This window comes from Loxodonta africana, chromosome 2 (genome assembly GCF_030014295.1).
Source record: "Loxodonta africana isolate mLoxAfr1 chromosome 2, mLoxAfr1.hap2, whole genome shotgun sequence".
In the NCBI taxonomy this organism is placed as follows: domain Eukaryota; kingdom Metazoa; phylum Chordata; class Mammalia; order Proboscidea; family Elephantidae; genus Loxodonta; species Loxodonta africana.
In genome coordinates, this window is record NC_087343.1 from 125,042,150 (window position 1) to 125,114,238 (window position 72,089).

Consider the following 72,089-nt stretch of genomic DNA (forward strand, 5'->3'; position numbering starts at 1 on the left):
TCAAAATAAAATACAAGAAAAAAATAGAGACGCAGCAGAAACGAAATCAACAACAACAAATATGAGGAAAGGACAATATGTAAAGATAATCTACTTAGCACATAAAATTAAGTGGGAAAAAGAAACTGTCAACAACACACAAGAAAAGACATCAAAATGATAGCACTAAATTCATACCTATCCATAATTACGCTGAATGTAAATGGACTAAATGCACCAATAAAGAGACAGAGGGTGGCAGAATGGATTAGAAAACACGGTCCGTCTGTATGCTGCCTACAAAAGACACACCTTAGACTTAGAGACACAAACTAAAACTCAAAGGGTGGAAAAAATATATCAAGCAAACAAGACTCAAAAAAGAGCATGAGTGGCAATATTATAACAAAATAGACTTTAAAGTTAAATCCATCATAAAGGATAAGGAAGGACACTACATAATGTTTAAAGGGACAATATGCCAAGAAGATATAACTACATTAAATATTTATGCACTCAGTGACAGAGCTGCCAGATACATAAAACAAACTCTATCAGCATTGAAAAATGAGATAGACAGCTCCACAATAATAGTAGGGGACTTCAACACACCACTCTCAGTGAAGGACAGGACATCCAGAAAGAAGCTCAATAAAGACACGGAAGATCTAAATGCCACAATCAACCAACTTGACCTCATCGACATATACAGAACACCCCACCCAACATCAACCAGGTATACTTTCTTTTCTAGTGCACATGGATCATTCTCTAGAATAGACCACATATTAGGTCATAAAGCAAGCTTTAGCAGAATCCAAAACATTGAAATATTACAAACCATCTTCTCTGACCATAAGGCCATAAAAGTGGAAATCAATAACAGAAAAGCAAGGAAAAGAAATCAAACACTTGGAAACTGAACAATACCCTGCTCAAAAAAGACTGGCTTATAGAAGACATTAAGGATGGAATAAAGAAATTCATAGAATCCAATGAGAATTAACACACTTCCTATCAGAACCTTTGGGACACAGCGAAAGCAGTGCTCAGAGGTCAATTTATATCAAAAAATGAACACAACTAAAAAGAAGAAAGGGCCAAAATCAAAGAATTATCCCTACAACTTGAACAAATAGAAAGAGAGCAACAAAAACCCTCTGTCACCAGAAGAAAACAAATAATAAAAATTAAAGCAGAACTAAATGAAATAGAAAACAGTAAAACTATTGAAAGAATTAACAAGACCAAAAGCTGGTACTTTGAAAAAATCAACAACATTGATAAGCCTTTGGCCAAACTGACAAAAGAAAAACAGGCCAGGAAGCAATTACCCCAAATAAGAAATGAGATGGGCGATATTACAACAGACTCAACTGAAATTAAAAGAATCATATCAGATTACTATGAAAAATTGTACTCTAACAAATTTGAAAGCCTAGAAGAAAAGGATGAATTCCTAGAAACACACTACCTACCTAAACTAATACGGAGGTAGAACTACTAAAGAGATCCATAACAAAAAAAGAGATTGAAAAGATAATCAAAAAACTCCCAACAACAACAAAAAAAGCCCTGGCCCGGACGGCTTCACTGCAGAGTTCTACCAAACTTTCAGAGAAGAGTTAACACCACTACTACTAAAGGTATTTCAGAGCATAGAAAAGGATAGAATACTCCCAAAGTCGTTCTATGAAGCCACCATATCCCTGATACCAAAACCAGGTAAAAACACAACAAAAAAAAAGAAAATTACAGACCTATATCCCTCATGAACTCAGACGCAAAAATCCTCAACAAAATTCTAGCCAATAGAATTCAACAACATATCAAAAAAATAATTCACCATGACCAAGTGGGATTCATACCAGGTTTGCAGGGATGGTTCAACATTAGAAAAACAATTAATGTAATCCGTCATATAAATAAAACAAAAGACAAGAATCACATTATTTTATCAGTTGATGCAGAGAAGGCATTTGACAAAGTTCAATACCCATTCATGATAAAAACTCTCAGCAAACTAGGAATAGAAGGAAAATTCCTCAACATAATAAAGGGCATTATACAAAGCCAACAGCCGACATCATCCTAAATGGAGAGAGCCTGAAAGCATTGCCTTTGAGATCGGGAACCAGACAAGGATGCCCTTTATCACTGCTCTTATTCAACATTGTGCTGGAGGCCCTAGCCAGAGCAATTAGGCTAGACAAAGAAATAAAGGGCATCCGGATTGGCAAGGAAGAAGTAAAATCATCTCTATTTGCAGATGACATGATCTTATACACAGAAAACCCTAAGGAATCCTCCAGAAAACTACTGAAACTAATAGAAGAGTTCAGCAGAGTATCGGGATACAAGATAAACATACAAAAATCAGTTGGATTCCTCTACACCAACAAAAAGAACATCGAAGAGGAAATCACCAAATCAGTGCAATTTACAGCAACCTCCAAGAAGATAAAATACTTAGGAATAAATCTTATCAGAGATGTAAAAGGCTTATACAAAGAAAACTACAAAACATTTCTGCAAGAAACCAAAAGAGACCTACATAAGTGGAAAAACATACCTTGCTCATGGATAGGAAGACTTAACATTATAAAAATGTCTATTCTACCAAAAGCGATCTATGGTTTCCAAGGACATTCTTTAATGAGACGGAGAAACAAATCACCAACTGCATATGGAAGGGAAAGAGGCCCCGGATAAATAAGGCATTACTGAAAAGAAGAACAAAGTGGGAGGCCTTACTTTACCTGATTTTAGAACCTATTATACCACCACAATAGTCAAAACAGCCTGGTACCGGTACAATAACAGATATATGGACCAATGGAGCAGACTTGAGAATCCAGACATAAATCCATCCACATATGAGCACTTGATATTTGACAAAGGTCCCAACACAGTTAAATAGGGAAAAGACAGTCTTTTTAACAAATGGTGCTGGCATAAGTGGATATCCATCTGCAAAAAAATGAAACAAGACCCACACCTCACTCCATGCACAACTGACTCAAAATGGATCAAAGACCTAAATATAAAATCTAAAACGATAAAGATCATGGAAGAAAAAATAGGGACAATGTTAGGAGCCCTAATACATGGCATAAACAGTATACAAAACATTATAAAGAATGTAGAAGAAAAAGTAGATAACTGGGAGCTCCTAAAAATCAAACACCTATGCTTATCCAAAGACTTCACCAAAAGAGTAAATAGACTACCTACAGACTGGGAAAAACTTTTTAGATATGACATTTCTGATCAGCGCCTGATCTCTAAAATCTACGTGACACTGCAAAAACTCAACTGCAAAAAGACAAATAGCCCAATTAAAAAATGGGCAAAAGATATGTATAGACACTTCACTAAAGAAGACATTCAGGTAGCTAACAGATGTATAAGGAAATGTTCATGATCATTAGCCATTAGAGAAATGCAGATCAAAACTACAATGAGACTCCATCTCTCTCCAACAAGGCTAGCATTAATCCAAAAAACACAAAACAATAAATGTTGGAGAGGCTGTGGAGAGATTGGAACACTTATACACTGCTGGAGGGAATGTCAAATGGTACAACCACTCTGGAAATCGATTTGGCGCTTCCTTCAAAAGCTAGAAATAGAACTACCATATGATCCAGCAACCCCACTCCTTGGAATATATCCTAGAGAAATAAGAGGCTTTACACGAACAGATACATGCACACCCATGTTCATTGCAGCACTGTTTACAATAGCAAAAAGATGGGAGCAACCAAAGTGCCCATCAACGGATGAATGGATAAATAAATTATGGCATATTCACACAGTGGAATACTACGCATTGATATAGAACAGTGAGGAATCTGTGAAACATTTCATAACATGGAGGAATCTGGAAGGCGTTATACCGAGTGAAATTAGTCAGTTGCAAAAGGACAAATATTGTGTAAGACCACTATCATAAGAACTGGAGAAATAGTTTAAACAGAGAAGAAAATGTTCTTTGATGGTTACAAGAAGAGGGAGGGAGGGAGAGTGGGAGAGGGGTATTCACTAATTAGATAGTGGATAAGAGCTACTTTAGGTGACAGGAAAGACAACACACAATACAGGGGAGTTCAGCACAAGTTGACTAAACCAAAAGCAAAGAAGTTTCCTGAATAATCTGAATGCTTCAAAGGCCAGCATAGCAGGGGTGGGGGTTTGGGGACCATGGTTTCAGGGGAGATCTAAGTCAATTGGCATAATAAATTCTATTAAGAAAACATTCTGCATCCCACTTTGGAGAGTGGCGTCTGGAGTCTTAAACACTACCAAGCAGACATCTAAGATGCATCAATTGGTCTCAAACCACCTGGATCAAAGGAGAATGAAGAACACCAAGGACACAGGCAATTACAAGCCCAAGAGACAGAAAGGGCCACATAAACCAGAGACTACACCAGCCTGAGACCAGAAGAGCTAGATGTTGCCCGGCTACAACTGATGACCGCTCTTACAGGGAACACAACAGAGAACCTCTGAGGGAGCAGGAGAGCAATGGGATGCAGACCCCAAATTCTCGTTATAAAACCAGACTTAATGGTCTGACTGAGACTAGAAGGACCCCAGTGGTGATGGCCCCTAGACCGTCTGTTGGCCCAGGACAGGAACCATTCCCGAAGCCAACTCTTCAGAAGTGGATTGGACTGGACAATGGGTTGGAGAGGGATGCTGGTGAGGTGTGAGCTTCTTGGATCAGGTGGACACTTGAGACTATGTTGGCATCTCCTCCCTGGAAGGGAGATGAGAGGTTAGAGAGGGTTAGAAGCTGGCGAAATGGACACGAAAAGAGAGAGTGGAGGGAGGGAGTGGGCTGTCTCATTAAAAAAAAAATGGGGGGAGCGCAATTGGGAGTATGTAGCAAGGTGTATATAAGTTTTTGTGTGAGATACTGACTTGATTTGTAAACTTTCACTTAAAGCACAATAAAAAATTTTAAAAATTTTCTGGATACCTTCATTTATCTGCTCCATGTAGGACTTATTTGTTCTTTTGTCCAGCTTCAAGTATGAGAACACGTAATTTTCCACAGAACTTCCGTTGTTTATAGTGTCCAGTGTTGCTGATGAGAAAAATGATACCAGTCCGATTCTAGCTTCATTGTAGGATATGTGTTTTTTGTTTCTTAAGCTTTGTAACATCTCATCTTTATCCTTGGAGTGGATAGTATTTTAGGTGTTGATCTTTTTCTTCACTTTCCCTACTTTGTACTTTGTAAGCCCTTTCAATATGGCATCATGTTTTTCTTTGCTGTGGAAAATTGTATAGTTCTCCTTTTCTTTCTTCTGTTTGCTCGCTTCTTTCTTTCTTTCTGTAACTCACGTTAGTTGGAATGGGGAAAGCTCAGCATTGATCCTAATGCGTCTTTTCCTTTCTATCTTTCATCTCTTTGTCTATTTGCTTTACTTCCTAGAACTGTCAATTTTGTCATTACATTTTATATTTTGGAAGTCATACTTTTAATTTCTAAAACTTAAAATTTTTTTATCATTGCCCTTTTGCATAGCATTTTTAATTGTTTTTGGATGTGCTGTCGTCTATACCTGTACGTATTACATTAATAGTTTTAAGGGAATAAAAATATATTCCCATTACTATACGTGTTTTATCTAGGAACGTTTTTTCTCCTTTTTTATTGAATGTCACAGGTTTTCATTAAATGTCTGGTGGGTTTTTGATTATCTATTCATATTTAAGTTGAGGGAGGAAATGAAAAACCTGTTGGAAACACAGAATAGGGACAGAACTTTCTGACAGTCAGAATTTGCCTTAAAGTTCTTGACTGGGTACTAGTCGTAAAGTTGGGGAGCATCAAAGTGCCAGTGTATCCGGTCTTTTCCACAGGGCTATTCAATTCCTCACAGGAGAACACTGAGTTTTTTTTTCTTTTTTAAGAACCGCTTTATGGAGGTACAATTTGCATGCCATAAAATTCACTCATTTTAAGTGTATAATCTAATGGATTTTAGTAAATTTAGGCTGAATGTGGAGCTCACTCCTTATCCCTTCCTTCTCTTGAGGAAAAAGCTCCCAAGTCAGTCTGTATTAGTTGTTCTCCAGTGCCTTCAAAATAATTGTTTTATAGATTCTGTCCATATTTTACCATTGCTTTTGGTGAGAGAGTTAGTTCAATATAAGCTGTATTATCATGACCAAGGAAACCCTGGTGGCATAGCGGTTAAGTGCTTCGGATGCTAACCTAAAGGTCGGAAGTTCAAATCTGCCAGGTGCTCCTTGGAAACTCTATGGGGCAGTTCTACTCTGTCCTATAGGGTTGACTATGAGTTCGAATCAACTTGATGGCAACAGGTTTGGTTTCTCATGACCAAAACCAGAAGTCCCAGTCCACTGAGTTTTTAGTTCAGTTTATTATATATTTCAATTTGACTAGATCTTTTTGGTTTATTTCACTCCTTCCTGTAATTTTGTCATATTTCAAGCCCCTGTTTTATTCCTTGACAGATTTTGAACATAATTCCAATTCCTGAATTTTGGGGGGACTGTTTCTGCCTTTTAAATTTTCTCCTGCTGAGTGTTGCTCATAATGACTCACTTCTCATTCACTTCGTGACCCTGTCTCCCTCCCCGCACTCCTCACTGCCCCTATTTTTTTTTAATGAGCTCTACTTGCTTTCCTTGGAATTTCATCTGTGGAAGTTCTTTGGGACCTGCTTGAAAGTGAATCCTTCAGAAACAATTTGCATTTGCATCAGTAAGTTACTTGGAGCACTACCAATGTGACTTATTTGAAAGATATTGTAATAAGTCTGTAACAGAATCTTCCAAGTTCTTTCAATTCCAGGAGTTGTTTTAGAGCAGCACTGTACAGTGAAACTTTCTGTGATGATGAAAATATTCTGTATCTGTGCTGTCCAGTATGCTAGTCACTGCCATATGGCCATTGAGCGTTTGAAACGTGACTAGTATGACTGAGGAACTGAATTTTTAATTTTATTTTAATTTAATTAATCTACATTTTAATCTACGTGTGGTAGTGGTTATTGTATTGGACAGCATAGTTTTAGAGTCATTGCCCCAGATCCTCCCATTCTCACTGTTTCTAGATGATTTTAGTTTTGTATAAAGTAGGTTGCACTGAGCTCAGATAGTATGCTCTACTCTGTTCTTTGTTTGATGTGTTCCCTTTTAATTGCATGTAATGTTTTCTTTGTCTCGCCTTTGCTTTTTGCCTCTCTGGTATGTGGAAGAGTTTACTGCGAGGCTCATATCATGGTGTAGGTCTTTCCCTTCAGAGGAGGATGAAATTGAGGGGGTGAAGGCTCTGCTGCTTATTCACCTCATATAAAACTGGTCTGAAGGCTCTTTCCACGGGGATCCTGGCAGGTAATGAATATTCCCAGGTTTCCCTTGTGTGAACACTTGCTTTCAAGTTGCTCTTCTCGCCTTCATAACTTGCTATTTCAGCCTGCAGGCCTTGAGAAATACAATGAAATAGGTTACTTATCCCCTAGTTTCATCTTTTAGAGTATCAGTCTTGTGCCCACGAGCTGTACTGGGAACTCTGAGCCTTTCTTGGGGATTTAGAGGATCAAAACCAGGAAGGCTTCATGTTCCAGGAAGCTGAAATCTGATTTTAGGAAATACAAGAGAAATCGAACAGTCATGCCTGAGTGATTTTGGTATAATAGACAAAGAACTTTAAACACCCTGCTTCATCAAATATAGCCCTTATTGATGTCTCATTCTTGTATTATCTTGGGCCAGAACCTGCTCAGGTCTCCTGAGTCCCATTAAGTCTCCTTTACCCTACTCTTTTAAACAAATTGTTTTGTTGCTGGGTGCCGTCAAGTCGATTCCAACTCAAGCAACTCCATGTCACAGAGTAGAACTGCCCCACAGGATTTTCTAGGCTGTAAATGGAGCCCTGGTGACACAGTGGTTAAGCATTTGGTTGCTAACCAAAAGGCCAGTGGCTCAAACTCACCAGCCGCAGTGATGGGAGAAAGACGCGGCAGTCTGCTTCCATAAAGATTACAGCCTTGGAAACCCTATGGGCAGTTCTTCTCTGTCCTATAGGGTCCATATGAGCCGGAATTGACTCGATGGCAATGGGTTTTTAACCTTTACAGGAGCAGATTGCCAGGTCTTTCTCCCAGGGAGCCACTAGGTGGGTTCAAACTGCTAACCGTTCAGTTAGCAGCTGAATACTTAACCATTGTATCCTTAGGGCTCCTTTTAAAACAGATAAGTCCTCCGTTAATAAGCTGATCCATGGGAGTTCATTTCAATGTCTTCTCTCGGGCTAAAGCCCTTACCTTAACCAAACATAGACGTAAAGGTAAATTAGTCATTTTCTGAACTGCATATTTAGAGTAGAAATAAAATATGAGAGGGAACAGCTGAAAAGAGTGGCTATGTTTGGAGAGTGGGAATGGAGAGGGATGAACGATCGCTTTATTGACTCCTGAAACCACCCTTCATGTTCTTTCCCTGGAGTATCTGTAACTATTTGAATTCAAAACACAGGCATGTATAATTTGATATCATTGTTCTTATTGCTTCCAGTGACGTAGACTGCTTCACCCTGAGTATTGATGACTGCTTCATACTGGGGCAGACAGCCCACCATATCAAGGACTTTTATCACTCAATGCTTTGGATATAATAGGCAGTGAAGAAGCTGAATGCAAGAGAGCACAGCACTATCTCTAAGGCCTAAGTCCTGGATTATCTCAGTAATGGCAGCTTCTGCTTGGGCACCTGCACAGGATTGTGGACTTCACCCTTCAACTGCTTTCTCTTGGTTAGACTCTTGGGAGCTAGGTAGAGTGAGTAGTTTGCTCTATATTGTCCTGCTCTTATGCCCCAGTTACCAACTGACCCCTCCCCTGGCCTTGGGCAGATTACTGCATAGAGTTCTTGTGACTCAGTTGTATTAGTCAGAGCAGGCTAGACTATGTATGGTAACAAATATGACACAAAGGGATAAAATTTTAGTTTTTCTTCACACAAAGTCCTATGTAGATTGTGTAGCTCTCTCCAAATGTTGACTCAGGGATTTGGATTTTTCCAAATGACTCTGCTGTTTTGGAGTACTTGCCACATGGGGGATTTAATGAGACATATGAGGCTAGGCCTGGAAGTAACACTGACTACTCAGTCCACAGTCTGTTGACCAGAGCTCTCACTGCCCTAATCTAATTTCAAGGGAGGCTAGAAAAGGTAGAATTTCTCCCTCCCTAGGAAGATGAAACAGGATTGGTGAACAACTAGCTAGTCTTTACCATACTAGTGAAATTCACTGAAGAGCTGTGTGTTTCAGTGAAAGCTTCTAACGGTGTTTTGGTATGGCTCGTAATCACTTAATGCACTGTCTTCCTGAAGACACGGTTGCTGTAGCGCGCTTATTTCTTTTAGGCCTTAACAAAATTTAGGTCTAATGATTACTTGATAATTTTTTTGAAGCATGCAGTTAGAGAGAAAATATGAAAGAAAACAGCTGAAGAAAGTGGCTACCTTTGGGATATGAGAATGGTGTGGGGTAAGGAGTAGGGAATGGAAACAGATGATTCCTGTTATTCTTAATAAGTTTTTGAGGATTATTTGAATTTAAAATATAGGCATGTATAAATTTGATTAAAAATAATTAAGTTAAAAAAATAACTTCTTAATTAACATTTAAAAATAACAACTAAAAAATAAAGTGATAGACATCAGGTTCCTGGTCTGGCATGTAAGGAGCTTGGAAGTCATTCCTCCCATCCTCACAACCAGTAAGAATATGAAAATCAACTCTTAGATCCCTCAGAGAACCGAGGTCACAGAGGAAACTGCTGCCCCCAAAGTTGAAGAGACAATTACAGAGAATCACTACTTACTGGGAGTAGAGATCCCACGTCTACTTCTTCACTCCCCTCACCCCTGTCATGGACTAGTTTAAGAGATTAATAAATCTTGGAGGCCCAACCTTGCAGAGGCCTCCACATTTTCATGAATTTCACCTCTAGAAGCCACACCAGTTTCTCATTGTGAAAGTCAGAGAAAAATCCCCTTGTATTTCCACAGGGGAGAGGAAAAGTAATCATTCTGAAATAATGCTCTGCTCTCCTTGACAACGGCCTGCCCTGAAGGGAAACTGAATTACCAGAGCCTAGCCAACATGAGTTTTATTAGAACTAATCAACTTGAAGGAGGGAAAATAGCCAATTCCAGCCCCCGTCTCATATTCAATGTGAGGCAAAGGAAATTACCCCTCTAGCTGGTGGAGAAGTGGTTAAGTTTTGCCTGCTAACCAAAAGGTCAGCGGGTGGAATCTACCAGCCACTCCTTGGAAACTCTATAGGGGCAGCTCTACCCTGTCCTATAGGGTCACTATGAGTCAGAACCAATTTGACGGCAACGGGTTTGGTTTTTTGGTTTAGCATTGAACATGAGGGAAAGGAAATACTGAAATCCAGGCCCCTCTAGCTTTTCTGTTCCAACCAAGGGGTGGGGAAAAAAAGTTGAGAAACACTTGTGAAGGTTACAACCCAGTGGCACTGGCTCCCTAAAAGACTGAGACCTAATCATAGCACTACACGATGATTTCCCTCACACCATGCAGTGCCACTGCATCAGCATCAACAGAACTTTACAACTGAAAAAACCTCAGTTCTCTTACCTGGTACATCATGTCCAGCATTCAACAAAAACTTACAAGGTATGTATTCTGATAAGAATGCATGTGAAAGACCTCTATGAGAAAAACTATAAATCTCTGATGAAAAAAATCAAAGATCTAAGTAAATGAAGAGATAGTCCATGTTTATGAATAAGAAGCTTAGTATTAACAAGATGTCAGTTCTTTCCAAACTGATCTACAGATTTAACAGAATCCCAAACAAAATCCCAGCAAGTTTCTTTTCTTTTGATGAGTATTGACAAATGAATTCCAAAGTTCATATGAAAAGGCAAAAGACCCAGAATAGCCAATACAGTACTGAAGAAGAACAGAATTGGAGGACTGATACTGTCCAACTTCAAGACTTACTATAACGCTACAGTGATCAAGAGTGTGTGATATTGGTGAAGGAACAGAAAAATAGATTAGTGGAATAGAATAGAGAGCCTAAAACAGACTCATACAAATATAGTGAACTAATCTTTGACAAAGGAATAAAGGCAATTCAGTGGAGAATGGATAGTCTTTTCAATAAATGGTCCTGGAACAACACCCACATGCAAAAAAGAAATAAAAAAGGAAGGAAGGAAATGAATCTAGACACAGAGCTGATATCTTTTACAAAGATTAACTCAAAATGGACCACAGACCTAAATGTAAGACGCAAAAGTATACGACTTTTAGAACATAACATAGGACAAAATTTAGGAGACTTTGGGTTCGGCAGTGACTTTTCAGAAACAACACCAAATGCATGATCCATAAAAAAAAAAAGTTGATAAGTTAGACCTCATTAAAATGAAAAATTTCTGCTCTGTGAAAGGCACTGTTAAAAGAATGAAAAGACAAACCACAGACTGGGAAAAAACATTTGCAAAACACACATCTGATAAAGGACATGTATCCAAATTATACAATGACCTCTTAAAAGTCAGCAATAAGAAAACAAACAACCCAGTTGCTAAATGGGCAAAAGATATGAACAGATACCTCACCAAAGAAGATATACAGATGGCAAATAAGCATATGAATAATGTTCAACACCATATGCCATCAGAAAACTGCAAATCTAAACAACAGAGAGATACTACACACCTATTAGAATGGCTAAAATCCAAAACACTGACAGCACCAAATGCTGGCAAGGATGTGCATCATAGGAACTCTCATCCATCTGTGGTGGGAATGCAAAATGGTGCAGCCACTTTGGAAGACAGTCTAGCAGTTTCTTGTAAAGCTGATCATAGGCTTACCATTTGATCCAGCAATCATACTCCTAGGTATTTACCCAAATGAAATGGAAGCTTATGTCCACATAAAAACCTACACAAGAATCTATATAGCAGCTTTATTCATAATTGCCAAAAATTGGAAGCAACCAAGATATTCTTAGTAGGTGAGTGGATAAAAAATAGTGGTACATTCATGTTGTTGTTAGGTGCCTTAGAGTTGGTTCTGACTCATAGTGACCCCATGTACAACAGAACAAAACACTGCCCAGTCCTGCGCCATGCTCACAATCCTTGTTATGCTTGAGTCTGTTATTGCAGCCACTGTGTCAGTCCATCTTGTTGAGGGTCTTCCTCTTTTTCAGTGACCCTCTTCCAAGCATGATGTCCTCCTCCAGGTACTGATCCTTCCTCATAACTTGTCCAGTGTATATGAGATGAAGCCTTGCCATCCTTGCTTCTAGGGAGCATTCTGGCTGTACTGCTTCTAAGACAGACTTGTTCGTTCTTTTGGCAGCCCATGATATATTCAAAACTCTTTGCTAACACCATAATTCAAAGGCATCAATTCTTCTTCTGTCTTCCTTGTTAATTGTCCAGCTTTTGCATGCATATGAGGTGATTGGAAACATCATGGCTTGGGTCAGGTGTGCCTTAGTCTTCAAGGAGACATCTTTGCTTTTCAACACTTTAAAGTGGTCTTTTGCAGCAGATTTGTCCAATGCAATGTGTATTTTGATTCCTGCTTCTATGGGTGTTGATTGTGGAGCCAAGTAAAATGAAATCCTTGACAGCTTCAATCTTTTCTCTGTTTATCATGATGTTGCTTACTGGTCTAATTGTGAGGATTTTTTTTTTTTTTCTTATGTTGAGGTGTAGTCCATATCGAAGGTTGTGGTCTTTGATTTTCATCAGTAAGTGCTTCAAGTCCTCGTCACTTTCAGCAAGCAAGGTTGTGCCATTTACATAATGCAAGTTGATTAATGAGTCTTCCTCCAATTCTGATGCCCTGTTCTTCTTCATATAGTCCAGCTTCTTGAGTTACTTGCTCAGCATACAGAGTGAATAAATATGGTGAAAGGATACAATTCTGACACACACCTTTCCTGACTTTAAACCACCCAGTATGCCCTTGTTCTATTTAAATGACTGCCTCTTTAATCTGTACAGGTTCCTCATGACCACAATTATGTGTTCTGGAATTCCCATTCTTGGCAATGTTACCCATAATTTTTTATAATCCACACAGTTGAATGCTTTTGCATAGTCAATAAAACACAAGTAAGTATATTTCTGGTATTCTCTGCTTTCAGCCAAGATTCATCTGACATCAGCAATGATGTACCTGGTTCTATGTCCTCTTCTGAATCCAGCCTGAATTTCTGGCAGCTTGTTGTTGATATACTGCTGCAACTGCTTTTGAATGATGTTCAGCAACGTTTTACTTGCCTGTGATATTAATGATATTGTACAATAATTTTCACGTTTGGTTGGATCATCTTTCTTTGGAATAGGCATAAATATGGATCTCTTCCAGTCAGTTGGCCAGGTAGCTGTCTTCCAAATTTCTTAGTATAGATGAGTGTGCATACGTCTGTCAGTCCACCACGTGTCTGTCAGTTTGTCATATTGTGGAGACTTTCACGTTGCTGTGATGCTGGAAGATAGGCCACAAAAATTCAAATACTGACTGGGTCACCCATGGAGGACAGGTTTCAGCTGGGCTTCCACATTAAAACAGACTAGAAAGAAGAACCTGATGGTCTACTTCTGAAAAGAATTAGCCAATGAAAACCTTATGAATTGCAGTACTGCAGTACAACGTTGATATGGTGCCGGAAGATAACTCCATCAAGTTGGAGAGCACTCAAAAGATGACTGGGGAAGAGCTGCCTCCTCAAAGTGGAGTTGACCTTAATGATGTGGATGGAGTCAAGCTTTTGGAACCTTCATTTGATGATGTGGCACAACTTAAAATGAAAAGAAACAGCTGCAGACATTCATTAATAATCAGAATGTGAAACGTACAAAGTATAAATCTAGGAAAATTGGAAATCACCAAAAATGAGATGGAACACATGAACATCAATATCCTAGGCATTAGTGAGCTGAAATGGACTAGCACTGGCCATTTTGAATCAGGCAATCATATGGCCTACTGTGCCAGGAATGACAAAGTGAAGAGAAATGGCATTTCATTCATTGTGAAAAAGAACATTTAAAGATCTATCCTGAAGCACAATGTCGTCAGTGCTAGGATAATATCCATATGCCTACCAGTTAATATGACTATTATTCAAATTTCTGTACCAACCACTGAGGCCAAAAATGAAGAAATTGAAGAATTTTACCAACTTCTGCAGTCCAAAATTGATGGAGCATGTGATCAAGATGCATTGATAATTATTGGTGTTTGGAATGCGAAAGTTGTAAACAAAGAAGGATTGGTCAATGGAAAATATGGCCTTGGTGATAGAAATGATGGCAGAGATTGCATGATAGAATCTTATAAGACCAGCAGCTTCTTCATTGCAAATACCCTTTTTCAAGAACATAAGCAGTGACTATACACGCGAACCTTGGCAGATAGAATACACAGGAGTCAAATCAATTACATCTGTGGAAAGAGACTATGGAAACACTCAATATCATCAGTCACAAAAAGGGCAGGGGCCGACTGCAGAACAGACCATCAATTGCTCATATGCAAATTCAAGTTGAAGCTGAAGACATTAGAACAATTCCCAGGGAGCCAAAGCATGACCTTGAAGATACCCCATCTGTATTTAGAGACAATCTCAATAATAGATTCGATGTGTTGAACACTAATGACCAAAGACCAAACGAGTTGGGGGAATGACATAAGGATACCATTCATAAAGAAAGCAAAAGTTCATTAAAAAGACAGAAAAGAAAGAGAGAAAGAAAGAAAAGACCAAAATGGATGTCAGAAGAGACTCTGAAACTTGCTCTTGAACGTCGAGTAGCTAAAGCAAAAGGGAGAAATGATGAAGTAGATGAGCTGAAGAGAATATTTTGAAGGGCGGCTTGAGAAGACAAAGTATTATAATGAAATGTGCAATGACTTGGAGTTAGAAAACCAAAAGGGAAGAAAATGCTCAGCATTTCTCAAGCTGAAAGAACTGAAAGATAATTTCAAACCTCAAGTTTTGGTAGTGAAGGATTCTACAGGTAAAATATGAACGATGCGGGAAGATCAAAAGAAGATGGAAGGAATACACAGAGTCACTGTACCAAAAAGAACTGATCAATGTTCAGTCATTTCAGGAGGTAGCATATGATCAAGAAACAATGGTACTGAAGGAAGTTCAAGCTGCACTGAAGAAATTTGCGAAAAACAAAGCTTCAGGATTTGATGGAATACCAATTGAGATGTTTCAACAAACGGATGCAGCGTTGCAAGTGCTCACTTGTCTATGCCAAAAAATTTGGAAGACAGCTACTGGGCCAACCAACTGGAAGAGATCCATATTTATGCCTATTCCCAAGAAAGATGACCCAACAGAATGAGGAAATTATAGAACAACATGATTAATATCACACAGAAGCAAAATTTTGCTGAAGATCATTCAAAATGGTTGCAGGAGTACAATGACAGGGAACTGCCAGAAATTCAAGCTGGATTCAGAAGAGGACATGGAACCAGGGATATCATTGCTGATGTCAGATGGATCCTGGCTCAAAGCAGAGAATACCAGAAAGATATTTACTTATGTTTTATTGACTATGCAAAGGCAATCAACTGTGTGGATCATGACAAATTATGGATGATATTATGAAGAATGGGAATTCCGGAATGCTTAATTGTGCTCATGAGGAACCTGTACATAGATCAAGAGGCAGTTGTTTGAACAGAACAAGGGGATACTGCAAGGATTAAAATCAGAAAAGGTGTGTACCAGGGTTGTATCCTTTCACCATACTTAATCAATCTGTATGCAGAGGGAATAATACAAGAAACTGGACTATATGAAGACGATCAGGGCATCAGGATTGGTGGAAGACTAATAACCAACCTGTAATATGCAGATGACACAACCTTGCTTGCTGAAAGTGAAGAGAACTTGAAGCCTTACTGATGGAGATCAAAGATTATAGCCTTTAGTGTAATCAACATAAAGAAAACAAAAAAGCTTACAACTGAACCAATAAGCAACATCATGATAAACGGAGAAAATATTGAAGTTGTCAAGGATTTCATTTTACTTGGATCCACAATCAACACCCATGGAAGCAAGTGTCAAGAAATCAATGGGTGTATTGCATTGAGCAGATCTACTGCAAAAGACCTCTTTAAAGAGTCGAAAAGCAAAGATGTCACTTTGAAGACTAAGGTGAACCTGACCCAAGCCATAGTGTTTTCAGTCACCTCATATGCATTCAAAAGCTGGATGATACATAAGGAAGACCAAAGAAGAATTGATGCCTCTGCATTGTGATTTTGGCGAGGAATATTGAATATACCATGGACTGCCAAAAGAATGAACAAATCTGTCGTGGAAGAAGTACAACTGGAATGTTCATTAGAAGCAAGGATGGTGAGACTACATCTCAATACTTTGGACATGTTATCAGGAGAGCTCAATCCCTGGCGAAGGACATCATACTTGACAAAGTAGAGGGCCAGCGAAAAAGAGGGAGACCGTCAATGAGATGGATTGACACAGTGGCTGTAACAATGGGCTCAAGCATAACAATGATTGTGAGGATGGTGTAGGACTGGGCAGTGTTTTGTTCTGTTGTACATAGGGTAGATATGAGTTGGAACCAACTCGACAGCACCTAACAACAAAAACAATAAGTGAAAGAAGCCAATTTGAAAAAGCTACATACTAAATGATTATAACTATATGACTATTTAAGAAAAGGCAAAACTATAGAGATAATGAAAAGATCAGTGGTTCCTAGGAGATGAGTAGGAATGGAGAGGGATGAATAGGTGGAGTCCGGGGCATTTTGCATGCCCTGAATGTGCAGAGTGTTTGACTTGTGGAACTATTTTGTATGATACTGTGATGGTGGACACATGACATTATGCATTTGTCAAAACCCTCAGAGCTATACAACATAAAGAGTGAAGTCTAATATTGGTTCATCAGTTGTAACAAATGTACAACAGGAATGCAAGGTGTTAATAGGAGAAACAGCATATAGGGGAAGGGGGCATATGAGAACTCTACTATTTGCACAATTTTCCTGTAAACCTAAAACTTATTCTAAGAATGGCTTGTGGAAGGTGTCTGACCTCCTCCAACACCACAAGGGGGAAGGAGAACCAAGATCAACAGCCCAAGGCTGATTCCTGTGAGGTGGAGGTCGGACACACCCCCTCTCTTTGCCATCTCTACAAATTCTGACACCAACCGTCCCTCCCATAGCACTCTCTACTGGGTTTGATAATTCATTGCAATGGCCACACAGAACTCAGAGGTCGTACTCACATTTATGGGGTTTATTAGGGAAGTAACAGTTACAATTCAGTCTCAAGAACACTCAGGATACAGTTCTTCCATCAGGATAGACTCTCCCCAGCTGTGCTCTCTCAGGCACGCTTCTCCCTGGCCCTCAGGCTCTGCCCAAAGGCACTCAGCTTTCTCTGCGGACAGGGAAGCCCACCACTCTGCCTCCTGCTGCCGGGTCTCTGCTGCTGGATGGTGGTAGGTTTCTCCTTCTCTGCTCTGGAATTGGCTCTTTTAAGGCAAAACTCACCAATTCCCTTGGTAGGCCACAATCACCCTATCACACAGTCACCCGGGTGCGAGTTATAAGACCATGGCTAGAAAAGCCTCACACAAAAGTAATTAATCATACTGCACTTATCTAAAACGTTGTGCACCATGGAGTTGATTCTGACTCATAAAAAAAAGGTGGCTGAATAAAACAAAAAAAAAAATTTTAAGTGAATTGACTTGCTAAGAATTTTTACCTTCAAGAAAAGAGAGGCAGAGATATTGTTCTTCTGTTCCTAACTTACAGCAACAGGGAAGGACATTTACCAACATGTAAATGATATAGGTACTGTTAATTCTAATTCAATTTCGGAAGCATATCTTGATGCCTACTATTGGCTATCAAGGATCTAAAATGAATAAAACATATTTCCTTCTCTCCAGCCAGCAGTCAGCAAAGACAGATGTGAATTACAAACCTCAGTAGTGCACAACTGGCTGTCTTGAGTTTAGTTGCTAGTGAAGTAGAATCTTAGCTTAGGCTTTTAAAATACAGATTTCAGAAAATGCAGGGAAAAGATGAGATCCTGGAAAAGAAGCCACCGGAAGTTCTAGATACTCTCTGAACCGATGTTTGTCTGTAATAATCCCAAGAGCGAGGAAAGACAGTATCTAAAGGAACAAGTTTTGCTTTCCAGAGGTGTCTTTCTCTATCCCCATTGTTGTAGTATCCTCTCTCGTGTCTGTATTCCTGCAAACAGCCTTCTCATTGAGCTCCCTGACTTTAGTCTTGTCTTGCTTTGTTCACTTCTCCAAAACAATCGAATTGCTTTTCTCCGCAAAGAAAAGCTCCCTGTTTCTGTAGTTCCCTGTTTCCCTCAATAGAAGTCCAAATTCTTTAGCATGACTTAATGTGCCCGTCTCTCCAGGTCAATGTCTTCTCTTTCCAATCCTCTCACCAGCCAAGATGAACAGATTGTGGTTGACCAAACACAGAGACCCATCTTATTGTCTGGCCTTTGAACCATGTCACTTCCTCTTCTTGGAATACCATTCTTCCCTTCTCTTTCACTCTCATCCTTTTTATCTGGCTACCTTTTATTTGGCTTGAGTGGCTCCTCCTGATAAAATCCTCTCCTGACCCTTCCTTCCATATTAAATTAGGTCTGCCACCTCTATATATACCAAATGCCCTGTGCTTACTCCTCTCATGGCATTTTGAGTATCGTATTAAAAAAATTTTTTTTGGTTTCCTTTCCTTATAATATCACAGCATGGTACCTGAAACATAATACATGCTGTGTATTTACGTGAGGAATGAATGAATGAACAAGCTTATATTTTTAAAGGAAATACATAAAAGTGCCCAAAATGTACTTAATCAGTGATTAAGCAGGCAGCAAGAAGACTAAAGGCCAACATTTATTAAAAATATCAAAAAGTTTTTGAATTAGGTTCAGAGAAAAAAATCAAAGTAGAGTTAGGACTTTGCTTGCAATTGTGGGATAATATAGATGGATGGTTCAGGGAATGCAGACCTTACCAGCGCATTTCTACCCTTTTCTGTCTATTGAAAAATCCATGGACTAATTTTTAATATGATAGCAGAATAACGTTGGGTGAGAAAGCAGTTGGCCGCTATGTGGCAAGGGCTTGTAAGAAAGCAAGTTGTTGTTAGGTGCTGTTGAGTCAGTTCCGACTCGTAGCAGCCTTATGTATTACAGAACAAAACATTGCCCAGTCCTGTGCCATCTTCAGGATCATTGCTATGTTTGAGACCATTGTTGCAGCCACTGTGTCAATTCATCTTGTCGAGGGTCTTCCTATTTTTCACTGGCCCTCTGCTTTACCAAGCGTGATGGCCTTCTCCAGTGATTGGTAACACCTGATAACATGTCAAAAGTAACTGAGACGAAGTCTCTCCATCCATGATTCTAACAGTATTCTGGGTGTACTTCCAAGACAGATTTGTCCTTCTGGCAGTCCATGGTATATTCAATATTCTTTTCCAACACCATAGTTCAACTTCATCAGTTCTACTTCGATATTCTTTATTTATTGTCCAGCTTTAACATGCATATGAGGTGATTGAAAATACCCTGGCTTGGGTCAGGTGCGTCTTCAAAGCAACGTCTTTACTTTTTAACACTTTAAAGAGGTTTTTTTGCTGCAGATTTGCCCTTGCTTGATACCTGCTTCCGTGGGTGTTGATTGTGGATCCAAGTAAAATAAATCCTTGACAATTTCAGTATTTCTCCATTTATCCTTATGTTGCTTATTGGTCTAGTTATAAGGATTTTTGTTTTCTTTATGTTGATTATACTAAAGGCTATAATCTTTGATCTTCATCAGTAAGTACTTCAAGTCCTCTTCATTTTCAGCTAGCACGGTTGTGTCATTTGCACAATGCAGGTTGTTAATTAGTCTTCCTTTAATCCTGATTCTCTGTTCTTCTTCATATAGTCCAGTTTCTCATATTATTTGCTCTGCATATGATTGATTAAGTACAGTGAAAGGATATAACTCTGGCATACACCTTTTGTGATTTTAAACAACACAGTATCCCCTTGTTCTGTTTGAACAACCACCTCTTGGCCTATGTACAGGTTCCACATGAGCACAATTATGTGTTCTGGAATTCCTGTTCTTCACAACGTTATCCATAAGTTGTCATGGTCCACACAGTTGAATGCTTTTGCATAGTCAATAAAACACAGGTAAACATCTTTCTGGTATTCTCTGCTTCCAGCCAAGATCCATCTGACGTCAGCAATTATATCCCTCATTCCACATACTCTTCTCAATCCAGCTTGAATTTTTGGCAGTTCTCTGTTGATATATGGCTGTAGCCTTTTTTGAATTATCTTCAGCAAAATTTTGCTTGCATGTGATCTTAGTGGTATTGTTTAATAATCTCCACATCCCATTGGATTACTTTTGTGTGCAATGGGCACAAATATGAATCTTTTCCAGTCAGTAGCCAGTTAACTGTCTTCCAAATTTCTTGGCATAGGTGAGTAAGCGCTTTCAGCATTGCATCTGTTTGTTGAAGTATCTTGATTGGTATTCAGTCAAATCCTGGAGACTTGTTTTTTGCCAATGCCTTCAGTGGACCTTGGACTTCTTCCCTAAGTACCATCAGTTCTTGATCATGTGCTACCTCCTGAAATGGTTGAATGTCGACCAATTATTTTTGGTACATTGATTCTGTGTATTCCTTCCATCTTCTTTTAATGCTTCCTGCATTGTTCAATATTTTGCCCACAGCCTCTTTCAACATTGCAATTCAAGGCTTGAATTTTTCTTCAGTTTGAGAAATGCTGAGTGTGTTCTTCCCTTTTTGTTTTCTAACTCCAGGTCTTTGCACATGTCATTATAATATTTTACTTTGTCTTCTTGAGCTGCCCTTTGAAATCTTCTGTTCAGCTCTTTTACTTCATCATTTCTTCCATTTGCTTTAGCTACTCAGCTTTCAAGAGCAAGTTTCAGAGTGTCTTCTGACATCCATTTTGGCCTTTTCTTTCTTTCCTTTTTAATAACTTCTTGCTTTCTTCGTGTATGATGTCCTTAATGTCATTCCACAGCTTGTCTTGTCTTCAGTCATTAGTGTTTGGTGCGTCAAATCTATTCTTGATATGGTCTCTAAATTCAGATGAGATATGCTCAAGGTTGTAGTTTGGCTCTTGTGGCCTTGTTTTGATTTTCTTCAGCTTCAGCTTGAACTTGCGCAAGAGCAATTGATGGTCTGTTCTGCAGTTGACCCACGGCCTTGTTGTGACTGATGATGTTGAGCTTCTCCGTTGTCTTTTTCCACAAATGTAGCTGATTTGGTTCATGTGTATTGTACGTGGAGAGGTCCACATGTATAGTTGTTTATGTTGTTGAAAAAAGGTATTTCCAATGAATAAGTTGTTGGTTTTGCTGAATTCTGTCATATGGTTTCCGGCGTCATTTCTATCACCAAGGCTATGTTTTCCAGTTGTTGATCCTTCTTTGTTTCCAACGTTTGCATTCCAATCACCAGTAGTTATCAATGCATCTTGATTACATGTTTGATCAATTTCAGACTGCAGAAGTTGGTAAAAATCTTCAATTTCTTCATATTTGGCATTAGTAGTTGGTGTATAAATTTGAACAATAGTCATGTTAACTGGTCTTCCTTGTAGACGAATGGACAGTATCCTATCACTCCTATCACTGATAATGTTGTACTTCAGGATAGTTCTTTTTTTTTTTTCTTTCTATTTTACTTAGCTTGTTATTGCTGTTGAGAATATACACAGCGAAACATCAATTCAACTGTTTTTACATGTAAAATCTAGTGACATTGATTACATTCTTCAAGTTGTACGACCATTCTCACCCTCCTTTTTTGAGTTGTTCCTCCCTCCTTAACAAACTTACTGCCCCCTAAGGTTTCTATCTAATCTTTCAAACTGCTGTTGTCAATTTGATTGCACATAGGTAGTTCTTAAAAGAGCATAATGCTCAAGGCAGAGCTTTTTTTTTTTTTTTTACCAGTTAGGGTAAAATATTGTCCAGTTTTAAGATGACTTAATGGCCACTTTTTGTTTAAGTTTTAAAGATTATCTGAGTCAATGGTCTCAGGGGTTCATTTACCCTCTATGGCTCCAGAAAGTCTGGAGTCCATGAGAATTTGAAATTCTGTTCTGCGTTTTCCCTCTTTTCGATTAGGATTCTTCTATGGAATCTTTGATTAAAATGTTCAGGAATGGTAGCTGGGCACCATCCAGCTCTTCTGGTCCCACGGCAAAAGAGACAGTTGTTCATGGAGGCAATTAGCCACACATTCCACATCCTCCTCTTATTCCTGTCTCTCCTTCTTCCTTTGTTGCTCCAAGTAAGTGCATAGAGACCAATTATTGAGCCTTGGTTGGCTGCTTGCAAGCTTTTAAGACCCCAGGCACTATGCAAAGAACTAGGAGGTAGAACAGAAGCACTGAACACATTATTAGGCCAATTAACTGAGATGTCCCATGAAACCACAACCCTAAACCTACAAACCCAGAAACCAAATTCCATGAGGTGTTTGATTGTACATAAGCAGCCTCAACAGCTGTTTTTTTCCTTGTTGTAAATATATCTATCACACAACTTTTTCCAGTTCAACTTTTTATACGTGTACAACTTACTGATACCAATTAGAATAATCAGCTGTGCAACCTTACCCTTAATCAATGGGATTTTTCCATTTCTATTAACCTCCCTTCTCCCCGTGTCTTCCACTCCTGGTAATTACTAATAAACTTCAGTCTTTATACATTTGCCTTTTCTTGTCTTTTTATATAAGGGAGGCCATACAATATTTGTCCTTTTGTTGAAATGTTTTTTTTGATGATGCATGTGATGCCATTTCTCTTCAATTTGCCATTCCCAGCACAATAGACCATGTAATTGTCCAATTCAAAATGGCCATTACCAGTCCATTTCAGCTCACTAATGCCTAGGATATTGTTCTTTATGTGTTTCTTTTAATTTTTGGTGATTTCCAATTTTCCTTGATTCATACTTCATCCATTCCAAGCTCTGATTATTAATGGATGTTTACAGCTGTTTCTTCTTATTTTGAGTTATGCCATGTCAGCAAATGTGGGTCCTGAAAGCTTTACTTTATCCACATCATTAAGGTCAACTCTACTTTGAAGAGGCAGCTCTTCCCCAGTTGTATTTTGAGTGCCTTACAACCTGAGGGACTCATCTTCCAGTACTATATCAGACAATGCTCTGCTACTATCCATAGAGTTTTCACTGGGTTGTTTTTGATTTTTTTTCTGGAAGTAGATGACCAGATCCTTCTTCCTAATCTGTCTTAGTCTGGAAGCTTCACTGAAACCTGTCCACCGTGGGTGACCCTGCTGGTATTTGAAATACTGGTTGCAGAACTTCCAGCGTCATAGCAACATGCAAGCCACCACAGTATGACAAACTGGCAGATGAGTGGTGAGTTTACTAAGCACAAAGTTTACTAGAGTAAATAATGCTATCTTCTATAGCAGATACCACCACTTGTCTGTCACTTTGTCATACTGTGGTGGCTTTTGTTGCTGTGCTGTTGGGAGCTGTCCCACCAGTATTTCAAATGCCAGCAGGGTTACCCATGGCGGACAGTTTTCAGCAGAGCTTCCGGTCTAAGACTAGGAAGAAAGGCCTGGTGATCTAATTCTGAAAATTAGCCAGTGAAAGCCCTATACATCACAACAGAATATTATCTGATATAGTGCTAGAAGATTAGTCCCCTGTGTCAAAGGGTACTCAAAATACACAGTGGCTGCCATAATTCAAGCATACCAATGATCATGAAGATGGCTCAGGACTGGGCAGTGTTTCATTCTGTTGTATGTGGGGTTTCCATGAGTTAGAGCCAAATCCACAGCAACTAACAACAAAAACGCAACAGATAAACAACACAGGCTCAGTGCTTGAACATAAAATGAGTTTCTTTCTTGTTCACATAAAGTTCAGTGTGTATCTTCTCTAAGTGGTGACTCAGGAATCTGATTTCTGTCTTGTGATAATGTTATCTTCAACAGTTTTGCATTCAAGGCCACCACAAAGGAGAAAGAGAAAAGTCCGTCAGATACTTAACCATTTTGTCTTGGAAGAGATACTGGTCATGCTCAATCACATTCCACTGGCTGTTACTAGTCACAGACACCACCTAGATGTAAGGTATTGGAGAAAATACTTCCTTACTGGGTAGCTGTTTTGCAGCAATTATTCTACATGATAGATGGGAGGCCAAATCCACAAGTCATATCATTCCAACCTTATTTCCATTAATGATGAAAATATTCAATTTGGGAATGAAAGTTTAGCAGTGTATATAGTCAACAGTATCTCTCATGTTTTACTTATGGAAATTATGGCAAAATATGAAGCAGATGCAAGGATATTGAGATACTTAACTGGTTCAGACTGCCCCACAAATGCTTTGAGTTTTTTTTATCCCGCCAGTCAGTGCCTTGAATTTAAACCAGCCTTATTGACAGGAGATCCAGTTTCTTTTTCTTGGGCCATCCTCTGAATTGTTCATGAATTCCAGTGTCTTATACAGTGACAACATCATGATAAGAGGAGAAAAGATTGAAGTTGTCAAGGATTTCATTTGACTTGGATCCACAATCAACCGCCATGGAAGCAGCAGTCCAGAAATCAAAAGATGCATTGTATTAGGTAAATCTGCTGCAAAGAACCTCTTTAAAGTGTTGAAGAGCAAAGATGTCACCTTGAAAACTAAGGTGCACCTGACCCAAGCCATGGTATTTTCAATTGCATCATAAGCATGTGAAAGCTGGACAATGAATAAGGAAGACCAAAGAAGAATTGATGCCTTCGAATTGTGGTGTTGGCGAAAAATATTGACTATACCATGGACTGCCAGAAGAACGAACAAATCTGTCTTGGACGAAGTACAACCAGAATGCTCATTAGAAGCAAGGATGGGGAGAGTGCATCTTACATACTTTGGACATGTTGTCAGGAGGGATCAGTCTCTGGAGAAGGACATCATGCTTGGCAAAGTACAGGGTCAGCGGAAAAGAGGAAGACCTTCAACGAGGTGGATTGACAGTGGCTGCAACAATGTGCTCAAGCATAACAACAATTGTAAGGATGGCGCAGGACCAGGCAGTGTTTTGTTTTGTTGTGCATAGGGTCGCCACGAGTCGGAACCGACTCGACAGCACCTAACAACAACAACAAGGTGTCAACTATACACAATGAGTATTTTGTATTCTATCCATTTTTCCGTAGCCTGAGGGAATTAGGGAGGCTGAGCAAAACACTGTGCAGAGGCAGAAATATTGGGCTCTGTTCTTTCACCTGAGATTTTCTTCTATGTCTTACATGTGGGGACTCAAGGTGATTACAGACAATTCCTGTGGGAAACACTCTCACTTTGGGCTATTTTCCCAGTTCATATAATGTTCATGGACTCTCACTTATTTTGGTTAGAATTCTTCTTAAAATTCACCATTTAAATATTTTAAAGTGTACAATTCAGTGACTTTTAGTACATTCACAATGTTGTGCAACCAAACCAAAAACCCAGTGCCGTCAAGTCGATTCCGACTCATAGTGCCCCTACAGGACAGAGTAGAACTGCCCCATAGAGTTTCCAAGGAGCACCTGGCGGATTCGAACTGCCAACCCTTTGGTTAGCAGCTGTAGCTCACTGTAGCTCTTAATCACTGTGCCACCCAGGCTCCTTCCCTGTTCCTGGAGTCCTAGAACTCTGTCTCCTTGTATACATTGAAGTGAGGGTGTTTCCTCTCAGGTTGGAGTTTTGGGACAGTCCATGGTCAGGTCTTAGAGACTATGCTGGGCTGGGGTGGTAGGTATATGTGCTGTGGAAGACTTTCCCTGAGCAAAAACAAATCCTGTGCTGAACATACGTGACATCTTTTTTTGAAGTTCAGAAATTATCCCCTCAAACCCAGTCAGGATGTGTGTTTTTTTTAATAATTTTTATTGTGCTTTAAGTGAAAGTTTACAAATTAAGTCAGTCTCTCACACAAAAATTTTTATACACCTTGCTACACACTCCCAGTTACTCTCCCCCTAATGAGACAGCCAGCTCTCTCCCTCCACTCTCTCTTTTCATGTCCGTTTCACCAGCTTCTAAGCCCCTCTACCCTCTCATCTCCCCTCCAGGCAGGAGATGCCAACATAGTCTCAAGTGTCCACCTGATGCAAGAAGCTCACTCCTCACCAGCATCCCTCTCCAACCCATTGTCCAGTCCAATCCACGTCTGAAGAGTTGGCTTTGGGAATGGTTCCTGTCTTGGGCCAACAAAGGGTCTGGGGGCCATGACCACCGGGGTCCTTCTAGTCTCAGTCAGACCATTAAGACTGATCTTTTTTTTTTTTTTTAATTTTTATTAAGCTTCAAGTGAACGTTTACAAATCCAATCAGTCTGTCACATATAAGTTTACATACATCTCACTCCCTACTCCCACTTGCTCTCCCCTTCTTGAGTCAGCCCTTTCAGTCTCTCCTTTCGTGACATTTTTGCCGGCTTCTCTGTCTCTCTATCCTCCCATCCCCCCTCCAGACAAGAGTTGCCAACACAATCTCAAGTGTCCACCTGATATAATTAGCTCACTCTTCATCAGCGTCTCTCTCCCACCCGCTGACCAGTCCCTTTCATTTCTGATGAGTTGTCTTCGGGGATGGTTCCCCAGAAGGTCTGGGGACCATGGCCTCCGGGATTCCTCTAGTCTCAGTCAGACCATTAAGTTTGGTCTTTATATGAGAATTTGGGGTCTGTATCCCACTGATCTCCTGTTCCCTCAGGGGTCCTCTGCTGTGCTCCCTGTCAGGGCAGTCATCAATTGTGGCCGGGCACCAACTAGTTCTTCTGGTCTCAGGATGATGTAGGTCTCTGGTTCATGTGGCCCTTTCTGTCTCTTGGGCTCTTAGTTGTCGTGTGCTTGGTGTTCTTCATTTTCCTTTGCTCCAGGTGGGTTGAGACCAATTGATGCATCTTAGATGGCCGCTTGTTAGCATTTAAGACCCCAGACACCACATTTCAAAGTGGGATGCAGAATGATTTCATAATAGAATTATTTTGCCAATTGACTTAGAAGTCCCCGCAAACCATGTTCCCCAGACCCCCGCCCTTGCTCCGCTGACCTTTGAAGCATTCATTTTATCCCGGAAACTTCTTTGCTTTTGGTCCAGTCCAATTGAGCTGACCTTCCATGTATTGAGTGTTGTCTTTCCCTTCACCTAAAGCATTTCTTATCTACTGATTAATCAATAAAAAACCCTCTCCCACCCTCCCTCCCTCCCCCCCTCGTAACCACAAAAGTATGTGTTCTTCTCAGGTTTACTATTACTCAAGATCTTATAATAGTGGTCTTATACAATATTTGTCCTTTTGCCTCTGACTAATTTTGCTCAGCATAATGCCTTCCAGGTTCCTCCATGTTATGAAATGTTTCACAGATTCGTCACTGTTCTTTATCGATGTGTCGTATTCCATTGTGTGAATATACCACAATTTATTTACCCATTCATCCGTTGATGGACATCTTGGTTGCTTCCAACTTTTTGCTATTGTAAACAGAGCTGCAATAAACATGGATGTGCATATATCTGTTTGTATGAAGGCTCTTGTATCTCTAGGGTATATTCCGAGGAGTGGGATTTCTGGGTTGTATGGTAGTTCTATTTCTAACTGTTTAAGATAACGCCAGATAGATTTCCAAAGTGGTTGTACCATTTTACATTCCCACCAGCAGTGTATAAGAGTTCCAATCTCTCCGCAGCCTCTCCAACATTTATTATTTTGTGTTTTTTGGATTAATGCCAGCCTTGCTGGTGTGAGATGGAATCTCATTGTAGTTTTAATTTGCATTTCTCTAATGGCTAATGATCGTGAGCATTTTCTCATGTATCTGTTGGCTGCCTGAATATCTTCTTTAGAGAAATGTGTGTTCATATCCTTTGCCCACTTTTTGATTGGGTTGTTTGTCTTTTTGTGGTTGAGTTTTGACAGAATCATGTAGATTTTAGAGATCAGGCGCTGGTCGGAGATGTCATAGCTGAAAATTCTTTCCCAGTCTGTAGGTGGTCTTTTTACTCTTTTGGTGAAGTCTTTAGATGAGCATAGGTGTTTGATTTTTAGGAGCTCCCAGTTATCGGGTTTCTCTTCATCATTTTTGGTAATGTTTTGTATTCTGTTTATGCCTTGTATTAGGGCTCCTAAGGTTGTCCCTATTTTTTCTTCCATGATCTTTATCGTTTTAGTCTTTATGTTTAGGTCTTTGATCCACTTGGAGTTAGTTTTTGTGCATGGTGTGAGGTATGGGTCCTGTTTCATTTTTTTGCAAATGAATATCCAGTTATGCCAGCACCATTTGTTAAAAAGGCTTTCTTTTCCCCAATTAATTGACACTGGTCCTTTGTCAAATATCAGCTGCTCATACGTGGATGGATCTATGTCTGGGTTCTCAATTCTGTTCCATTGGTCTATGTGCCTGTTGTTGTACCAGTACCAGGCTGTTTTGACTACTGTGGCTGTATAACAGGTTCTGAAATCAGGTAAAGTGAGGCCTCCCACTTTCTTCTTCTTTTTCAGTAGTGCTTTGCTTATCCGGGGCTTCTTTCCCTTCCATATGAAATTGGTGTTTTGTTTCTCTATCCCCTTAAAATATGACATTGGAATTTGGATCGGAAGTGCGTTAAATGTAGAGATGGCTTTTGGTAGAATAGACATTTTTACTATGTTAAGTCTTCCTATCCATGAGCAAGGTATGTTTTTCCACTTAAGTATGTCCTTTTGAATTTCTTGTAGTAGAGCTTTGTAGTTTTCTTTGTATAGGTATTTTACATTCTTGGTAAGATTTATTCCTAAGTATCTTATCTTCTTGGGGGCTACTGTGAATGGTATTGATTTGGTTATTTCCTCTTCGATGTTCTTTTTGTCGATGTAGAGAAATCCAAGTGATTTTTGTATGTTTATTTTATAACCTGAGACTCTGCCAAACTCTTCTATTAGTTTCAGTAGTTTTCTGGAGGATTCCTTAGGGTTTTCTGTGTATATAATCATGTCATCTGCAAATAGTGATAACTTTACTTCTTCCTTGCCAATCCGGATACCTTTTATTTCTTTGTCTAGCCTAATTGCCCTGGCTAGGACTTCCAACACGATGTTGAATAAGAGCGGTGATAAAGGGCATCCTTGTCTGGTTCCCGTTCTCAAGGGAAATGCTTTCAGATTCTCTCCATTTAGAGTGATATTGGCTGTTGGCTTTGCATAGATGCCCTTTATTATGTTGAGGAATTTTCCTTCAATTCCTATTTTGCTGAGAGTTTTTATCATAAATGGGTGTTGGACTTTGTCAAATGCCTTTTCTGCATCAATTGATAAGATCATGTGGTTTTTGGCTTTTGTTTTATTTATGTGATGGATTACATTAATGGTTTTTCTGATATTAAACCAGCCTTGCATACCTGGTATAAATCCCACTTGATCATGGTGAATTATTTTTTTGATGTGTTGTTGGATTCTATTGGCTAGAATTTTGTTGAGGATTTTTGCATCTATGTTCACGAGGGATATAGGTCTATAATTTTCTTTTTTTGTAATGTCTTTACCTGGTTTTGGTATCAGGGAGATGGTGGCTTCATAGAATGAGTTGGGTAGTATTCCGTCATTTTCTATGCTTTGGAATACCTTCAGAAGTAGTGGTGTTAACTCTTCTCTGAAAGTTTGGTAGAACTCTGCAGTGAAGCCGTCCGGGCCAGGGCATTTTTTGTTGGGAGTTTTTTGATTACCGTTTCAGTCTCTTTTTTTGTTATGGGTCTATTTAGTTGTTCTACTTCTGAATGTGTTAGTTCAGGTAGGCAGTGTTTTTCCAGGAATTCATCCATTTCTTCTAGGTTTTCAAATTTGTTAGAGTACAATTTTTCATAATAATCTAAAATGATTCTTTTAATTTCATTTGGTTCTGTTGTGATGTGGTCCTTCTCGTTTCTTATTCGGGTTATTTGTTTCCTTTCCTGTATTTCTTTAGTCAGTCTAGCCAATGGTTTATCAATTTTGTTAATTTTTTCAAAGAACCAGCTTTTGGCTTTGTTCATTCTTTCAATTGTTTTTCTGTTCTCTAATTCATTTAGTTCAGCTCTAATTTTTATTATTTGTTTTCTTCTGGTGCCTGATGGATTCTTTTGTTGCTCACTTTCTATTTGTTCAAGTTGTAGGGACAGTTCTCTGATTTTGGCTCTTTCTTCTTTTTCTATGTGTGCATTTATCGATATAAATTGGCCTCTGAGCACTGCTTTTGCTGTGTCCCAGAGGTTTTGATAGGAAGTATTTTCATTCTCGTTGCTTTCTAAGAATTTCCTTATTCCCTCCTTGATGTCTTCTATAACCCAGTCTTTTTTCAGGAGGGCATTGTTCATTTTCCAAGTATTTGATTTCTTTTCCCTAGTTTTTCTGTTATTGATCTCTAGTTTTATTGCCTTGTGGTCTGAGAAGATGCTTTGTAATATTTCGATGTTTTGGACTCTGCAAAGGTTTGTTTTATGACCTAATATGTGGTCTATTCTAGAGAATGTTCCATGTGCGCTGGAAAAAAAAGTATATTTTGCAGCAGTTGGGTGGAGAGTTCTGTATAAGTCAATGAGGTCAAGTTGGTTGCTTGTTGTAATTAGATCTTCCGTGTCTCTATTGAGCTTCTTACTGGATGTCCTGTCCTTCTCCGAAAGTGGTGTGTTGAAGTCTCCTAGTACAATTGTGGAGGTGTCTATCTCACTTTTCAGTTCTGTTAAAATTTGATTTATGTATCTTGCAGCCCTGTCATTGGGTGCATAAATATTTAATATGGTTATGTCTTCCTGATCAATTGTCCCTTTTATCATTATATAGTGTCCTTCTTTATCCTTTGTGGTGGATTTAAGTCTAAAGTTTATTTTGTCCGAAATTAATATTGCTACTCCTCTTCTTTTTTGCTTATTGTTTGCTTGATATATTTTTTTCCATCCTTTGAGTTTTTGTTTGTGTCTCTAAGTCTAAGGTGTGTCTCTTGTAGGCAGCATATAGATGGATCGTGTTTCTTTATCCAGTCTGTGACTCTCTGTCTCTTTATTGGTGCATTTAGTCCATTTACATTCAGGGTAATTATACATAAATAAGTTTTTAGTGCTGTCATTTTGATGCCTTTTTATGTGTGTTGTTGACAATTTCATTTTTCCACATACTTTTTTGTGCTGAGGCGTTTTTCTTAGTAAATTGTGAGATCCTCATTTTCATAGTATTTGACTTTATGTTTGTTGAGTCGTTACGTTTTTCTTGGCTTTTATCTTGAGTTATAGAGTTGTTATACCTTTTTGTGGTTACCTTATTATTTACCCCTATTTTTCTAAGTAGAAACCTAACTTGTATTGTTCTATATCGCCTTGTATCACTCTCCATATGGCAGTTCAATGCCTCCTGTATTTAGTCCCTCTTTTTGATTATTGTGATTTTTTACGTATTGACTTCCATGATTCCCTGTTATGTGTATTTTTTTTTAATTAATCTTAATTTGTTTGTTTTTGTGATTTCCCTATTTGAGTTGATATCAGGACGTTCTGTTTTGTGACCTTGTGTTGTGCTGATATCTGATATTATTGGTTCTCTGACCAAACAATATCCTTTAGTATTTCTTGTAGCTTTGGTTTGGTTTTTGCAAATTCTCTAAACTTGTGTTTATCTGTAAATATCTTAATTTCGCCTTCATATTTCAGAGAGAGTTTTGCTGGATATATGATCCTTGGCTGGCAGTTTTTCTCCTTCACTGCTCTGTATATGTCGTCCCATTGCCTTCTCGCCTGCATGGTTTCTGCTGAGTAGTCTGAACTTATTCTTATTGATTCTCCCTTGAAGGAAACCTTTCTTTTCTCCCTGGCTGCTTTTAAAATTTTCTGTTTATCTTTGGTTTTGGCGAGTTTGATGATAATATGTCTTGGTGTTTTTCTTTTTGGATCAATCTTAAATGGGGTTCGATGAGCATCTTGGATAGATATCCTTTCGTCTTTCATGATGTCAGGGAAGTTTTGTGTCAGGAGTTCTTCAACTATTTTCTCTGTGTTTTCTGTCCCCCCTCCCTGTTCTGGGACTCCAATCACATGCAGGTTATCCTTCTTGATAGAGTCCCACATGATTCTTAGGGTTTCTTCATTTTTTTTAATTCTTTTATCTGATTTTTTTTCAGCTATGTTGGTGTTGATTCCCTGGTCCTCCAGATGTCCCAGTCTGCATTCTAATTGCTCGAGTCTGCTCCTCTGACTTCCTATTGCATTGTCTAATTCTGTAATTTTATTGTTAATCTTTTGGATTTCTGCATGCTGTCTCTCTATGGATTCTTGCAACTTATTAATTTTTCCAGTATGTTCTTGAATAATCTTTTTGAGTTCTTCAACAGTTTTATCAGTGTGTTCCTTGGCTTTTTCTGCAGTTTGCCTTATTTCATTTGTGATGTCTTGAAGCATTCTGTAAATTAGTTTTTTATGTTCTGTATCTGATAATTCCAGGATTGTATCTTCATTTGGGAAAGATTTTGATTCTTTTGTTTGGGGGGTTGGAGAAGCTGTCATGGTCTGCTTCTTTAAGTGGTTTGATATGGATTGTTGTCTCCGAGCCATCACTGGGAAACTAGTTTTTCCAGAAAATCCGCTAAAAAAAAATGCAGTCAGATCCCTATCAGAGTTCTCCCTCTGGCTCAGGCTATTAGGATGTTAATGAAGCCGCCTGGGGAGGGTGGGGGAGGGAACAGAGGGATAGGAGAGTAGCACCTCAGAATATAGCCAGAGTTGCTTGTCTTGCTTGGAATGACTATTATATCTGAGACTCCCGTGGGGCGTGTCGCCTATGTGTGCTGGCTGTGTGGAGATTGCCCCCGGGGGGTCTGGCCCGCTGGAGTCAAGGTCAGATCCTCCACTTCCAGCCCTATGCCCAGCGTCAAGGCTTCTCTACTGGGACGGTGCACTCTCGACTCCAAAATCAGTCGCTGCCTCCCAGGGACTTCTCGTCCCTCCAGCCGCGTTGCCGTGCCTCCTCCGCGAACCAGTTGGGCCGCCTCCCGGGGTTAGTTCAGGTGGGTGGAGCAGCTCCCCGTGCTTGTGCCGTGACCGAGTGTCCCGGCTGGGACGCTGTTCTCCCCGCTCCAATACCAGTCGCTGCCTCCCAGGGACTTCTCCTACCGGCTGCGTCCCACGCCGCCCTCGCGACCCAACTGGGCCCCCTCCCGGGGTTAGTTCAGCGGGGTGGAGCAGCTCTCCGTGTTTATGCCGTACCTGCGTCCAGTCCAAATCCCGGCGGGATGGTTCCCCGGCTGGGACGCTGCTCTCCCCGTTCCAAGACCAGTCACTGCCTCCCAGGGACTTCTTCTACCGGCTGTGTCCCACGCTGCCCGCGGAACCGGCTGGTCCCCCTCCTGGGGTTAGTTCAGGGGGGTGGAGCAGCTCTCTGTTCTTGTGCCGTACCTGACTGGTACGGTGACTCCAGGCTCTGAAAACAATTGCTGCTTCCCCGTATTAGCTCGTTCTCCGTCTCTAAATCTGTGTTTGTTGTTCAGGGTTCGTAGATTGTTATGTATGTGATCGATTCACTTGTTTTTCCGTGTCTTTGTTGTAAGAGGGATCCGAGGTAGTGTCTGCCTAGTCTGCCATCTTGGCTCCACCTGCTCAAGACTGATCTTTTTATGAGAATTTGGGGTCTGCATCCCACCGCTTTCCTGCTCCCTCAGGGGTTCTCTGTTGTGTTCCCTGTCAGGACAGTCATCAGTTGTAGCCGGGCACCATCTAGTTCTTCTGGTCTCAGGATGATGTAGTCTCTGGTTCATGTGGCCCTTTCTGTCTCTTGTGCTCGTAATCACCTTGTGTCCTTGGTGTTCTTCATTCTCCTTTGATCCAGGTGGGTTGAGACCAATTGATGCATCTTAGATGGCTGCTTCCTAGCGTTTAAGACTCCAGACGCCACCTTTCAAAGTGGGATGCAGAATGTTTTCTTAATAGAATTTATTATGCCAATTGACTTAGATGTCCTCTGAAACCATGGTCCCCAGACCCCTGCCCCTGCTGTGCTGGCTTTCGAAGCATTCAGTTTATTCAGGAAACTTCTTTGCTTTTGGTTTAGTCCAATTGTGCTGACCTCCCCTGTATTGTGTGCTGTCTTTTGAGGATGTGTTTTGATAGGCCATCTCCTTCTAGGGCACAGGCTTGTTCTGGTATAACCTGTGGAGTGAGAAACGCAGCCATCTGATGAGACATGCTGCTTGCCTTGTGCTTGTGGGCTACGAGTGAGGTGAGTGGCCTGAGTTGTGGGGTTAGCTTTGGTGGCTGCAGACGGAGCTTTGGTGGTCAGCCTTAGACTTTGAGCTGAGAGAGAACTGTTGCCAAATTTGTACCAACTTGACAGTTTCCCTGTGCAGAATTTTTTGCACTAACCATTTTAAAAGACTTTCAGCCATCCAGTTGTCCACCCACTCAGCTGGTTGAGTACCAAGGTGACTGAGTGCCCATTGGTACTCTGAGAATATTGTCAGAGCACTGTGGAGGATTCTTGAATATGCTTGTCAGGAGGAGTGCACACTGGCAAGCGTTCTGAGGGAGCAGTGGGAGAGAAGTAGAATCAAAAAGGAAGAACATGTCCCAGGCAAGCGGGCTCACAAGGAATGAGAGGCACAGGCTAAAACCAGCATCATAGGGGTGGGGGCTGCCTCTCTTTGTCACTTGAATAAAGGGAGGCTAGTGGCAGAGGGGCCGCAAGATGAGGCTTGAGGCTGAAATGCAAAGGCTGAAGCTTGAGCCTTAAGTGCTAAGGCTGAAGCTTGAGCCTTATCCTGGAAGCAGCTGTGGTGAGCCATGGAGAGGCTTGAACCAGGATGGGACAGAAGAGATGGCAAGAGACAAGTTTTATAGCCCTGTTGGAGAGTTTGGGGGTGTGAACAGTGATGTTGTCGTTATGTTGTTGTTAGGTGCCGTCGAGTTGGTTCTGACTCATAGCGACCCCATTCACAACAGAACAAAACACTACCCAGTCCTGCACCATCATTACGATTGTTGTTATGCTTGAGCTCATTGTTGCAGCCACTTTGTCAATACACCTTGTTGAGAGTCTTCCTCTTTTTCGCTGACCCTGTACTTTGCCAAGCATGATGTCCTTCTCCAGAGACTGATCCCTCCTGAAAACATGTCCAAAGTATGTAAGATGCAGTCTTGCCATACTTGCTTCTAAGGAGCATTCTGGTTGTACTTCTTCCAAGACAGATTTATTTGTTCTTTTGGCAGTCCATGGTATATTCAGTGTTCTTCGCCAACACCTTGATACCTTGATGCCTTCAGAGGCACCAATTCTTCTTCAGTCTTCCTTATTCATTGTCCAGCTTTCACATGCAAATGATGCAATTGAAAATACCATGGCTTGGTTCAGGCACACCTTAGTCTTTAAGGTGACATCTTTGCTTTTCAAAACTTTAAAGAGGGCCTTCACAGCAGATTTACCCAATGCAAAGCGTCTTTTGATTTCTTGACTGCTGCTTCCATGGCAGTTGATTGTGGATCCAAGTCAAATGAAATCCTTGACAACTTCAGTCTCTTCTCCATTTATCATGATGTTGCTCCTTGGTCCAGTTGTGAGGATTTTTGTTTTCTTTATGTTGAGGTGTAATCCGTACTGAAGGCTGTGGTCTTTGATCTTCATTAGTAAGTGCTTCAAGTCCTCCTCACTTTCAGCAAGCAAGGTTGCATCATCTGCATAATGCAGTTTGTTAATGAGTTTTCCACCAATACTGATTTCCCATTCTTCATATAGTCCAGCTTCTTGGATTGTTTGCTCAGCATACAGACTGAATAGGTACGGTGAACGGATACAACTCTGACGCACACCTTTCCTGACTTTAAACCAATCAGCACCCCCTTGTTCTGTCCAAACGACTGCCTCTTGATCTATGTACAGGTTCCTCATGAGCACAATTAAGTGTTCCAGAATTCCTATTTCTCGCAATTTTATCCATAATTTGTTATGATCCACACAGCCGAATGCCTTTGCATAGTCAATAAAACACAAGTAAACATCCTTCTGGTATTCTCTGCTTTCAGCCAGGATCCATCTGACATCAGCAATGATATCCCTGGTTCCACGTCCTCTTTTGAAACCAGCTTGAATTTCTGGCAATTCCCTGTCGATATAGTGCTGCAGCCATTTTTGAATGATCTTCAAAAAATTTTTACTTGCATGTGATATTAATGATATTGTTCTATAATTTCCACATTCAGTTGGATCACCTTTCTTGGCAATAAGCATAAATATGGATCTCTTCCAGTCAGTTGGCCAGGAAGCTGTCTTCCATATTTCTTGGCATAGATGAGCACCTCCAGTGCTGCGTCCGTTTATTTAAACATCTCAATTGATATTCCCTCAATTCCTGGTGCCTTGATTTTTTGCCAGTGCCTTCACAGCAGCTTGGACTTCTTCGTTCAGTACCATCAGTTCCTGATTATGTGCTGCCTCTTGAAATAGTTGAACACTGACTAATTCTTTTTGGTATAATGACTCTGTGGAACAGTGATACGTATACCAAAAAATTCAAGCAATTTTTTGAAAAATGAGGCAACTGCTGATTTCAGGGAAAAGAAAGTGTTGTAAAAGAAATGTAAGTATAATCTACTAGGTAGCTCAGGTGTGAGTAACACAAGACTATAATAATATAAAGTGTGAATATTAATTTAACTAAAACTTATGATTTAACTACATTGGGAAGATAGGAGGGGAGAAGTATATATTTTAGGGGTGCTGTATAAGAATTTCAAAATTGGAAGTCAAGAAATATTACTATAAGGATGTTATTTAGACAAATGGGGATAAATATCAGAAGAAACAAGTAAAGGAGTTGAAGGTTTTCTGGGAGTGGAGATTGAGGGTGGGGAAGGGAAGAGTAGAGATTACTGTTGTGCCTTATAAGCCTTGTGGAAAATTTTTATTTTTTAAACTAAGTACATGTAGTACTTTTAAAAATCAATTGTTAAATTGTATTTTAAAAGCCCTATGACTTCAGTAGTACATTAAAATATATTTGTTTTTTATTCATTATGAAAGTGTCACTGGCAGAATTATGTACAATTATCCTTTTATGTGTCTCATCCTCACCACCTCAAGGATCTGAGACTGTCCTACTCGAGTCTGATTCCCAGGGCCCAGCACAGGACCTGGTATGAAGGGGTCATCAATTTTGTCTGCTGGGTAAACAAACAGGATTGTAACATCCTTTCTTCCTGTTCACAGTTTCCAATAGGTGGTTCTGTGAGTGAGGACAAGAGTTCTTAAGACTGGATCAACAGAAGTTGACTGATGTCCCTTTCTGTCCTTTCCCTTCCTGGCCCCTCAGCCCACAACTTTTTCATATTTAACATGACAGATGTCTTTATGTGTTCCAGCCTCAGTCAGATGAGAATTTAGAGAAGTATGTGTCTGTAGCAGAGGGAAGGTGGACTAGAGAAGGTCGTGGGCCAGCTGGCTCCCTGTTGATCTGGCAGCCTCTCTGGTTAGTTTGTGCCATCTCTGTACTCAGACCTGGTCTGAGGGGCTGCAGTATAGTCAAGCTTTCTGGTGCCGAGTAGTGCCTTTGTGAAATATTTTAGTGAATCCCAGCTCTGACACCTTGTTTACAGATTTATTTTCATGACATTTCCATCGATTGTGGTTTTAACCCAAAAATAAAATGTCCTTGCAAAAAAACCTTGAAGAACCTTATTTTGGGTATGTTTTTTAGAGTAGTAAAATTTTACCAAGTTTCAGCATTTCTCAGCATCATCTTTATAGAGGTCATACTCAGGAATTTGAGTGATAAATGCTTTAGTGCAAAGAGTCTTGGCTTTGGGTTCTAGACTTGGATCCACTGTTCTCCGTCTTTTCCAAGCTTGAGTATTTTCTGCTATAAAGTGGAGGAAATTTTTTTTCTTGCCTCACAGAGAACTGTGAGACTGTGATTATGTTATAATTTACAATGATGGTTATTTTTAAATTGTGAAGTATACACACGGAAGCGAGCAGAAAATATGCAGTTTAAGGAATAAGATAAGCACCCATGTAACCACCCATGTTAAGAAACAGGACAATCAGTACCCTAAAAGCCCCTTGTGAGAGACTTCAGCTTCTGGAAAGATGGAGTAGAAGTACTTTTCCCTATTCTTGCTTAATACAACTTAAAAACTTGGACATAATATATAAAATAAACACAAGAAGACTCTGAGAGTTGGGAAGAAGATAGACCAGCTAGGGACCTTTGGACACGAGGAATGACACAGCAGTGAGTTCCCTGGGTTTTCTTTTTGCCTCATAGACCCCATACTTGGTGCTGGAGAAGCCAGCTGCCCAATAACACCAATGGATGCAAATAAAAAAAGCTCCACGAAAAGTCTGTTTCCTCTAGCCACACAACCAGAAAAGGAGCAGCACGGCATGACAGAAAAATTTTAGACAACAGCCCCCAAATTAATTAATATATTTGCCTCTAACCATAGCTTCAGCTGCATCCCACAAGTTTTAACATTTTGTATTTTTATTATTACTCAGTCCAAAATGTTATTTATTTTCCATGGTGATTTATTTTTTAACCCATGGGTTATTTAGGAGCATATTTCTTAATTTCCAGTTTTGTAGGACTTTTTTTGTTGTTGTTAGCTTTTGCTATTAATTTCTAATTTAATTGTATGTGTATGACTATAATCTGTCTTCAGTCCTTTAAAATTCCTTGAGATTTGCTTAGTGATCCAGCATATGGTTAATTTTTAAAAAATATTCATAGTGAACTTAGAAAGAGCATATATTTTGAAGTCATCGGGTGCAATGTTCTGTACTTGTCCGTTAGGTCATGTTCTTAAATCATGTTCAAATATTCCATATTCTTACTAATTTTTTTCCCGCATTTTCAGTAAGTTACTGGGATTTGGTAAGCTCTCTCATTATGATTGTGGATTTCTCTAGTTATTCTTGTATTTCTGTTATTTTTGCTTTATATATATTTGAGACTATGGTATTAGGTGCATACAAGTTTTTCAATGTTAAATTTTCCAAGTGTATGGAAAACTTTGATCATTAGGATACAGTTATCCTGTTTATCTTTAGTAGTAATTTTAATGTAAAACTGACATTATTTTATATTTGCATGGCTTCATCAGATTTCTCTGGGCTAGTGTCTGCATAAAAAGTAAAATGTAGATGTAGGTCTTTTTACATTCTTTTGAACTCCTCTGTTCTTACATATATATGTCTTTTACTAACAGTATATAGGATATTTTAAAATGCAGTTTTGTTTTTTTTTACTTAGTCCATTTTCAATTAATGTAATTATTCATATATTTGGGTTTTAATCTATCATCCTTTTATGTGCTTTCTGGTCCCCCCCTCTTTTTTTTTTTTAATACTTCTTGCCTTCTTTCAACTTTTATTTTGTTATGCCATCTTCCTGTTCTACTGAATTCGAAGTTATAAACTCTTACTGGTCTTTAAGTGATTTCCCTAGAAATTATGACATGCATTTTTGATTTACCATCTTCTAATATTAGTGGGAAACCATGGTGGCGTAGTGATTAAGTACTACGGATGCTAACCAAAAGGTCGGCAGTTCAAATCCACCAGGCGCTCCTTGGAAACTCCATGGGGCAGTTCTACTCTCTCCTATAGGGTTGCTATGAGTCAGAATTGACTTGATGGCAATGGGTTTGGTTTGGGGTTTAATATTACATGGTAATATCCCTAGATAATGCAAGTATCATGTCGTTGTTGTTAGGTGCCATCCAGTTGGTTCTGACTCATAGAGACTATGTGTATAACAAAACAAAACACTGCCCCGTCCTGTGCCATCCTCATGATCATTGTTATGCTTGAGCCCATTGTTGTAGTCACTGTGTCAATCCATCTCCTAGAGGGTCTTCTTTTTTGCTGACCTTCTACTTTACCAAGCATGATGTCCTTCTCCAGGGACTGGTCCCATCTGATAACATGTCCAAAGTATGTGAGATGTAATCTTGCCATCATTGCTTCTCAGGAGCATTCTGTCTGTACTTCCTCCAAGAGAGATTTGTTCGTTCTTTTTTCAGTCTATGATATATTCAGTATTCTTCACCAACATCATAATTCAAAGGCATCAATTCTTTGCTCTTCCTTATTCATTGCCCAGCTTTCATGTGCATACGAGGCAATAGAAAATATCATGGCTTGAGTCAGGTGCGCCTTAGCCCCTAAAGTGATATCTTTGCTTTTTAACACTTGAAAGAGGTCTTTTATAGCAGATTTGCCCAAAGCAATGTGTCTTTTGATTTCTTGACTGCTGCTTCTTTAGGTGTTGATTGTGGATCCAAGGAAAGTGAAATCCTTGACAACTTCAATCTTTTCACTGTTTATCATGATGTTATGTATTGGTCCAGTAGTGAGGATTTTTGTTTTCTTTATGTTTCTCCATCCCGAAGGCTGTAGTCTTTGATCTTCATCAGTAAGTGCTTCAAGTCCTCTTTGCTTTGAGCAAGGAAGGTTGTGTCATTTGGTTATGAGTCTTCCTTCAATCCTGATGCCATGGTCTTCTTCATATGGTCCAGTTTCTCAGATTATTTGCTCAGCATAGAGGTTGAATAAGTATGGTGAAAGGATACAACCCTGACACACAACTTTTCTGACTTTAAACCGCGCAGTATCTCCTTGTTCTGCCTTTTGATCTAGGTACAGGTTCCTCATGAGCACAATTAAGTGTTCTGGGATTCCTATCCTTCACTATGTTGTCCATAATTTGTTATGATCCACACATTCAAATGCCTTTGCATAGTCAATAAAACACAGGTAAACATCCTTCTGGTATCCTCTGCTTTCAGCCAAGATCCATCTGACATCAGCAATGATATCCCTGGTTCCACATCCTCTTCTGAATCTGGCTTGAATTTCTGGCAATTCCCTCTAGATGTACTGCTCCAACTGCTTTTGAATGATCTTCAGCAAAATTTTACCTGCATGTGATATTAATGATATTGTTTGATAATTTCCACATCCTGTTGGATCATCTTTCTTTGGAATAGGCATAAATATGCTTTCCAGTTGGTTGCCCACGTAGCTCTCTTCCAAATTTCTTGGCATAGACAAGTGAGTACTTTCAATGCTGCATCCATTTGTTGAAACATCTCAATTGGTATTCCTTCAATTCCTGGAGCCTTGTTTTTGGCCAATTTCTTCAGTGCAGCTCAGACTTCTTCCTTGTTGTTGGAAGTTTTTTTCATTATGTTTTCAATCTCTTCTCTTGTTATGTGTCTGTTCAGATTTTCAACATCGTTTCATGTTACTTTCGGTAAGTAGTGTGTTCCTAGAAATTTGTCCATTTCCTCTAGGTTTTCAAATTTGTTGGAATATAGTTACTTATATTCATAACACTCTGTTATTCTTTCTATTTCAGTTGGGTCTGTCGTAATGTCCCCCATTTCATTTCTTATTTGAGTTATTTGCATCCTCTCCTGTGTTTCTTTTGTCAGTTTGGCCATCAATTTTGTTGATCTTTTCAAAGAAACAACTTTTGGTTTTGTTGATTCTATTGTTTTTCTATTCTCTATTTCTTTTTTTTTTATTATTATTTCATTTATTTCTGCTCTGATCTTTATTATTTCCTTTCTTCTAGTGGCTGCGGGCTTTTTCTTTTTGCTGTTCTCATTCTATTTGTTTGAGTTGTGTAGCCGATGTTTTTACATTGTCCCTTTCTTCTTTTTTGATGTATGCATCTATTGCTGTAAGTTGACTCTGAGGACTGCCTTTCCTGTGTCCTGAAGGTCTTGGCATGATGTGTTTTCATTCTCCTTTGATACTAGGAATTTTTTTATTCCATCTCTGATTTCTTCTATTACCCACTGGTTTTTAAGCAGGGTGTAATTCAGTTTCCATGTAATTGATTTTTTTTTTCTTGCTCTTCCCTTTAATTTCTACCTTGATGGTGTTGTGGTCAGAGAATATACTTTGTATTATTTCAGTGTTTTGGGTTTTGTTGAGGGTTGCTCTGTGGCCTAAGTTGTGGCCTATTCTGGAGTACATTCCATGTGCATTGGAAAAGAATGTGTACTTTGCAGCGGTTGGGTGGCGTGTTCTATACATATGTGGTCAAGTTGGCTGATAGCGCCCTTTAGCTCTTCTGTATCTTTGTGGAGTTTCTTTCTAGATATTCCGTCCTTTACTGAGAGTGGTGTGTTGAAGTCTTCTACTATCATTGTGGAACTGTCAATTTCTCTTTTCAGTTCTGTTAGTTTGTTTTATGTATTTTGGAGCCCTGTCATTGGGTACATAGATGTTTATTATGGTTAAGTCTTCATGATGGATCATCCCTTTAATCATTATATAGTGCCCTTCTTTGTCTTTTATGGTGGATTTTGTTTTAAAGTCTATTTTATCTGAGATTAGTATTGCCGCTCCTGCTCTTTTTTGGTAGCTGTTTACTTGATATATTTTTTTCTATCCTTGATTTTTAATAAATTTACATCCTTGTTTCTAAGGTGTGTCTCTTGTAGTCAGTGTATTGATGGATCCTGTTTTTTTTTTTTCAATCCATTCTGTCACTCTGTGTCTCTTTATGGGTGCATTTAGGCCATTTACATTCAGTGCAATTATTGATAGGTGTCATTTGGTAGTGCTTTTTTTTTTTTTTTGTGGCGCTTACATTTTCTTTGTGCCTCTTACTCTCCTCTACCGAATTCCTTTTCTTTGTGGGTTTTTTTTTTTTTCCTCTCTTCTTTGTTTTTGTACATTTTGTTTTTATTAAGACTTTATGTTTTCCTTCTTTATTTTGATGAGTAGGTTTGTTAACTTTCTTCATGGTTACCTTGAAATTTACCCTTATCTTCCTAGGTTTGAACCAATCTGTTATTACTTGGTGTCACCTTGTCTTTCTCTCCATTAGAAAGTGCTATACCTACACCATTTATTCCCTCTTTTATTGTTCTGACATTGCTGTCATTTACAGATTAACCTCTCTTGTTCCCTGTTGTAATTCTTTTGGTTTCGGAGAGTCCTTGAGAGTTCATTTCCTAAGTTAGTATCTGGCTGGTATGATCTTGTGTTCTAGGTTCAGGCTGTGGTCCGATGTTGTTTGTTCTCAGACCGAAGGACTCCCTTTAATAATTCTTGTGAGTTTGGTTTGTTTTTTACATATTCCCTTAATTTTTTTTTTTTAATTTCTGTTTATCTGGAAATGTCCTAATTTCACCACCACATTTGAATGAGCATTTTGCAGAATATATTATTCTTGGTTGGCAATTTGTTTCTTTCAAGGTTTTATGTATGTCATCCCATTGCCTTTTGCCTGCATGGTTTCTGCTGAATAATCAGAGCTTAGTCTTACTGTTTCACCTCTGAATGTGACTTTTCATTTTTCTCAAGCTGCTCTCAGGATTCTTTCTTTGTCTTTGATTTTAGCAAGTGTAATTATGATAAAAATTATGATATGTCTTGATAATTTTCTCTTGAGGTCTATTCTATATGGGGTTTGTTGAGCTTCTTGGATGGTCAACTTTTCATCTTTCATGATATCAGGAAAGTTTTCTGTCAACAATTCTTCAATGATCCTCTCTGTGTTTTCTGTTTTGTCCCCCGTTCTGTAACTCCAATCACTCGTAAATTTTTGCTTTTGATTGTATCCCACATAATTCTCAGGGTTTCTTCATTTTTCTTCATTCTTTTTTCTGTTTGTCCTCAAACAGAGTTGTATCCAAGTGTTTGTCTTTGATTTTGCTGATCCTGTCTTCCATTGTTTCAAACCTGCTCTTCAGCCTTTCTGTGTATGACACTGTCCATTTCCAAAGTCTTGTTGTTTATCTTTTGGATTTCTAATTGTTACTTTTGCATGATTTCTAGTTGTGATTTTATTTTGGCATTTCATTCCTGTATTATTTTCCTGAATTCTTCCATTTTTTTGTCTGTATTTTCCATGAATTTGTCTGCCTTTTCAGTGAATTTGTATATTTTTTCATCATTTTTGTCTGCTTTTTGCTTCAACTCTTGGATAGCTCTGACTATTAGAGATTTAAATTCCCTATCAGGTAGTTCTAGTGCCTTTTCTTCTACTGGAAAGTCATCCGGTGTTTTATTTTGGATGCCTACTGGAACTGTCTGTCCTTTTTTAAATAAATATATACTTTGATATTGTTTGCTATCTTTGGGACATTCGGTAGTCATGTTCTTCGTTTATTGATTGTAGATTTGTTCGTTTTGTCCTGATTTTTTATTTTATTTGGTTATGTGTGAGCAGGTGGGCTGTGTGTTCTTTGTTGTTTCCTTATCTGTGGTCATGATAATTTTTACTTCCTTGTCCAATGGGCGGGGCCAGTCACTCAGCTGTGGTGTAGCAGGGCAGGTCCAGCTGAAGGAGAGGGGCTGGGATAGGTTGTTTGTTGCACATACTAGGGCCAACAGGGTGGGCCAGGAATCAGTGCAGGGCGGGTTCTGGTAGGCTGTGCTTGTGCTGCTTAGGGATGTGATGTTCAACACATGGTTCAGGTAGGCAGGAAGCAGGGGGAAGGTTGTGATGTGTGGAGCTAAGATGGGTATGGGAAAGAAGAGATAGGGGAGAGAGAAACAGGAGCCCAAAACAAACAAACAAACAAACAAAGTGTGCTAAGAGAGCTTGCTGTTGGAGTGGAGAGATAAGAAACCGAGAAATAGAGAAAAAAAAAAGAGAGAGAGAAAAGAAAAATAATAAAATAAATAAAAATTAGGGAAAAAAAAAAAGAAAGAAAAGCCCAAGATTCCACTGGTTCACCTGTGAAGACCAGGGAAGTGACTCCCAGGCTGAGCAGTATGGCCTTGCTAGAGGGGGTAGAAACGTCACACAGAAGGAAAAGAATGTAAGTACAGAGAAACAGGGTACCGTTAAGTGAGGAAAGACAAAAAGGAAAAAAGAGAGAAGAAAAAAGAAAAGAGCGAGAAATGCCCCCAGGTATCCCACCGACACGGGTACGCAGACTGGGCAAAAGGCTCCTAAGCTGCACAGTACAGCCCAGCTAGAAGGGGCTTCCAAGCCATGAAAAGGAAAAGAAAACAAACAAAACTAATCAAAACAAAACAAACAAACAAAAAGGCCCCGGAGATTCCACCAGTGAGGTGGCACAGGCCAGGGAAGCAGTTCCTTAGTCAAGTGGCACTTCACAGCCTTTCAAGAAGAAGCAAAGATGGCACATGGAGCCAGGTGTTCAAGAGAAAGGAGGGGCAGGTGGGTAGAGGCATGGAAGAAACCAAAACAAGCAGAAAAAAAGCAACATCAGCAACAAACAAATGGCAGTGAGGGAGCTGACCAGTGTAGGTGGAGAGGATCCTAGTGGCGTGGGGCCGCACCCAGTGCCTCCTGGCCAAGAGACTGCAGCCGGCTGGAAGCAGCAGAGGCTGAGAAGGGGGGAAGAAGGGTGAGGGGTGGGAAAGCTTATATTGCTGGTTACCGGGTGCTCTGTCTTCTGCTGGGAGCTCCATGAAACTGCTTTCCCATGCTCCCTATCTGCTGATATCCGACAGGAGTCCAAGATGGCAAATATGTGCTACTTTAGCTGATAGGGGACCTCTGCACGTATCTCTCCTCAATGTCCGTTCTCTGTCAGTTTCTTATTCTATTCAGTGCTTGGCTGAGTTTATCTCTTCATTTGACTCTTAGGATTCCAGGGTTGATGTTTGTCTCTGTTTTACTTAGTTTTTCGGGCTTTGCTGTGGAGGGCCAGCATGGTGCTTCTGTCTATAGCACAATGTTGGCTCTGCCACCTCGTTTGATTTCTTGACTACTGCTTCCATGTGTGTTGATTGTGTATCCAAGTAAAATGAAATCCTTGACAACTTCAATCTTTTCTCTGTTTATCTCTGTTGCTTATTGGTCCAGTTGTGAGGACTTTTGTCTTCTGTATGTTAAACTGTAACCCATACTGAAGGCTGTAACCTTTGGTCTTTATCAGTAGGGACTTCAAGCCCTCTTCGCTTTCAGTGAGCAAGTTTGTGTCATCTGCATATTGCAGGTTGTTATTGAGCCTTCCTCCAATCCCGATGCCTTGTTCTTCTTCATATAGTCAAATTCTTGGATTATTTGCTCAGCATACAGACTGAAGGAAACCCTGGTGGCGTAGTGGTTAAGTGTTAAACAGCTGCTAACCAAGAGGTTGGCAGTTCAAATCCGCCAGGGGCTCCTTGGAAACTCTATGGGGCAGTTCTACTCTGTCCTATAGGGTCGCCATGAGTCGGAACTGACTCGAGGGCAGTGGGTTTGGTTTTTTTTTTCATACAGATTGAATAAATATGGTGAAAGGATACAGCCCTGACACATACTTTTCTTGACCTTAAACCATGTGGTATCCTCTTGTTCTGTTCAAATGACTGCATCTTGGTCTACGTTTAGGTTCTGCATGAGCACAATTAAGTATCCTAGAATTCTCATTCTTCCCAATGTTATGTATAATCTGTTATGATCCATACAGTTGAATTCCTTTGCATAGTCAATAAAACACAGGTAAACATATTTCTGATGTTCTCTGCTTTTGGCCAAGATCCATCTAAGTTTAGCTATCATCTGATATCCACCTGATATCCCTTGTTCCACGTCCTCTTCTGAATCTGGCTTCAATTTCTGGGAGTTCCTTGTTGACGTACTGCTGCTAACCGTCTTGAATTATCTTCAGCATGATTTTGCTTGCATGTGATATTAATGATATTGTTCGATAATTCCTACATTCTGTTTGATCACCTTTCTTTGGAATAGGTACAAATATGTATCTCTTCCAGTCAGTTGGCCAGTAGCCGAGTGAGTACTTCCAGTGTTGCATCTGTTTGTTGAAACATCTCAATTGATATTCCATTAATTCCTGAAGCCTTGTTTTTCGCCAATGCCTTCAGTGCAGCTTAGACTTCTTCTTTCAATACTCTAGTATGCAAATAGTTTCAGAGCTGCTAACCCAAACTCCTTTGAGAAACTAATTTTACCAGTTTGACTGGAGTACCATGTTTGCTTACAGTTTTTTATCTTTAGCATTAAAACATCTAGTCAGAAGATTGTTTTCCAGAATTACTTGGGTTAGTGCCTTTCTTCCCCACCTCTTTCAGTGAAGTTATGATTCATTTGTAATAAGGTTAGATTAATTTGTTAGTCTATATTCCATCTTTCTGTCTGTATCTGGGTGTCGTTTTTTAATTTTCTAGAGTAAAATTAAGAGGAAGACCCTCAATGAAATGGATTGACAGAGTGGCTGCAACAATGGGCTCAAACATAGCAACAATTTTGAGGATGGCACAGGACTGGGCAGTGTTTTGCTCTGTTGTACATAGGGTCACTATGTGTCAGAACTGACTCAATGGCACTTAACAACAGAGTAAAGTTTACTCATTGTGGTGTACAGTTATGAGATTTGACAAATGCAGGAGTCATATATCCACCACCATAGTTCCACAGAACAGTTGCACCACCTCAACAGTTCCCTGATGATTTAGAGCCAACATTTTTCACTTTAGAGTCAACATTTTTCCCACCTCTAACCCCTGGCAGCCACTGATCTGTTTTCTGTCCATATCTATAGTTTTGTGTTTTTGAGAGGGTGTCATGGATTGAATTGTGTCCCCCCCAAAATATGTGTCAACTTGGTTAGGCCATGATTCCCGGTATTGTGTGGTTGTCTTCCATTTTTTTATTGTAATTTTATGTCGAAAGGATTAGGGTGGGATTGTAACACCACCATTACTCAGGTCACCTCCCTGATCCAAGGTAAAAGGAGTTTCCCTGGGGTGTGGCCTGCACCACCTTTTATCTGTCAAGAGATAGAAAGAAAGGGAAGCAAGCAGAGATTGGGGGACCTCATACCACCAAGAGAGCAGCACCTGGAGCAGAGCACATCCTTGAACCTGGGGTCCTTGCACCTGAGAAGCTCCTCGACCAGGGGAAATGTGAGGACAAGGAACCTTCCTCCACAGCTGATGGAGAGAGAAAGGCTTCCCCTGGAGCCGACACCCTGAATTTGGACTTGTAACCTACTAGACCGTGAGAAAATAAATTTCCCTTTGTTAAAGCCATCCACTTGTGGTATTTCTGTTATGGCAGCACTAGATGACTAAGACAGAGGGTCATGTAAATGAAATCACACAAAATGTACCTGTAATGGTTAACGTTGTGTGTCAACTGGTCTGGGCCAAAATTGTCAGTGGCTTGATAGTTGCATGATGTTGTGACCACTTTCATGATGAAATTTGATATTATGTGATCACCTCCATGATGGGATCTGCTGTGAGTAGCCAATCAGTTGAAAGGGAGTTTCCTTGGGTGAGTGGCTTGTATTGAATTTAAGTGGATATTCTGGCAAGGCTTGTGGCTTTTGCTCATTCTGGATCCTCAGCTGGCTCCTATTCGTATGACCTCTGGTTCTTGGGACTTGAGCTAGCAGTTTGCCTACAGTCTTGGCTGCTGATCTTGGGATTCATCAATCTTCGCAGCCTGTGAGCAAGAGCCCTACTGTCTGACCTGCCAGTCTTCAGTTTGCCAGCCCCTGCGGCTACATGAATCAGGAGAAGCCTCTGCTGATCCACGGACTTGGGACATTCCAGCCTCTACAATCGTGTGAAACATTTCCTTGATATAAATCTCTCTCTATGTGTGTATTTATACACTTTACTGGCTTTGCTTCTCTAGAGAACCCAGCCTAAAACAGTACCCTTTTGAGTCTGGCTTCTTTCACTTACCATAATGGATTTGAGATCCATCCATGTAGTTGTATGTTGAGATGTAATCCATACTGAAGTCTGTAGTCTTTGATCTTCATCAGTAGGTGCTTCAAGTCCTCTTCACTTTCAGCAAGCTGGGTTGTGTCATCTGCATAATGCAGATTGTTAATGAGTCTTCCTCCAATCCTGGTGCCCCATTCTTCTTCATGTAGTCCAGCTTCTTGGATTATTTGCTCAGCATACAGATTGAACAAGCGTGGTGAAAGGATACAATCCTGATGTACACCATTCCTGACTTGAAACCACAGAGTATCCCCTGTTCTGTTCAAATGACTGCCTCTCGATCTATGGACAGGTTCCTCATGAGCACAATTAACTGTTTTGGGATTCCCATTCTTCACAACGTTATCCATAATTTGTTATGATCTACACAGTCGAATGTCTTTGCATAGTCAATAAAACACAGGTAAACGTCTTTGTGGTATTCTCTGTTTGCAGACAGGATTCATCTGACATCAGCAATGATATCCCTAGTTCCATATTCTCTTCTGAATCTGGCTTGAATTTCTGGCAGTTCCCTGTTGATGTACTGCTGCAGCTGCTTTTGAACGACCTTCAGCAAAACTTTACCTGTGTGTGGTATTAATGATACTATTTGATAATTTCCACATTCTGTTGGATCACCTTCCTTTGGAATAGGTATGAATATGGATCGCTTCCAGTCCGTTGGCCAGTTAGCTAGTTTAGTTAAACTATTGTTTGGTTTTAAGAAGACTCCAGGGGATTTGTTGTTGTTGTTTAAATTTTAAATATTATCTCAGGGCAATACTTTCAGGGTTTCATCCAACTTCCATGGCTCCAGAAAGTCTGAATTCCATGAGAATTTGAAATTTGGTTCTGCATTTCCCTCCTTTTGATCAGGGTTCTTCTATAGAGTCTTCAGTCAAAATGTTCAGTAATGGTAGCCAGGCACCATCCTGTTCTTCTGGTCTCATGGCAAAGGAGGCAGTTGTTTACAGAGGCAATCAGCCATACATTGCCTATCCTTCTCCTATCCCTGACTTTCCGTGCCTTCTGTATAGGTTCTCGCCCATTTTTTATAGATCAATTTAGGGAAAATTGACATCTTAACCGTATTTAGCCTTATAATCCATGAACATAGTGTATATTTGTAGTTGTTTTCTTTGATTTTATCAGAGTTTTTATTATTGTAGTTTTTAGCATATAGATCTTTCACATATTTTCTTACATTTATACCTAAGTACTTCATCTTTTTGTGCTATTTTAAGTGGTACTTAAAAAAATTTTTTTGGTTTCCAATTTGCATTATTAATATGTAAAAATAAAATTGATTTTTATTTAGACTGTGACCTTGTTAACTATTACTTCATTCTAGTAACTGTGTTATAAATTTTTTAGGATATTTTATGTAAGCAATCATGTCTGCCCCCACAAGTCTGCCAGTTTCTCGTACTGTGCGGGCTTGTGTGTTGCAGTGATGCTAGAGGCTATGCCACCGGTATTCAGACACCAGCAGGGTCACCCATGGAGGACAGGTTTCAGCTGAGCTTCCAGACTAAGACAGACTAGGAAGAAGGACCCAGCAGTCTACTTCTGAAAAGCATTAGCCAGTGAAAACCTTGTGAATAGCAGCAGAACATTGTCTGATACAGTGCTGGAAGATGAGCACCCCAGGTTGGAAGGCACTCAAAACATGACTGGGGAAGAGCTGCCTCCTCAAAATAGAGTCAACCTTAATGACGTGGATGGAGTAAAGCTTTCGGGACCTTCATTTGCTGATGTGGCACAACTCAAAATGAGAAGAAACAGCTGCAAACATCCATTAATAATCGGAACCTGGAATGTACGAAGTATAAATCTAGGAAAATTGGAAATCGTCAAAAATGAAATGGAACGCATAAACATCAATATCCTAGGCATTAGTGAGCTGAAATGGACTGGTATTGGCCATTTTGAATCGGACAATCATATAGTCTACTATGCTGGGAATGACAATTTGAAGAGGAATGATGTTGCATTCATCATCAAAAAGAATGTTTCAAGATCTATCCTGAAATACAACACTGTCAGTGGTAGGATAATATCCATACGCCTACGAGGAAGACCAGTTAATATGACTATTATTCGAATTTACGCACCAACCACTAGGGCCAAAGATGAAGAAACAGAAGATTTTTATCAGCTGCTGCAGTCTGAAATTGATTGAACATGCAATCAAGATGCATTGATAATTACTGGCTATTGGAATGCGAAAGTTGGAAACAAAGAAGAAGGATCAGTAGTTGGAAAATATGGCCTTGGTGATAGAAACAATGTTGGAGATCGAATGATAGAATTTTGCAAGACAAACGACTTCTTCATTGCAAATATCTTCTTTCACCAACATAAACAGCAACTATACACATGGACCTCGCCAGATGGAACACACAGAAATCAAATTGACTACATCTGTGGAAAGAGACAATGGAAAAGCTCAGTCAGAACAAAGCCAGGGGCCGACTGTGGAACAGACCACCAATGGCTCTATGCAAGTTCAAGCTGAAACTGAAGAAAATTAGAGCAAGTCCACGAGAGCCAAAATGTGACCTTGAGTATATCCCACCTGAATTTAGAGACCATCTTAGGAATAGATTTGATGCATTGAACACTAGTGACCAAAGACCAGATGAGTTATGGAATGACATCAAGGACATCATCCATGAAGAAAGCAAGAGGCCACTGAAAAGACAGGAAAAAAAGACCAAGATGGATGTCAGAGGAGACTCTGAAACTTGCTCTTGAGAGTCAAGCAGCTAAAGCAAAAGGGAGAATTGATCAAGTAAAAGAACTGAACAGAAGATTTCAAAGGGCCTCTCGAGAAAATAAAGTATTATAATGACATGTGCAAAGAGCTGGAGATGGAAAGCCAAAAGGGAAGAACACGCCCAGCATTTCTCGAGCTGAAAGAACTGAAGAAAAAATTAAAGCCTGGAATTGCAATAGTGAAGGATTCCATAGGGAAAATATTAAACGACACAGGAAGCATCAAAAGAAGATAGAAGGAATACACAGAGTCATTATACCAAAAAGGATTAGTCAATATTCAACCATTTCAAGAGGTGCATATGATCAGGAACTGATGGTACTGAAGGAAGAAGTCTAAGCTGCTCTGAAGGTATTGGCAAAAAACAAGGCTCCAGGAATTGATGGAATATCAATTGAGATGTTTCAACAAACAGATGCAGTGCTGGAGATGTTCACTCGTCTACGCCAAGAAATATGGAAGACAGCTTCCTGGCCAACTGACTGGAAGAGATCCATATTTTTGCCTATTCCCAAGAAAGGTGATCCAACCGAATGTGGAAATTATAGAACAATATCATTAATATCACACACAAGCAAAATTTTGCTGAAGATCATTCAAAAATGGCTGCAGCAGTATATCGACAGGGAACTGCCAGAAATTCAGGCCGGTTTCAGAAGAGGACGTGGAACCAGGGATATCATTGCTGATGTCAGATAGATCCTGGCTGAAAGCAGAGAATACCAGAAGGATGTTTACCTGTGTTTTATTGGCTATGCAAAGACATTCGACTGTATGGATCATAACAAACTATGGATAACACTGGGAAGAATGGGAATTCTGGAACACTTAATTGTGCTCATGAGGAACCTTTACATAGATGAAGAGGCAGTTGTTCGGATAGAACAAGGGGGTGCTGATTGGTTTAAAGTCAGGAAAGGTGTGCGTCAGGGTTGTATTCTTTCACCTTACCTACTTAATCTGTATACTGAATGAATAATACAAGAAGCTGGACTATATGAAGAAGAACGGGGCATCAGGATTGGAGGAAGACTCATTAACAACCTGCATCATGCAGATGACACAACCTTGCTTGCTGAAAGTGAGGAGGACTTGAAGCACTTACTAATGAAGATCAAAGACCACAGCCTTCAGTATGGATTACACCTCAACATAAAGAAAACAAAAATCCTCACAACTGTACCGATGAGCAACATCATGATAAATGGAGAAAAGATCGAAGTCAAGGATTTCATTTTACTTGGATCCACAATCAACAGCCATGGAAGCAGCAGTCAAGAAATCAAAAGACGAATTGCATTGGGCAAATCTGCTGCAAAGGACCTCTTCAAAGTGTTGAAGAGCAAAGATGTCACCCCGAAGACTAAGCTGCGCCTGACCCAAGCCATGGTATTTTCAAACACATCATATGCATGTGAAAGCTGGACAATGAATAAGGAAGACTGAAGAAGAGTTGATACCTTTGAATTGTGGTGTTGGCAAAGAATATTGAATATACCATGGACTGCCAAAAGAACTAACAAATCTGTCTTAGAAAAAGTACAACCAGAATGCTCCTTGGAAGCAAGGATGTCGAGACTGCGTCTTACATACTTTGGACATGTTGTCAGGCGTGATCAGTCCCTGGAGAAGGACATGATGCTTGGCAGAGTACAGGGTCAGCGGAAAAGAGTAAGAGCCTCAACGAGGTGGATTGACCCAGTGGCTGCAACAATGAGCTCAAGCATAACAATGATTGTAAGGATGACGCAGGACTCAGTAGTGTTTCGTTCTGTTGTGCATAGGGTCGCCATTAGTCGGAACCGACTCAACGGCACCTAACAACAACAACAATCATGTCTGCAAATATAGGCAATTTTATCCCTTTATTTCCAATCTTTTTCCTTTTATTTTGTTTTCTTACCTTATTGCATTGGCTAGGACCTCTAATATGATGGTGAATAGGAATGATGATGGCAGATATCACTGTATTATTTTCAGTCTTAAGGGAGAAAGCATCCAGTCTTTCACCATTAAGTATGATATAAACTGAAGATTTTATTTAGGTTACTTTGGTCAGGTTTTGAAAGTTCCTTTTACTTCCTAGTTTGCTGAGGGAATTTGTCGTGAAAGGAAGTTTAATTTTGTCAAATATTTTTCATTTTCTTTATCTATTCATATAACTAATCTTATGATTTTTCTCCCGAATTCTGTTGATATGGTGAATTGCATTAATTGAGTGTTAAATGTTGAACTAGCCTTGCATTTCCTCTATAAACTTCAGTTGGCCATGATGTTTTGTCCATTTTATATACTGATGGATTCAATTTGCTAATATCTTATAGAGTTTTGTGTCTACGTTCATGAGGGATATTCATCTGTAATTGTCTTTTCTTGTTATGTCTTTTTCTGGTTTTGTTATCAAAGTAATGCTGAACTCATGTTTTGGGAAGTGTTCCCTTTTCTTCTATTTTCTGCATGAGTTTATGTAGAGCTGGTAGTATTTCTTGCTTAAACGTTTGGTAGAATTCACCAATGAAGCCATTTGTCCCTGAAGTTTTCTTTATTGGAATATACTTTAATAAATTGATTATCTAGTTCTCATTGAGTGAGCTTTGGTAGTTTGTGCCTTTCAATGTATTTGTCCATTCCAGTCAAGTTGTTGAATTTATTAATGTCAGAGGGGTCTCTAGTGATAGCCCTTCTTCTATTCCTAGCACAGGTTATGTGTCTTCTTCTTCTCTGTTTTTCAATATCAGTATGACTAGAAGTTTATGCTTTTTTGTTGGTCTTTTCAAAGAATCAGCTTTTGGTTTCATGGATTTTTTTCTATTGTTTCTCTGTTTCCAATTTCATTGATTTCTGTCTTTACCAAAATAATTTCCTTCCTTCTGCTTGCTTGCTTTGTATTTAATTTACTCATTAGTCTGTACTCTTAGAGTGGAAGTTTACATTATTGATTGGAGACTTTTCTTCAGTTTTAATGCAAGCACTTAACGATATACATTTCTTTTTAAGCATTGCTTTGATACATTTCTTTTTAAGCATTGCTTTGATAGTATCATGTAAACTTTAAAAAACATTTTATATTGGGATAATTTTAGATTTACAGACAGTTGCAAAGATAGTACAGAGTTTTCCCTAACGTTAACAACTTATATAACCATGGCATATTTTTCAAAATTAAAAAATTAGCGTTGGTATATCACTATTACTTAAGGTCCAGACTTCATTCAGATTTCACCAACTTTTCTACTTATGTCTGTTTTCTGTTCCAGGACCCAGTCCAGGATACCACAGTGCATTTAGTCATTATGTCTTTATGTAGCCTTCATTTCCTCTCTGCTTCATGACCTTAACAGTTTTTGGAGTACTGACCAGGTATTTTATAGGCAGCCCATCAATTTAGGATTGCCTAAAGTTTTATTATGATGAGATTAAAGTTATGGATTTTGGGGAAGAATGTGCCCCTCTTGTTGCATGGTAAGAGTATCGTGATATCAACATAACTTGTTACCGGTGATGTAATTTTTTTTTAAACCATCACTTGGTCATGGTCATTATACAAATTTTGGTATGTTGAGTTTTCATTTAAATTCAATTAAAATGTTTTCTGATTTCTTTTACAACTTCCACTTTGACTCATGAGCTATTTGGAAGCATGTTGCTTAATCTCTAAATATTTGGGGGGTTTCCAGCTAGCTTTCTGTTATTTACTTCTAATTTTATACTATTGTAGTCAGAGTACATACTTTGTATTATTTCAGTTCTTTTAAATTTGTTAAGACTTGTTTTATGGCTAAGGATATGACGTACCTTGGTGAATGTTTCATAGGCACTTGAAAAGAATGAGTATTCTGCTATTTTTGGGTGGAATGTTCTATAGATGCCCATTAGGTAAAGTTGGTTGATAGTGTTGTCCATACCTTCTATATCCTTCCTGATTTTCTATTTGTTCTAACAATTACTGAGAGAAGAGTGTTAAAGTCTTTAACTATGGTTGTGGATTTGTCTGTTTCTCCTTTTAATTCTGTCAGTGTTTGCTTCATGCATTTTGCTAGGTGCATACTCAATCAGTATTGTTATGTCCCCTTGGGCAATTTACTCCATTATCATCAGGAAGGAGCCCTGGTGGCACAGTGATTAAGAGCTTGGCTGCTACCCAATAGTTTGGTAGTTCAAATCCACCAGCTGCTCCTTGGAAACCCTACAGGGCAGTTCTACTCTGTCCTGTACGGTCACTATGAGTCAGAATTTACTTGACAGCAATGGGTTTAGTTTTTGTATCATCAAATGTCAGTCTTTATACCTGGTAATGTGTCTTGTTCTGAAGTCTAGTTTGTCTGATATTAATATAGCTACTCCAGATTTTTTTTTAAGTATTATTTTACTTTTATCCTTTCTACATCTTTACATTTAAAGTGAGTTTTTTATTGACACCATATACTTGTGTATTGCATTTCTTCCAATCTGACAATCTTTATCTTTTAATTTGTGTGCTTAGACCATTTATAGTTAGTAATTATTTATGTAGTTGAATTTAAGATCTACCGTCTATCTTGTTGTTCCCGATTTATTCTATCTATTCTGTTCCTTTTTTTCTCTTTTTCTGCCCACTTTTTGAATGAGTATTATTTATTAGATTTTATTTCCATTATTGGCTTATTATTTGTGCCTCTTTTAAGCAAATTTTAGTCATTGCCATAGAGATTATGACTAGAAATTTATGCTTTAATCAATGACAGTCGACCATCAAATAACATTATACTACTTCATGTATAGTTTAAGAACCTTATAACAATACTAATTTCTCCCTCCTATCTTTGTGCTATTGTTGTCATACATTTTACTTTTACATATGCTATAATTCCACAATACATTGCTACTGTTTTGCTTTAGACAGTCAATTACCTTTTAAATGATTAAGATAATAAAAAAATATCTTTTATGTTTACCTTCATTTATCCATTCCTAGACACCTTCATTTCTTTGCATAGACCCAAGTTTTTGTAGGACAGATCTGCTGGTAATGAATTTTCTCATCTTCTGTTTGTCTGAAAGGGTATTTATTTTGTCTTCAGTAATTCATTAGTTTTGGGTTGACAAATTTTTTCTTTCAACACTTTAAAGATCTTACTCCATTGTCTTATGAGTTACATAATTTCAGAATATGTCTGCTATAATTCTGATCTTTGTTTCTCTGTATGTATTGTTTCTTTTTTTCAATGGCTGCCTTAAAGATTTTCTCTTTGTCTTTGGTTTTCAGTGGTTTGAGTGTGATGTGTCTAGGTGTTTTTTTTTTTTTTAATTATCTGTTTGGGATCTCTGAGATTCTTGGATCTGTGATTTATGTCATTCATTATTTTCTAAAAATTCTTGGGTATTCTTTCTTTAAGTATTCCTTCTTTAAACTTATCTCTCCCCTCTTCCTGGGATTATAATTACATGTATGTTAAACCATATGATATTTTCTCACATCTCCTAGATGCTTTGTTCAGTAGGATTTTTTCCACTCTTCTTATCTCATTGTGATTTAGGGTGAGGAATTTCTACTGTCCTAAATTCAAGTTCCCTGATCTTTCCTTGGCTATGTTGAGTTTACAATAAGCCTATGAAAGGCATTCTTTAGCTCTCTTATTGTGTTTTTTATTTCTGTTATTTCCATTTGACTCTTACAGTTTTCAGTTTTTTTTCTGCTGAAATTCTCTATTTGTTCACGTGTGTCATACATACCTTTCATTCAAGCCTCTGATCATTTTATTGTTATTGTTAGTTTCCGTCAAGATATATTAAGTTTCCTGTCTGATAGTCCAACATCTGCATCATCCTTGGATCTGTTTCAGATAATTGCTTTGTCTCTTAACAGTGTTTTATTTACTTGCTTTTTAGCATGTCTTGTAACTTTTTTTTTTGCATGCTGATATTATATGTAAGATAGTGTGTAAAATCATGATATAAATAGTGTTTTGTCTGGAAATGCGCACAGCTTTTCTCCTAAGCTATTAATGTGCGAAGCTGAGTCAATTTAGTTAATAGTTGAACTGGGTTTGGGATCTTTTTGGTTTTGGTTGCCTTCAGTGCACCTTCAGCTTCAAAGCATTGTGCTTAGAATAAGGGCTGAGTTTCCAGTAGTTTTACAATGTCCCTGGTCCACCTGAAGCATTCACCCTTTTCCCATGTGCCTGAACCTCAGAGGGATGTTTCTTACTGCACTCTTGTCCTCCCCCAGCTGTTACTTATTACTCCTGCTTGCTAGCCTAGTTGTGGGGACCAGTGGCCATGAGAGTTTTCTGTTGTTCTGGTCCAGCCTCCATCTTAAACAGGCCCTGTGTCCCTGGTGGCTTTCTTGGTGATACTGACCCTCCTCACCATGACAATCGAACTTTGTCTTATATTTTTGGTGAGTCTTAGGCAGGAGAAAGTCTCCTGACTCTCTCCTAGTTGTTGTTGTTAGGTGCCATCAAGTGAGTTCTGACCCACAGCAACTCCATGTGCAACAGAATGAAACACTGCCTGGTCCTGCACCATCCCTACAATTGCTGCCATTCCTGAGGCCATTGTTGCAGCCACCATGCCAATTCATCTCATTGAGGGTCTCCCTCTTTTTCACTGACCCACTACCTTACCAAGCATGATGTCCTTCCCCAGGGACTGGTCCCTCCTGATAACATGTCCAAAGTACGTGAGACCAACTCTCACCATCCTTGCTTCTAAGGAGCATTCTGGCTGTACTTCTTCCAAGACAGACTTGTTCGTTCTTCTGGCAGTCAGTGGTATATTCGATATTCTTTGCCAACACCATAATTCAGAGGCATCAGTTCTTCTTCAGTCTTCCTTATTCATTATCCAGCTTTCACATGCTTATGAGGCAATTGAAAATACCATGGCTTGGGTTCAGGTGCACCTTGGTCCTCAGAGTGACATCTTTGCTTTTCAACACTTTAAAGAGGTCTTTTGCAGCAGGCTTGCCCAATGCAATGTATCATTTGATTTCTTGACTGCTGCTTCCATGGATGTTGATTGTGGATCCAAGTAAAATGAAATCCTTGGCAACTTCAATATTTTCTCTGTTTATCATGATGTTGCTTATTGGTCCAGTTATAGGATACCTCTAATGTTCTGGGCCCAGATCATTTTCTGCCTCTCCTATAGGGTAGAGGTTTTTTTTTTTTTTTTCTTTGTTTTACCTGTCCCACAGCCAAAATGAATCTTCACCTGTTTTTTCTTTTCTTTTTGGGTGGGGGGAGGGTGCGGGGGGAAGTGTTGTGGTTGTAAGAGAATTTGCTGCCTTCCCTCAATGGCTTAAAATTTTTGTTAAGTAACAGAGATGGTCTGGTTTTATGCCACTCCCAAAGCAGCAGCTGCTCCCATTCTCCAGAACTATGCCACTGAGAGGGATTGTCTTTGTTCTGCCCTCTGCCCCCAGTCTTTCTTATAAGCACCTAGTGAAGGTCCGTGGAGATGAGCATGTGAGTAATGTGAAATCTCCTTGTGCCTGTGGCTTCCAGGAGTTCTATACTCTCACACCAGCCCACACTTTGCCTTTGGCAATTTGTTAAAAATTTTAAGTGAATTCTTCTTTCTTGTTTGTATGGTGCTCAGTGTTTCTTCTGTTTGTGCTCTGGCACAGGTGAGCCAGTGCTTGTGTCTCGTCTCTCATTGATGGAAACTGTCTTTGTTTAGGTTTTAAGCTTTCTTCATTTCCCTGTAGTTTCAGTTACCTGATGAGTTCAAGAAAAGTTATGATTTTGTAGTTTATCTGTTTGCTGTTGTTGATGTTGTTAGAGTGGGAGCAATATTCTTCCCAGCTTTCTTCATCCTACAATTCCTCTTTGTGTTTTAAGAGCTAAGACATTTTTTCCATAAACAATCCCATGTGCTTTTAATATGTAGCATGCTAACTGATGTTTGTTTTTATTTATTTGTTTGCATTTTGTTTTCCCATTTGACCTAAAGTTATTTAGATAGTTATTCTTTCTTAATATCAAGACGGTTGAGAGTTTTATTTTACCTCTTGTTCTTTCTGTTATTTTTACATTATGGTAAAAAATGTGGTCAGTCTCACTCCAACAAGGTTGACATTCATGCAAAAAACACAAAATAATAAATGTTGGAGAGGCTGTGGAGAGATTGGAACACTTATACACTGCTGGTGGGAATGTAAAATGGTACCACTACTTTGGAAATCAATTTGGAGGTTCCTTAAAAAGCTAGAAATAGAACTACCATACAATCCAGAAACCCCACTCCTCGGAATATATCCTAGAGAAATAAGAGCCTTTACACAAACAGATACATGCACACCCATGTTCATTGCAGCACTGTTCACAATAGCAAAAAGATGGAAGCAGCCAAGGTGCCCGTCGACAGATGAATGGATAAATAAATTATGGTATATTCACACAATGGAATGCTGCGCATCGACAAAGAACAGTGAGGAATCTATGAAACATTTCATGACGCGGAGGAACCTGGAAGGCATTATGCTGAGTGAAATTAGTCAGTTGCAAAAGGACAAATATTGTATAAGACCAGTATTATGAGAAGTTGAGAAATAGTTTAAACTGAGAAGAAAACATTCTTTTGTGGTTATGAGAGGAGGGAGGGAGGGAGAGGGGTATTCACTAATTAGATAGTAGATAACAACTACTTTAGGTGAAGGGAAAGACAACACACAATATAGGAGAGGTCAGCACAACTGAACTAAACCAAAAGCAAAGAAGTTTCCTGAATAAACTGAATGCTTCAAAGGCTAGTGCAGCAGGGGCAGGGGTGTGGGGACCATGGTTTCAGGGGACATCTAAGTCAATTGGCATAATAAAATCTATTAACAAAACATTCTGCATCCCACTTTGAAGAGTGGTGTCTGGGGTCTTAAACGCTAGCAAGTGGCCATCTAAGATGCATCAGCGTGTCTCAACCCATCTGGATCAAAGGAGAACGAAGAACACCAAGGACACAAGGTGATTACGAGCCCAAGAGACAGAAAGGGCCACATGAACCAGAGACTACATCATCCTGAGACCAGAAGAACTAGATGGTGCCCGGCTACAACTGATGACTGCCCTGACAGGGAACACAACAGAGAACCACTGAGGGAGCAGGAAAGCGGTGGGATGCAGACCCCAAATTCTCATAAAAAGATCAGTCTTAATGGTCTGACTGAGACTAGAAGGACCCCGGTGGTCATGGCCCCCAGACCCTTTGTTGGCCCAAGACAGGAACCATTCCCAAAGCCAACTCTTCAGACGTGGATTGGACTGGACAATGGGTTGGAGAGGGATGCTGGTGAGGAGTGAGCTTCTTGGATCAGGTGGACACTTGAGACTATGTTGGCCATCTCCTGCCTGGAGGGGAGATGAGAGGGTAGAGGGGCTTAGAAGCTGGTGAAATGGACATGAAAAGAGAGAGTGGAGGGAGAGAGCGGGCTGTCTTATTTAAAAAAAAGGGGGAGAGTAATTGGGAGTGTGTAGCAAGGTGTATATAAGTTTTTATATGAGAGACTGACTTGATTTGTAAACTTTCACTTAAAGCACAATAAAAATTATTTTAAAAAAAGTGGTCAATAAAATTTCTGCTTTGGGAAATTTGTTGAGGTTATTTTAATGACTTTTTGAGCAGATTGTAAATTCAATATCAATAGGATATAGTGTTTAATGTCTCTATTAAGCCAAGTTTATTAATTTTTAATAAATAATCCAGTCCTCTGTATGCTTATTTTCTGCTTCATCTGTTAAAGATTGAAAGAGGATGTTAAAGGTATCTATTACAATTGTGGCTTTACCAATTTTTTTTCATGAATTTTATTTCTTACTTCTTTTAATTATTTTTGTAAGCTGTTATTCAGCCTAGAAATATTTTATTAATGTTTGTCCTCATTGTAGTTCATCACAACAAAATAACCTTCTGATTCCCTTTAGTCCTTTTTGTCTCAAATTTTATTGCTACTTCTGATTTCTTCTTGTTTCATGTATCTTTATTTTTAATCTTAGCTCTTTGTTCTTAATCCATCTGCTTCTGTCCATATCCACTGCTAAAACCCAAGTCTAAGTTTACTGTCATCCCTCACCTAGACTACTGAGTAGGTTTCTAACTGGTCTCCTTGTTTCTACATTTACTTTACACAAACCATTCTCTACTCAGTTGGTCTTTGTACACCTGAAAGACTGCCTGTGGCTTCGCTCACATTTATACTTCTTACCATGGTTTATATTATATAATCTATCTCCAGCCTACCTCTCCAACCTTATCTCATACCACTCTCCTTCTTCCTCACTGTGCTTTCCTTATTGGTCTAATTTATTTTTGTTAAACATGCCAAGCACTATGTATTCCCTCTACCTGGACGGCCTCTTCTCAGGACTAATGCCTTCTCATTCAAGTCGAAGTTCACTTGTTACCTCCTTAGAAAATTCTTTCCTGACTACCCAGTCTAAAGTAGCCATTCTACCACCAAGTAGATCCATTATGTTGTTCTGTTTTGTTTTCAAAGTATTTCCTGATATCTGAAATATTCTCTTTTTTATTTTTATTGTGCTTTAAGTGAAAGTTTACAAATCAAGTCAGTCTCTCACACAAAAATGTATATACACCTTGTTACGTACTCCTAGTTGCTCTTCCCCTAATGAAACAGCACACTCCTTCTCTCCATCTCGTATTCCCCGTGTCCATTCAGCCAGCTTCTGTCCTCCTCTGCCCTCTCATCTCCCCTCCAGACAGGAGCTGCCCACATAGTCTCATGTGTCTACATGAGCCAAGAAGCTCACTCCTCACCAGTATCATTTTCTATCTTATAGTCCAGTCCAATCCTATCTGAAGAGTTGAGTTTGGGAATGGTTCCAATCTTGGGCTAACAGATGGTCTGGGGACCATGACTTCCGGGGTCATTCTAGTCTCAGTTAGACCATTAAGTCTGGTCTTTTTAAGAGAATTTGAGATCCGCATCCCACTGCTCTCCTGCTCCATCAGGGATTCTCTGTTGTGTTCCCTGTCAGGGCAGTCATCAGTTATAGCCAGGCACCATCTAGTTCTTCTGGTCTCAGGCTGATGTAGCCTTTGATTTATGTGGCCTTTTCTGTCTTTTGGGCTCATAATTACCTTGTGTCTTTGGTGTTCTTCATTCTCCTTTGATCCGGGTGAGATGAGACACATTGATGCATCTTAGATGGCTGCTTGCTAGCGTTTAAGTCCCCAGACACCACTCACCAAAGTGGGATGCAAAATGTTTTCTTAATAGATCTTATTATGCCAATAGAGCTAGAATGTCCCCTGAAACCATGGTCCCCAGACCCCTGCCTCTGCTACTCTGGCCTTCGAAGTGTTCGGTTTATTCAGGTAACTTCTTTGCTTTTGGTTTAGTTCAGTTGTGCTGACCTCTCCTGTATTGTGTGTTGACTTTCCCTTCACCTAAAATAGTTCTTGTCTACTATCTAGTTAGTGAACACCCCTCCTCCTCCCTCCCTTCCCACCCTTTAACCATCAGAGAATATTTTCTTCTGTGTTTAAACTGTTTCTTGAGTTCTTGTAATAGTGGTCTCATACAATATTTGTCCTTTTGCAACTGACTAATTTCACTCAGCATAATGCCTTCCAGATTCCTCCATGTTATGAAATGTTTCAAGGATTCATCATTGTTCTTTATCGATGCATAGTATTCCATCGTTTGAATATACCATAATTTATTTATCCATTCATCTGTTGATGGGCACCTTGGTTGCTTCCATCTTTTTGCTATTGTAAACAGTGCTGCAACAAACATGGGTGTGCATATTATCTATTTGTGTGAAGGCTCTTATTTCTCTAGGATATATTCCAAGGAGTGGGATTGCTGAATTGTGTGGTAGTTCTATTTCCAGCTTTTTAAGGAAGCACCAAATGGATTTCTAAGTGGTTGTACCATTTTACATTCCTACCAGCAGTGCAGAAGTGTTCCAATCTCTCCACAACCTCTCCAACATTTATTATTTTGTGTTTTTTGGATTAATGCCAGCCTTATTGGTGTGAGATGGTATCTCATTGTAGTTTTGGTTTGCATTTCTCTGATGGCTAACGATCGTGAGCATTTCCTCATGTATCTGTTAACTGCCTGAATGTCTTCTTTGGTGAAATGCCTGTTCATATCCTTTGCCCATTTTTTAATTGGGTCATTTGTCTTTTTGTAGTTAAATTTTTGCAGTATCATGTAGATTTTAGAGATCAGACACTGATTGGAAATATCATAGCTAAAAACTTCTTCCCAGTCTGTAGGTAATCTTTTTACTCTTTTGGTGAAGTCTTTGGATGAGCATAGGTGTTTGGATTTTAGGAGCTCCCAGTAGATATCTGAAATATTCTTGATTATTTATTCGTTTACTCAGTGAGGACAGGTACCTTCAATGAGTTGTTCACTGCTGTTTTGTTATATCCCTGGCATCTGGAACCCTGCATTATCTCGGGGAAGTTTTCTTCAGCCATTTCTTTGATCATTACGTCTCCATCAAATCAATTCTTCCCTTCTGAACTTTTTAACACTCACTTTACCTTGTCTGGATTTTTGTTCCAAGTCTTATCGTTTTCTTCTCTCTGTAGTTTTCCTTCAATTTATCAGAGAATTTCTCAAATTTGTTCTTTAATTCACTGTTAATGATTCTGTTTTCTATAGTGTGTAATCTGCTGTTAACTGCTTCCACTGGGATTTTAAAACTGTAATTCTGCTATCAAGTTTTTTCTCACATTTTTTTCTCTAATCTATATTATTCCTCTTGACACAATGTTCTTTTGAATTATGTTGGGAATAAATGGATTAGAGATTAATTAGTGGTTTCTTCTGCTTCTTTCAGTAATTTTCTTTCCTAAGAGGATATTTGCTCTTATTCTTCAGGTTGGGTCATGTCTTTTGAACCGCTAAATTCTTTTGTCAGTCTGACATTTTGATTTGTTTGTTTGCTCATCCTTACAGAGGGAAGTCCTGGTTTTGCCCAGTACTGGGAGTTCAGGTGGATTTTGCCATAATAATATCTATCCTCATTAAAAATTTTCAGGCTTCTAATTTTTTTTTTTTTTATTAAGATATACATGAGCATTGTGGGGGCAGGGGAATAGATTGTAGTTAAGAGAAGAGTCAGGCCTGATATAGGGAGTAGTCTCTTTCACCAAAGGGAAGTTTTCCAGCCTGGGAGAGTCAGAGGAATTGGGGACTGGTCTGGCTGTATCTGTAGGTAGGATAAATGTACTAATATATTAGAGCTACGTCTCAGTTATCTGTATGAATCCTCACAGGAACACCTAATATGATTTCTGGCACAGATTTAGTATTCAGAATATGTTTTCTGAAATGAACCAAAGCACACTGAGTGATTGCTGTATGCCTGGCTCTGTGCTGGGTGGTATGGGAAATTCAGAGATTAAAAAAAAAAAAAAACTCATCCTGTAAGGGACTCCATCTAGTAGGAGATATTAGCCATTAAAAGAGCTAAATAACAAAGGAAAACATTACTCAAGAACTCTAGATGTGCTAAAAGATGGGTTAGATCCCCTGAACTGGATATTTGAGGAAGGCTTTCAGAAGGAGACAATATTAGTTGGGTCTTAAGAAGTGGTTGGGAAAAGGAAGGATGTGGTTAGGTTGGACCAGGTGGTGGAAGTAGCTGATGTAAAGATGATGTAGAGGCCCAAATCAGCCTGATGTGTGTGGGAGAAGTAAGAGGACTGGCTTTTTTAAAAATTATTTTTATTGAACTTTAAATGAAGGTTTATAGAACAAACTAGTTTCTCATCATACAATTAGTACACACATTGTTCTATGACATTGGTTAACAATCCACACAACATGTCAACACTCTCCCTTCTCAACCCTGGGTTCCCCATTACCAGCTTTCCTGTTCTCTCCTACCTTCCAGTCCCTGCCCTAGGGCTGGTGTACCCCTTTAGTCTTGTTTTGTTCCATGGGCCTGTTCAATCTTTGGCTGAAGGGTGAACCTCAGGAGTGGCCTCATTACTGAGCTGAAAGTGTGTCCAGGAGCCATACTCTCAGGGTTTCTCCAGTCTCTGTCAGGCCAGCAAGTCTGGTCTTTCTTTTTGAGTTAAAATTTTGTTCTACATTTTCCTCCAGCTCTGTCCGGGACCCTCTGTCGTGATCTCTGTCAGAGCAGTCAGCAGTGGTAGCTGAGCACCAGCTAGGCTCAGTTGTAAGAGGACCAGTTTTCCTGTGACAGACAAGTTACACAGGGTGTACTATGGTCCTAGTCAGGCCCAGTGAGCATGGGCCTTGATTGCTAAGCTTAGGAGTTTGTCTTTTAATTCGTGGTTTCAGGAAGGTATTGGAGGCCTTTGAGCCAGGAGGAGAGGACTGTTCTAAACTGTGCTTCAGGAAGCTCCATTGGTATGAGATGGGACCTGACACAAGCTGCCTCCTCTTGTCTTTATCTCCCTTCATCCCATTTGCCTCTTCTCTGTTTCTTCCCTTCCTCCAAACTGACTCTGCCCCCTGGGGTATTCCCTGGAGTGGCTTCTGATTCCTACCATCACCAAAGCACTAACAAGTTCAGCCCTAAACACTTTACTTACTAGTAGCTACTACAGTCTGGGCCCTGGCTACTATGCCAGATATAGTAGAGGTGTTGGGGATTTCCAAAGGGAAATTCTGTGTCCTGGACTCTATTGGGAACCTACAGATGGATGTGGATGATAAAATTCTTGTGGATGAAAATTGGCCTTAAGAAAAACAAAACAACAAGTGGAAGGAAGATTATTTGTCACCTCATGCCTTGGGGATAGATGGAGGAGGGGGGAGTATTGCACTCACTGATTGTCTAAGCTTCTGAGATTTTTTGTACCGCCTTAAGTATCTTGCCTAAAGGGCACAAAGATCTTACCCTTAATGATTAGAAAGTTAAGGCCTCCCTCAAACTGCCACCCTTCCTTCCTGGGTCACTGCCCCTGAAGACAGGGAAACCAAACCCCAGCACTGTGTACTGTGGCTCCTAGCCTGGTGCTTCCTTTAGCTGCTGACTTGGGGGCTTCTCACTAATGGGAATGGAAATGAAGGTTTCACCCAGATATCAGCAGGATTACACAGTTCTACATTCTAAGTTTACTGTACCTGACACATATCACCCTATTTCACTAGTATGTTAGGTGCCATTGAATCAATTCCAACTCATAGTAACCCTATGTACACCAGAACAAAAACACTGCCTGGTCCTGTGCCATCCTCACAAATCGTTGTTATGCTTGAACCGATTGTTACAGCCACCGCGTCAGTCCATCTCATTGTGGGGCTTCCCGTTTTTCCCTGACCCTCTACCTTACCAAGCATGATGTCCTTCTCCAAGGACTGGTCCATCCTGATAACATGTCCAAAGTACGTGAGAAGAGGTCTTGCCATCCTCGCTTCTAAGGAGCATCCTGGCTGTACTTCTTCCAAGACTTATTTGTTCATTCTTCTGGCAGCCCATAGTATATTCACTATTCTTTATCAACACCATATTTCAAAGGCATCAATTCTTCTTTGGTCTTCCTTATTCATTGTCCAGTTTTTGCATGTATATGAGGTGGTTGATAATACCATGGCTTGGGTCAGGCACACCTTAGTCCTCAAAGTGACATCTTTGCTTTTTAACACTCTAAGGAGGTCTTTTTCAGCAAATTTGCCCAATGCAGTAGGTCGTTTGATTTCTTGACTGCTGCTTCGGTGGGTGTTGATTGTGGATCCAAGTAAAATGAAATCCTTGACACTTCAATCTTTTCTCCATTTCTCATGATGTTGCTTACCGGTCCAGCTGCAAGGACTTTTGTTTCCTTTATGTTGAAGTGCAATCTGTACTGAGGGCTGTAGTCTTTGATCTTCATCAGTAAGTGCTTCAAGTCCTCTTCAGTTTAAGCATGTTGCAGGCTGTTAATGAATCTTCCTCCAATCCTGATGCCACCCTTCTTCTTCATACCCCCCCACTGCCGTCGACTCAGTTCCACTCACAGCGACCTTATAGGACAGAGTAAAACTGCCACATAGAGGTTCTGAGAGGCACCTAGTGGATTCAAACTGTGGACCTTTTGGTTAGCAGCCGTAGCTCTTAACTAGTACGTCACCAGGGTTTCCGTTCTTCTTCATACGGTAGCCACTAACTTATTTGGCTATTTAAATAAAATTAAAAATTCATCTCCTCAGTCACTTTAGCCATATTTCAATTGCTCAATAGCCGCATGTGGCTAGTTGTCTCTGCATTGGACAGTACAGATATAGAATATTTCTATCATCAGAGAAAGTTCTACTAAATAATACTAGTCTAGAATAGTACTACCAGACTCAAACAGGACCGGATGGTGGATATAGGCACTCTCAGGCAAGCTCCCTTTAAGTTCTCCATTGCCACTATGTGAAGCAGGTATTAACCTGTTGCCATCAAGTCGATTCCAGCTCATGGCAACTCCACATTTGCAGGGTAGAACTGTACTCCATAGAGTTTTCAAGGCTATGACGTCTCAAAAGCAGATTGCCAGGCATTTCTTCTGATGCACCTTTGGGTAGGTTTGAGCCACCAACCTTTCAGTTGGTAGTTGAGCACTTAACCACTTGCACCACACAGCTATACCTCTTCATTATTCCAGTTGCCTGGTAACTATTAGATCAGACAGACACACATACAGAGTCATCCATCAGACTGGATATTTTAAACCCAAATGGAGGAAGAGAAGTGTTTTCCTAATTGCTCCATAATTTTCCCTACCCACAATAAAGTTAGTATTTCACATTATTATGCAACGAAGTCCTCCCTTTTCAAATTGGGCCCCCTCGAGCCTGTTATGGCGCATTGGTTAAAAGCTACGGCTGCTAACCAAAAGGTCAGCAGTTTGAATCCATAGCCACTCCTTGGAAACCCTATGGGGCAGTTCTACTCTGTCCTGTAGGGTCGCTATGAGTCGGAATTGACTCGAAGGCAACAGATTTTTTTTTTTTTAGCCTGTCATTTGTAAACACACTCCTGAACCTCCCTCATTTAACGGCAGGTCACTCATCTATAAAAGGATGCAATAATAGCTTTTCTTATCTGTTTATGAGCCTCCTTAAGTTCTCACCTTCTCCCAGTCTCTGCTGATGCTCTGGTGGTGGAAGCAGGGAGTCTTAGCACTGGAAAAGGCTTATTAGATGCTGTAGTGTTTGTCATTTCACACCTTAACCTCAAAAGAAGCCCTTCTTTTTCCTGGGATGGAGCACTTTAGTTCCCACAACTCTTCTCTGAAGTCATTACAGGGTGGGTGGAGGGTGAGGGAAATGCATTTGTCTGAACTTTCTTGGTAACCTTAGGAGTGGATCTACTGAAACCAGGCTTTTTTTCTTAACCACACCACCCCCGAGATTCCATTTCCTATAGCTGTGGTGGCAGCACCTCTAGCCATCTTGTCCCAGGCCTTTGGACCATGTCTTGGCAGGGTTCTGCCCTCTGCTTTGAGCTCCAGTGGTATTCTGCAATGGAAAAAATGACTTTCCTTGCCCTGGCCTGGTGGGCAGGCTCTTTCCTCTCTTATTCGGCTAACTGAGTGGGAATTAGGGTTACTACTGTTGTGGGTAAGACATTTTGGTCTGCGTTAGAGAAAGAGGTAGGTAGTGGTTTTATCTGTCACTGACTACCCATTATGGGCCCATGTGGATGCAAATAGAACCTCTGTGCCTGATGCAGAACCTGACTCTGCAATTTCCCAGCTCCTACTGTTTTCAGCTACTGCACCCCTTTTTTCTGGCCCTGATGCTGTCCCAGACCGTCCTTCTGTCTCTAGACCCTGCTCCAGATCCAAGTCTGTCAAAGTTTGGGCAAGGAGCCTCAGGGAGAGGGGAGCTGCTAAGGGAAGAGGTGGGGACATGAAGAGAGGAACACAGACTATGAATGCTGGTTCTTGCCAGCCAGGCTTGTAACTTCTACGGCCTTCCTCCTTTCTGCCTTTGAACATCTTTCAAGAGAGGAGTCCTTACCATCCAGCCTCCTGGCTATCAGATACCTTTTGACTGCCTCCTGTCCCACATTTGTCAGCACTCAGCTGTGCTGTGAGAGAGAGATGTCCCATGTCCTCATGCTCTGGAGCAGGGAGTCCCATGAGCATAGCAACAGGGAGAGACACATGGAGCCAGGCCACCCGGTGGTCCACAGGATCTCCTGCAAATGCTTGCCTGACTCCTAATGATTTTACAAATATTTTTGTTTTTTAATTACTCAAATGCCACATTAATAGTCTCTTTTTGTAAAAATTTTAACCTTACTGCTAAAGCTAAAGCCCCCTTTGACTACCACACCTGATCCCAAATCCCCTCCTTCAGGCCCCACGAGTAACCACAGTTCTTAGCTAGGTGTGTATTCTTTCAAATCTTTCCTATATATTTACTTCTCACCCTGAGTATTTATAGAAAAAAAATAGATAAAACTTGTTTGTGGTTTTCAGCTTTCTTTCTTTCTTTTTTTTACACAAATGATGTACTATGCATATCACTCTACAGTTACCAGCCAGTGGCATCTCTTAGAGATTTATCCATATTGGTTCAAAGTGATCTTGTGCATTCTTTTACATTGTTGCCCAGTCTTTTCCACCGTGAACACACCCCAATTTATACAGCCATTCCCTGATCGATGGACATTTATGTTTTCCCAGTTGTCACTGTTAAAAACAAATGGCAATGAATATTTTTGCTTATGCCTCATTAAACTCACGACCAAGAGACTTTCTTGGGTAGATACAACATAAGAAATCACAGCCTCATAGACTATATACGGTGAAATTTAGTAGAGGCTGACAATTTGATCTCCAGAGAAGCACCAACAGATTACCCACTAACAGCCTGTTTAGGCTATTGTCTTGATATTATCAAATGTTGTTTACAGAATTTCTCACGGTTGTATTTCTCTAGTTCATAGTGATGCTCAACATCTTTTTATATATTTATTGGGCAGTTTTGTTTCTTTGTCAATTACCTGTTTGTATCCTTTTTCTATTGGGTTGTTTAGATTTTATTTAACTTTTAGAAATCCCTAATATACTCTGGATTTTAATTATTTGTCTATCAAAAGTATTAAAAATGTTTTTTCCCAGTCTCTCACTTGTCTTTTATAGTAGCTTTTGTTACACAAAATGTTTCATTTCGTGGAGTCAAATTATCATTTTTAAAAACATTTTTTGCTTTTTTCTCTTATTTAAGAAGGCCTCGCCTCCCTCAAGGTCATAAACAGATTTTCCTATATTTTTATAGTGTGTTTATTTTAAATTTAGGGCTTTGATATAACTGAATTTATTTTTGCAAATATTGTGAGAAGAGATCCAGCTTTATTTCTTTCTCTTAAGGGGTAACTACATAGAACACTTATTGGTTGTCTCCCCAGCATCTATTTTTCCCTCCTCCCTTGGTAACAGTATTCTGAATTTCCTAGGCTGTGGTTTGTGTGGGATTGGTTCCACCCCCACCTCTTAGAGTGGATCCTAATTGGCTTAAGCCAGTCAATGCATCTCATTCTCTGGCTACAGGGAATAAATAGTTCAGATGGGTAAAAGACCTTTTGAGGGCCAATGAGCATGAAACAATATTTCCTGGGAGCTTCCAGGAAAGAGGCTTTCTCTGCTACTGGCTCAGTTGCTACTGACAATCACCTTGCTCCCAAGGTAAACAAGCTAGTCTTTGGATGAACCAGTGCAGCAGAAGGCAGAGAAGAGAGAAGGAAAGAAACCAGGTTCTTGCTGACATCATTAATCTGCTGGATCAATCCTGTTCTGGAGTCCAGTGACCTCTGGACATTTCTTTTGCATGAGCCAGTACATTTTCTTTATTGTTTAAGCCGATTTGAGTTGGGATTTCCCTTACTTGGAACTGAAAATATTCCTAATCAATTTAATAACAATTGTCTCAATATCATTTATTGAAAGGTTCATCCATTTCACATTGAGTTAAATGTTACTTGTGGTAGGCCTTGGCCAGACCTGCTCATTGAAAGACCTGGAGTAAACTTGAACAGAGAACTTCATGCCTTTAAAACTAGGTAAGGATAGATTGCCGCAGTGCTGGCAACAAGAGTTTTCAAGGTCCGGAATTTGCATATTAGGTCAGCACGATGTGGCTTACTGAAGAGCAGAATTATTTAGCAATGTAAGCTACTTTTGGTGATGACATGGGTGGGGTTGTAAAAGGCAGGGAGTGCTCAAATCTATGCTCTTCTGACATAGTAGACACCTCATTTTATGCAGGCTGCCACGACCATCAAACTTGGAGGATTCTTTTGTGAGAATGTTTGAAAGGCAGTGGGCATCCACAGCCTCACAATTATCCTTTGTACTCCTAATTATTAACTGCCTTGAGAGTAAACCAAAATAAAAGTAACCTTGAGCAGAGTCCAAGTCAGCATTCTCACCCATCCCTGAACCTATATTTCATCTCACTCCATAATTTCCATAAATGCATGGGTTTGTATCTGTACTCTCTATTCTGGTTTATTGATTTATATATTTCTGTACCAGTACCATACTGTTTTAATTCCTGTTGCTTTGTGGTGCATTTTGATATAGGGCAAATCATCCACC